This window comes from Lynx rufus, unplaced genomic scaffold, assembly GCF_022079265.1.
Source record: "Lynx rufus isolate CCGP_SWC_20201006 ecotype Redwood Valley unplaced genomic scaffold, mLynRuf1.p SCAF_3, whole genome shotgun sequence".
In the NCBI taxonomy this organism is placed as follows: Eukaryota; Metazoa; Chordata; class Mammalia; order Carnivora; family Felidae; genus Lynx; species Lynx rufus.
The window spans coordinates 176,196,203-176,268,291 of NW_025814845.1; the positions used below are offsets into that span (position 1 = coordinate 176,196,203).

A 72,089-nucleotide genomic window follows, 5' to 3' on the forward strand; every position below is an offset into this window, starting at 1 on the left:
CTCCCCTGCTCATGTTCTCTCTCTCCAAATAAATAAAGCTTAAAAAAATTTAAAAACAAACAAAACAAGAGAGTAATGTTTCTTTGCCATTCTCAGATTTCCCAATTGCAATTTCAGCTGTTGATGAGCAACAGAAGCTGGCAAAAGATAATTATGGTTTTGCTATGACATGAAATTTGAATTCTACAGTAAGGTGGCTATGTGGAAAAAATCACCTAAAATATGTGCCAGTGGACCTCCTGGCATTCACATCTCAATAGTGATTTTCTATTCTCTACTACTCTGCCCTGGCCCTGTAACTCAGCAAGGTACAAAGGAAATTCTTGGAAATTTTCAGTAACTCTTTATGGTATGTTATATGGCACTACTTGGGATTCACAAAAATCTCAGCATATATCCACTTCATCCCCAAAGTTTACAGCATAAATCTAAAACATCTACATTTCCTTCTTTTACTATAACCCATATCAGTGTGTCTAAGGACATCATATTCGCTTATGCCTTGTTATCCACTTGTTATTCTAACTACTACTCAAAGGCAGAATTCTCATTCCTTCTATAGTTTTCTGGAGACAATTCTCAGACTGAGAAAAATGCCTCCTTTTTTCCAATCACCAGTATTGGAAGCCTCTACAAAATTCATTTAATTAATATGTAAATCATTAAAATAAAGTGGCATCATAATTACTAATAGAAAGTAAAAGAAAAGAAGTAAATTGTTCCATGAAAGCTATAGGGGGAAATTCAATCCAGAAAATATTTTTAGCTTCAAGATAAAAGTTGCTTTTTCAACCCCATGAACACACTTACATTTTTAGAATTAGTTAAGAATTAACAGTGGTACTCACTATGTAAAATCAACTTTTAATAAAAACATAAGATGTTAAAAACCATTATTTGACTTTATTAACCTTACTCATAGTGTTGAATACAAATGCAAAATTAAGTGGTGACCCTTATTTTTAGTCTATTTCAAAGCATGGTCTTTTAGATTTAAGAATTAGGGCAGATATATGTCACAAGAGGGAGGGGAACCAAAAAACCAAGTTAAAAAAAACCCACTGATATGTTTATATGTTACAAAGTTTGAGGTACAGCCCTTAAACTCTTTTAAATGGTATTTTCCTCTGACTTTCCATTAATCTCACCAGTAACTGAACTTTTAACAAGGCCCTATAATCTAACACACAAGTCTTCCAATTATAAACTGAAGAGAAATGTGGGCAGGTATGTGTACCAAGTACCTTATGAAATTCACTATGCACAGGTGAACTTCACATATAGATTTCAAAAATCAAAAGGACTATGATATTCTTAAAACCCAAAGGCTAGATAAGGCCTTCCAATCTTTTCTGCACTGTAAGAAATGACTTGATCTAATGATGTTAATGTAGAAATACATTATATATTTTAACATCAGTAAGATAGGACATTCAAGGGAAGAGCCAATAAAGCGTTTGCATTTTAAAACCAAAAGGGACACATCTTGGACACCTTAAATTACAAAATTCACTTCTAAGCAGGAACTGTTACTGTGTAACAAATACTGCTCATATTAAAAGTGCTGGTGACAAAAAAATTCAATACGCCCTCTCCACAGAATCTGTTCACATACATTTATATATAACTGTAACTGTAGTAAGAGTTTAAATGTTTAAGGTGCTCAAATTTTGCACTGCATGACTAATTCAATAAGTATTCATCTGCTACCTCTTTGTAGCAACTCCAGTTAAGAGTGAATGATCCATGGGCAAAGGGCAAAAATGTTGTTATTTTCTAGAATGTGGCATTTGTGGAGCTGGAGTGCCCTCTATTGGCAACGAAGAAGACACACTCATTAGCTGTCCTGCATGCATTTTCTCATTAATTCGGAGTTCACATCCATCTTGAAGCATTCGAACTGCTATTCGGGCAATGTTCTTAGAGTCGTCAAGACCACTGTGAGGCCTCCCATCATAATCCATTCCTAGCTTTTCAAGCATTATTGTTAATTTGGTTTGGCTTCTAGGAACCTGAAAAATAAATAGCTTAGTAAATAATTCTTTAGTATTTATATATTTATAAATCACTGTGAAAAATAAGAAATTGAAAATCAACAGTAATAAAGTTAGGCAAAGGGCAAATACTCTTGGTTAAATGGAGCAAATAATTCAAACCTTCAGAGCTTAAAAAAATGAAGTTATAGATGAAAATACATATAAACAGACAGAATCCTCAAGACATCTAAAGAATCTAGTTTTGTAATTTGACAAATCATTTATGAAAGGAAATGTATTGTTTTATTTATTTATTTATTTTTTCCCTGGGGAGGGGGGCGGAGGTGGAGAAATGTATTGTTTTAGACATCTAAGTTAAAGCTCTACCATTTGAACTCAAATATTCTTTTGTATGGTATTTTACCGTAATGTGTTATTTTACTTGATAGACTCCTTCAGTGGATACACTGAAAAAAAATCTAGCCTTTCTATGACTAAAGACAATAAAGATCAGGGCGGCTGGGTAGCTCAGCCAGTTGAGTGTCTGACTTGGTTTTGGCTCAGGTCATGATTTTGTGGTTTTGTGAGTTCGAGCCCCACATGGGGCTCTGTGTTGGCCACACGGAGCCTGCTTGGGATTCTCTCTCTCACTCTCCCCTACTCACGTTGTCTCCGTCTCTCTCAAAAATAAACTTAAAAAAACAATGATAAAGATCAAGAATGAAAGACATTATCATGTGATACTTTTCAACCTACTTAAATATAAATATTTAAATTTATTTAAATATTTGATACATATAAAAATCTCACACCCCAAATTTCAATATGCCCCTCCACTATTGAGAAGCACCATTCTACCTTCTGTATATCACTACTGGGAAGATCTGTTAAGTTTTACATTCTGTAGTCTGTATAGCTATGTCACCTAAACATCTTGGGGCTTCAGCTTCTTTATCTGTAAAATAAGAGTAGGGGCACCTGGGTGGCTCAGTCAGGCACCTGACTCTTGATTTCAGCTCAGGTCAGTCAGGATCTCACAATCGTGAGATCAAACCCCAGGTTGGGCTAGGTGATGAGCGTGGAGTCTGCTTGTGATTCTTGCTCCCTCTCTCTGCCCCTCCCCCACTCACGTGTGTGCTCTCTCCCCCTCAAAAATAAACTTTAAAAAATAAAGTAAGACTAATAGTTATCCTGTTTATTCACTGGGTTATTGGGAGAATCACAAAGTAAATGATATAAAAGAACCATGATAAACATCATTAATTATCCTTAGCTGGAATTATCACCTTCTGGTCCTTTCACTAAATATCACCTAGAAAATGTGCTTCCAAAAATAATTTTTCCAACACACTGAACAACTTAGGTGAAATGGACTATCCCTAGACACACAACCCACCAAGACTGAATTGTTAAGGAACAGAAAATCTGAATAGACCTACAATAAGTAAGGAGGATGACAGAATTGGTAATCAAAAACTCCCAACCAAGAGAAGCCCAGGACCAGATGGCTTCACTGGTGGATTCTAAAAAACATTTAAAGAAGTATTAACACTGATCCTTCTCTAACTCTTGCAAAAAACCGAAGAGGGAACACTTCCTAAATCACATGATGAGGTTAGCATTATCCTGATATGGAGGCCAGACAAAGACACTACAAGAAAACTACAGATCAATATCCCTTATAAATACTGATGCAAAAATCCTCAACAATACCAGCAAACCAAATTCAGCAGCATATTAAATGGATTATACACCATGAACAAGTGGGATTTAGTCTTAGAAAGCAAGGATGGTCCAACATACAAAAATCAACCAATGTAACAAACCACACTAACAGAATGAAGGGAAAAAGAAACACATGATCATCTCAATTGATGCAGAAAAAGCATTTGCTAAAATTAAACACCCTTTCATGATGAAAACTCTCAACAAAGTAGGAAGAGAAGAAATCTACCTCAAAATAACAAAGTCCATATATAAAAAATTTACAGTGAACATTATATTCAATGGTGAAAAGACCGAGAGCTCTCCCTCTAAGATCAGGAACAAGATAAGGATGACCACTTTCCCCATTCAAAACAGTATCAGAAGTTCTAACCAGAATAAGTAGGCAAAAAAAAATAAAAGGCATCTCCACTGGAAAGGAAGAAGTTATCTATGTTTGCAAGTGTTGTGATCTTTTATTTAGAAAATTCTGAAGATTCCACCAAAAAACTGTCAGAACTAATAAGCAAAGACAGCAAAGTCACAGGATACAAAACCGGCACACAAAAAATCAGTTGCATGGAGCCCAGGGGGCCCAGACAGTTAAGTGTCTGACTCAGGATTTCAGTCATTATCTCACGGTTCGTGAGTTTGAGTCCTGCATAGGGCCCTGTACTGTCAGCTTGGGATTCTCTCTCTCCCTCTCCCCTGCTCATGCCTGCACATGCTCTCTCTCTCTCAAAATAAATAAACTTAAAAAATCAGTTGTATTTCTATCTAATAATAATGAACAATCCAAAAAGGATATTAAGAAAAAAATTCCATTTCAGTAGCAAAAAATAAATAAAAAAGTTTAACCAAAGAAGTGAAAGACTTGTATATTGAAAATTACAAAATGTTGCTGAAAGAAATTAAAGACAACATACATTAAATGGGGAGACATGTTCATAAATTGAAAGATTTAATACTGCTAAATAATCAGAAATACTTAACACGATCTACAAATTCAGTATAGTCACTAGCAAAATATTAACTCAAAATGGATCAAACACTAAACCTAAGAAAGAGTCAGAACCACAAAATTCTAAGAAAACCTAAGGGAAAAGTTACATGACATTGGATTTGGCAATGATTTCTTGGATATGACACCCAAAAGCAGAGGCAACAAAAGAAAAACTCGATAAACTGGACTTCATAACAATTTAAAACTTTCGTATATAAAAGGACACACTATCAATAGCAAAAGACAACCCACAGAATGGAAGAAAATATTTGGAAATCATAGATCTGAAAAAGGATTAACATCCAGAATATACAAATAATTCCTAAAACTCAACAATAAAAAAAAAATTACATGATTTCAAAATGGGCAAAAAGACTTATACGGACATTTCTCCAAAGACATACAACTGGCCAATAAGCACATGAAAAACTGCTCAACATCACTAATCATTCTGGAAATACAAATCAAAACCACAGTGAGATACCTCTTCATACCCATTACATAGCCATCATTTAAAAATATAAAAAGAGGGGTGCCTGGGTGGCTCATTTGGTTAAGTGTCAGACTTTGGCTCAGGTCATGATCTCAGGGTTTGTGAGTTCGAGCCCTCTGTCGGGCTCTGTGTTGTCAGCGCAGAGCGCACTTTGGATCCTCTGCCCCCACCCCCCACTCCACCCTCCACCCCCCACTCTCTAGCCCTCTCCCAATGGAGCGTGCACACTCTCTCTATATCCTCTGCCTCAGAACATAAAAAACATAAAAAAGGGAAAAAAAGAAAATGGAAAATAAGTGCTGGCAAGGATACAGAAAAACTGAAACCCCTGTGCATTGCTGGTGACAATGTAAAATGGGGCAGCCACTACAGAAAACCATTTGGGAGGTCCTCAAAAAATTAAACATAGAATTTCTGTATGATCTAATTCCACTTCTAGGTATATACCCAAAGAACTGAAAGCAGGGACTCCGTTATTTGCACCTGCATGTTCACTGGAGCATTATTCACAATGGCCGGAAGGTGGAGGCAACCCAACTGTCCATCAACAGATGAATGGATAAACAAAATGTGGTCTAAAAATATAATGAAATATTATTCAGCCTTCAAAAGGAAAGAACTTCTCAAACAATGGAATTATCACGTAGCTTTACAAAGGAAGGAAATTCTGACACCTACCACAGCACACACGAACGTTGAAGACATTACACTAAGTGCAATATGCCCGTCACAAAAAAAACAAATACCAGAAGATTCCCTTATATGAGGTACCTAGAGCGGTACAATTCACAGAGAAAGTGGCATGGTGGCTGCCAGGGGCTGGAGGAAGGGGCAACAGGGAGTCACTGTTTAAAAAGTATAGAGTTTCTGTTTTGGAAGATGAGAAAGTTCTGTAAATGGATGGTGGTGATGGCTGCATGACAATATGAATGTCCATCCTTCACTAAACTGTACAGTTAAAATGGTCAAAATGGTGCATATTGTTATGCTATGCCTATTTTACCACAAAATAAATCAGAGGTAACATGAAAAATCAGGGATTGTGCCAAAAAAATTATCAGCTCTATTAAACAAGGGCCAATTCACTCAATCCTGTCTAAAACTGAAGAGCTGTGTGAGAACCTGGGTAAAGAGCACATAAACCTCACGCATTCTCTGGCCTGGCAAGAAGTTCTCAGCACGGTGACTGACTTGGAAGGTGAATGGCAGGAAAGTGGTAGGCCAGAAATTGCTGACTGGTTTGCAGAAGAGCTGCAGAAACTAGCCTAGACATTTTCATCACATAAACTAATTCAACAAGTACCCGTAAGACCCTGGAGAAAACCCTTAACTTCAAGTGTAAGATTCTTGGATTTCAAGGAAAAGTGAATCTTTGGGAAAATCATATTGCAAAAAAACTGCCAATGTTCACACTTTTGCTTAGGCTTGACAGTGAGAAAAGCTATTAGCAAGTCTTAAGACTTAATGTAAGCCATCTGGACAAACTGTAGAAAATTAGACAGTATTTTTCCTCCCTTTCAACACCAGAGGGTGACTAGGTAAAAAACCCTTTTTCAGAATCTTCTGCTCAGCCACAGAACTTCACTTTGAAAAGAGCTTTGTAATGTACAGTCTGACTGTACACTAGAGAAGAGATTTACTGATCTGCCTTTAGAACAGTCGTGGATTTAGAGGCGCCTGGGTGGCTCAGTTGGTTAAGCGTCTGACTCTTGATTTTGGCTCAGGTCATGATCTTGCAGTTTGTGAGACTGAACCTCTGAGTCGGGCTCTGTGCTGACAGTGAGGAGCCTGCTTGGGATTCTCTCTCTCCCTCTCTCTCTTCCCCTCCCCTGTTTGTGCTCTCTCAAAATAAATATTTTAAAAATTTTTTAAATTTAAAAATATTTTAAAAATTTAAAAAGAAAAAAAGAATAGTTGTGGATTTCTGCCAAAGAAGAGGGTCCAGTCATTCACAGAAAAGCAACGAATATTTCACTGCAGCTTTCAACCTTTTATGTGTGTGAGTAATAAACCTCTTCTTATTTAACAATATGAAGAGCGAGCGCAGAAGCTGTCTCATTTCAGTGGAATACGAAATCCATGCAAGCTTGTCTCAAATCCTAACCAGAACTGAGTATTTGTACAGGAAAAAGAAAGACAAAAACAAAAGAATGAAAACAGACAGCTATCACCTTACCAATGTGCTTCATCCTTTTACTTCAAAAATGACATTTAATGTGTATAAAGAACTACAAAAGAAATTAAAAACATGTCTGCATAATTTTGTGAGTTAAACCTACACTTGAGTCTGATCATGCCACACAGAAATAAGCTTTTTTATTTTCCAAAATCTTGTATAAAATTGTGTCTGTAGGCTGTATTTGTATCCATATTGTTTCAGCCTACTCATAGAAAACTCAAACCCACTTTTAAGTTTCAGCCAGTTATTAAACAGAAAAGTATTATGTTTGCCTTATGAATTTTTTAATTTATGAAAAGGAAAGAGATTAATTTCAAATTTAGAGATCTATCTATCTCCACTCCTAAGAAAGGCTGGATAAAGAGTAATTTTTGGTTTTAAAAAAGAAAAAAAAGAATACTTGTTTTTTTTGTTTTTTGTTTTTTTTTTTTAAGTTTATTTACTTGGAGAGAGAGGGAGAAAGAGCACACATGCGGGGGAGGGACAGAGAGAGAGAGGGAGAATCCCAAGCAGGCTCTGCACTGTCCGCGAAGAGTCTGAGTCAGGGCTTGAAGTCATAAATCATGAGATCATGACCTGAGCCGAAACCAAGAGTCAGACACTTAACCAACTGAGCCACCCAGGTGCCCCTGGAAAAAAGAATACTTTGTACTTGCCAAAGACCATACATTGTTAGACTCCTATATAGTAAAAATTTGTGCTCAGACTTTTAGGCCTGCTTGGATAAGGGGGGGGGGGGCGGCAGAGAAAGAAACATTTTAAAAAGATAAATGTTAAGTTTCTTCAACTTACGCTAATTGGCATCACAGTCAATAAATTTATGAACAGAAGAAATCCACATAGAAAAGAGCAGCCTAATAAACTGGTCAACATATACAGATCCACAAATAAGTATTATTCTCTACTCAAAAGAGCACTGGTTGGGTGCCTAGATGGCTCAGTTGCTTAAGCATCTGATTCTTGATTTCAGCTGAGACCATGATCTCACAGTCATGAGTTCGAGCCCAGCGTTCGGCTCTGTGGTGACAGCACAGAGCCTGCTTGGGATTCTCTCTCCCTCTGTCTCTGCCCCTTCCCCTGCCTCAAAATTAATAAACAAACTTTAAAAAATGTATTAAAAAGAAAAGAGTGGGGAGCCTGGGTGGTTCACTCGATTGGTCCTCTGACTTAAGCTCAGGTCATAATCTCACAGCATATGAGTTCAAGCCCCACATCAGGCTCTGTGCTGACAGTGCAGAGCCTGGAACCTATTTCAGATTCTGTGTGTGTCTCTCTCTCTGCCCCTCTCCCACTCTGTCTCTATTTTTCAAAGATAAACTTAAAAAAAAAAAAAAAAAAGAGCACTGGCAATGTTATTGCCTTAATATATCTGCAACTTTCTGAACACTCTAATGTATTGTGAACAATAGATATTTTTATGCAGACTTAAAAATTATGTTATGGCTTAATTAATTATTAAATTATTAATAATTATCCTTGGAATAAATAAAGGTTTGAGAAAGATGTCCTAATATAAGAATGCATTGTCACCTGAGGTACAGCAAAAAAAAAAAAAAAAAAGGGGCCTAAAGATGACCAAGACCCTACAGATTTACATAAAACACAGAGCATAGAGACACATTTGAATTATCACATTAGCAAAATGCAGACAGTGGGAAAACCTACAGGACAAATGGTTGTTTCTTAAAAATAAAATAAGACAATTGTTAGAGAGAAAAACAGGTGGAAAAGGAATTTAATTAGAGATTAAAAAATTTAAGGGACATGTCACCCAACTATAAATGTGTGGACCTTATTCTGATTCAAAACACAAAAGGTAGAAGAAAAAAATAAGGTGAAGAAGACTAAGAGGTACCAACTCCCAAGCATAAAGGAAGTCACAGGGATGAAATGCACGGCACGGGGACCAGTCAATACCACTGTAATAAGCCTGTATGCTAGCAGATGGTAACACGGATCATGGTGAGCAGGGGGTGATGTACTGAACTATCCGATCACTATGTTGTACACCTGAAACTAATATAACATCGATATCGACTATGTTTCAATTTAAAAAACTAACTAAATTTAAAAAGAAAACTATGATATTTATGACTATTTGAGAACATTAAGGAATTCCTGTTGGTTTTTCTGTGTGATAATGGTATGGTGGTTATGCTTTTCAAAAGAAGTCCTTATTTTTTGGAATTACATAACAACATGTTTACAGATCAAATGAAAATAAAGTTTGAGATCTGCTTCAATAGAGTAAGGAAAGGGGTAAGCAGGTGAAGATACAGATGAAACAAGGCTGGCCATGAGATTATAACTATTAAAACTGGGTAATGAGGGTTCATTATGCCTGTCAACTTTTGTATACATTTGTAATTTTCCATAAAAAAAGTTTTTTTGAAAAATCATAAAATGAGTGAAAACCTAAATTCACAAAGAAGTAAAAAAACACCAAATATAACCAAAGGACTAGTATCCAAAATAAATATCTATACACAACCACAATTTATAATCTACAGTTACAGAAGAACTACGCAATTTTTAATGTTTATTTTTGAGAGGGCGTGCAGGTAAGTGGGGGAGGGGAAGAGAGAGAGGGAGACACCGAATCTGAAGCATGCTCCAGGCTCCAAGCTGTCAGCACAGAGCAGAATGTGGGGCTTGAACCCACAAATCACGAGATCATGACCTGAAGTCGGATGCTCAACTGACTGAGCCACTCAGGCACCCCAGATTACTCAATTTTTTTAAATGGGAAGATTTAAACAGGAACTTTACAAAATAAATTCAAATGGCTAATAATCATAGGAAAACAAGCTCAACCTGAGAAGCAATTAAACAAATGCATATTAGGACCTTAATGAGATGGCATCCCACATCCACCAGATTTATAAACACTTAAAATGTCTGGCAACACCAGATGCTGGCAAAGACGTGGAGCAATTATGAACTCATCTACTCTTCTGGGGAGAGTGCAAATTGGTACAACCCCCTCAGAAAACTATTTTTGCATTACCTAACATCAATGATGCACATATCCTACAACAAGCAATCCTACTCGTAGGTTTATACCCTAAAGAAATGAGCGCAAAGAAGCCCCAGAAGACATGCGTAAGAATGTTTATAGCACCACTGTTCGTAAAAACCCCAAATGACCAGCCAAATAGAGCAGATAAACAAACTCCTGATATTCATACAATGAAATTCTACATGGCAATAAAGTTAACAACAGCTACATGCATGACATCGATGAATCTCAAACATAATGCCGGGGAAAAAAGCAAAATGAACAATACAGCCAGCACGATGTTAAAACATGTTGAAGAAAACAGGCAAAAGTATAACGGATGTACATTTAAACAGTAAAACTGTAAGGAAAAACAAGAAAATGATTTCCATGAAAGTATGGACTGTGGGATAGGGGCTCTGGGAAGAAGAAAAGGGGTTGAGTGAGCGGAAGTTACAAGGGATTTCACTTTAAAAAAAACTCCACTCTTCTGTATGTACACTTCTCAGCTTTAAAAAATGTCAAAACCACAAAAAATGTTTTTAAGGGAAAGCGCCTTTTCTCATGAAACTAGGATGTGCTTCATCAAAATGAGGTTGTAAAGGAAGAAAGAAGACAGCACAAGGTCTTACATGTGATAGAGAAGCAAAGAAAAAGAAAAATCTCCTAGGATGATTTTAGAAAAAGCCTGAAAAACAAAAAGTTCAAATTAGAACAGGATTAAAAGTTCCAGGCAGGTAATCTCCAAGGAAAAAGGAGAGAGAGAGAGACAGAGAGAGAGAGAGAGACAGAGAGAGAACGAACACTGGAGGGCACCTGAGTGTTCTGAGTACTGGGGAGCAGTCTACAGTTTGAATGGAAAGTAACAGGATAACGACTGAAGGAGGCACTTGTTAAATCTGGGGAGAAGTTGTGAAGTCTCTAGTGTTACAAGACCAGAAGCACCTAGTAATAATTTGATTACAAAGATAATGTAACTAATTAGGAAGACACACAGAGGGGAAGGACATGCAGGTACTGTGGCTTTTTCACAGAGCTAAATCTTCATCTTCCATTGCAGGAACTCAAGAGATACCTCAAACCGAAAATTCAACAAATAGTATTAACCTATCATTTAGAAGTATGAAGGTAAATATTGGAAGAAAGAGCTACAAAAAGTTGAAATTGTCTGCCTTAGGAGAATAGGAACCAGTGACGGTAAGGGCCAGAGTGGATGAATGCCACTTGTCATAAGCCTTGTAATACTATTTTTAAAAATTTACACTACACCTATGCATTAACTCTGATAAAATTAAAATTCAGTGGGGAGCATTTGTTCCACAAACAATTCACACATTAAATACCCCTATAGTTTCAAACCTCTGTTACTGAAGAGCATGTATATACAGTTAACCTATTCAAATAATGGTAATAGATTTAAAGAAAAACAGCTCAACTTTCTAAATTCATAAGATCATGATCATATTCATGTTTAGATAGTAAGTAACATAGGTATATTGCCTTTTCCTGTGAAAAGCACCTAGTAAATCACAATGTGATGTACATGCAAAATGTAATAAGTTTATCAAGAGCAATATAATCAATAAAATGAAAATTTTTACCTTGTAAAAGTTCCCATATGACTTTCGAATATTGATCCACTTTTTAGCAAAAGGAGGATATTTGAGCCTGCTTAGCCGGCACTGAATGTTCAGGAACTTACTCATATCCCACGAACTTGTAAAATCAAAAACAGGGGTGAAAAACAATGAAATAAATACCATACTGTTCTTACAAGTAAAATCATTCTATTTGTTTTTGATTTACACATCCCCTTTCTTGCTGATATTCACATATATCAAACTTACAAAATTAACCTCTCTACCTCCAAAATACTACTTGAAAAATAAACTTTAAAAAAACAAAGAAAAGTACAAGTCAGGTATATTAAATTTTTCTCACAAACTGACTAATTCTTACTAGGCTCATCATGACCATTTTCATGGTTCTGATTACTTGGGCAGACTTCTATGTTGCTAATTATTTTTTCATAAGCCAAAAATAATTCTGCTAAGCTTACTTTTAATGGCAAGTTTATCATATTAGGAAGTTCTTTGAGGGTGTGCTTTGAAACAAAACAAATGAACAAAATATTTTAAAGAGAAGAAAGTAGCTATTCAGGGGTTAGAATACAATTTATTGTGTTACAGCATATGTTTCTACAACACTAATCAACTTATGTAGTTAAGTAGGAAAATACTGATTGTACAATATGGACGACGTTGTGTTGGTTTGTACATGGTTTTTCCTAGGAAAAAAGGAATCGGGACAATAGCTGTAGAAATTATAACCTTCAGCAGGAAAGAAAAAACTCTCAACTCAGCTGCTGTACTGCCAACAGTACTTTCAAGTATATTATTAAAAAATTAAAAACGAGTGCTTGTCCCCAGGATCCTATTGCTTCTGTGCATTTGTAATATCCTCTGTGGCAACTTCCACTTAATGTGAACTGCTTGCCTGAGTGGTCCAAATTATTTCTGGAGGTATGAGCTATGTCCCAGAATGTGAGGTTTTTACAGAATCACACATACTGTGTTACGACAGAAACACCTATATACTTTGGCAGGCACACTGCTCATTCACATTCAAAATCAACAGATTTCTAAAGAGGTCCATCAACATTTTCCCAAATTTCTACTTTTAAACGCAATTATAATGTGACTACACTCAGTGCTTTTTTCCTATGTAAGGGTCACTAAACCCTTTAAGTAAGTGACATCTCCATTTTAGTGTGCAATCTGTCCACAGTTTGAAACAGAAGTCGATTAGGACTTTCTTCTTCAATCTTAATAGCACTATCCTTTAGGAGCTGCCTTGGCACAATGCCTGTAATCCTTGTTTTAATCTTTCTGATCTTCCCTCTAAATTTTTCATCTAACAAATGCTTTTTGAGCACACAAAATTTTGAGTTCAGACTACAGTAAGCATTATGGAAGATTATATCAAGTAGCCCAAGTCCTTACCCTGAAAGGATTTTTAATCACCTTGCACACATAAGTCTTACATAAATAAAGTTTAAGTCTATCAGAATATTTAGATGCCAACACAAATGGTACATATATAAAGCCTATGAGACATCCAAAAAAACCAAAAATCACTATGAGTTGAAGTATGCATAGTAAAACAGAAGGGCTTAATCAAGTAGCAAAGGAAGAGAGCCTTCTAGTAGAAGAAAAGCATGAAAAAGTGCACAAAGGACACACCATATGGTTCATGGGCCAGCATGACCACAGTGGAAAAGAATGGCAGGTGGATTAGGATACACAGGCTTCAGGTCTGGCTTGGAAGCCAGACTGAAGATTTGGGACTTCTTTGAGCAAGGAAGTGTCATGATAAAAAGGTCATTTTAGTTTTACACATTAACACTTATCCTTCCCTAGTCTTCTAGTCCTGGATTAGACTGTTACCATTGCTTTCCCTCCTCTCTTTGGTCCCTAGGATTCAAAGTTTAAGTAGAAATAAGAATGTGAGAAGAAAAATATGGTCTCTTGTGGGAGACCCCAGAACTATCAGTAAATCATACTTTTTGTGGTTATTCTGAACGTTAAATGAACATGAACATCTTTTATCTTTAAAAAGAAAATTACAAAAGATAATTTTGCTAAATACTCACCCATCTGTCAATATGCAATATTTATACTTTGTTCCTAACTCCTTCGATTTCATCCAGTCAATTACTTTTTTTAGTACCTGAGGGAAGGTATCAGCTCTGTCTACCTGATCCTGAGGATATAAAAGTAAAATATATAAAAATCAGAGTAGCTACATGTAGTCCTACAAATACTCAGACACAAACGTTGAAGAGAAAGGAACAGTAAGAGAAAGTCTCATCTATGATATTTTAAACTCTACGTGATTTCCTTGGCTGAGATCCACCTAATATTGCATTTTTAAGATAATTAAAGATTGTTTACAATCCTCCCCAAATGAAGATTTAAGATCATCCCCAGTGGTTCTCCTTTTTTTAAGGCCTCAACCTAGTGGCTGACTAATTCTCTGGAGTGGAGAAAAGGGAAATCTCCCAGCTACAAGCCACAGCCCTCCAACACGGTCTCCCTATCTCAAAGCTCAGATCTTTCCACAACAGATAACACACCGCTGGCAGACTGAGCTTCCTCAGTTGATCGTCACATCACTTCCGTACTTAAAATCCTGCAAACGTTCCCCAAGGCTTTCAGGATAAAAAGACACACAAGACTCTTCATGACCTGGCCTCCCTCGCCTACCACTGTAGCTGTATTTTCTACCACTTTAGCTGTATTTTTGACCACTTTCTTACTAGCTCATGCACACCTGACCATCCCCAACTACTGACAGTCCTACCATGCACACATGAAATGCCCAGCCATTCTTTCCTGCCTATTGACCTATCATGATTCAGCCCAAGTTCACTAACTTGAGGAAGTCTGGCACAGGACAGCCCTCCCTTCCCTCTGTCATAAGATGCCCATACTACCCTGATAAAACAACGACTTGCTCATTAGTCTTAACAATATTGTCACCACTCACTGGTTTAGTCTGTCTGTCCTCCTGAATACAGACCGTCGAGTGACCTGAGGAGACTGACTTAACTATCTCTGTGTCCCAGGTACCTTGGCAAATACTACAGGAAGCACTCAAATACTTGTTGAGTGAATGAATAAATGAATAAGGGAACTAACTAAACAAAGGCCCTAACACATTACAACACAATAAAAAGATCAGAGACCTAATAAAACATTAACCTATATAGAAGGTCAGGTTATAAACAGATACATTTTAAAACTTCCAAGTCCAGCATGGTAACAATTATTCTACCAATGATCAAAAAAATTAAATCTTTAGATTCATCATTGCCAGTCCTTAAGAGGAAAGGCTAGAAAGATTTTACCAGGTATAAAATTTGCTTTCCTACTTTTTTCATAGTATAATATGGAAAATATTTATCAAGTAAGTACGTTGTTTATAATAATAATTTTTTAAACTATGAAATACAACCCTAATTTCAGAACCTCTTTCAAACTCTAGAAAAAAGGACACAGAATTAGAACCTGAGTAATCCCAGTTAGGTTGATGCAGAAATCAGAAAGTTGGGTGTTAATCTCTGGTCTCACATACTGCTGAAATGTATCTTCCTACAAGGAAAGGAGAGCAAGTTAAAGTATTTTCTATGACTTCAGATACATGACACAAGGTACATGAAATATTAAGCCACAGGAGACTATAATTTTATAGGTGCTTATGACATAACCCTTTCTAGAATTTTAACCACTTCAGGATAATTCTCTACTCCCAAAGCACTCTAATTTTAACTATGCTTCATAGTTTAAATTTTTTTAAGATAAAACAAGTATCTGAAAGCAAGCCTTCAAACCAGTTTACACATTATCTTGAGAAGCAAAATGTTGATAATTTTGTTTGTACTATTTGAAACTGTAAAGCTTAATAATGCAACCTCAACTTCAAGATGCTACCAGCTTTTTAAATAATAGTAAACTCTTTGAAAAAAATGCCAATCTTTAGTTATAATAAATTAGTTCTAGATTACTGCTCTCTCATTTACTCTTGAATAGTCTTTATTTTTATGTTGATTCCATTAAACTGAAATCTAATAATCAAAATTGAACTACATGAGATGTAGTAGTTTAAAGAGCAAGAATACTATATTTTTGTAGCCATTTTTATCCTCTTTGAGAAGCTCTCATGCTTGCCTTCTCATCTGCTCCCAACAAGTCTATGAGCTCATAAGGCCAGTACTGTTACCATTAAGCTCAGACCTCAGAGCGCTTTCTCCTCTAGCCCAACACTGCCTCCCTAAACAAGAACATGCTAAGTCACTTTTAAAACTTAAGGACAATTTTGAAGCCTAAAGGCAGCAATCGCTAATACTAGGTAGATACAGAGAAAAAGACCTTTTTTGTGTGACAGAAGACTCAAAAAATTAAGAAAAATGTTCCATTTCCTAATAAATTCTTTCTTCACATTAGTACATTAAGCCAATGAGTTGTAAAGGTTAACTCTTGTCAAAGAGCAACATTCAACAACAGCAAAGAATGTCTGAACTTTAAAAGTTAGATGCTCTTTACTTACCAAATGCATTGCAGAAAGAAAAAGTCCACTTAACTGAATTTCTCAGATAAATGAAGGCTCTATCCTTTTAAGTATCAATATTTTCATAATTTTCAATGAAAATCTTTCAAAAATATGCTGCAACTTCCCTTCTCAATACAAGTAGGTAGTATCAAATATACCATTAATAAAAAATTTCATTCACTTCTATCAGAATGATTACCACAGAGAATTATGCACTCGATGAGCAAATATTTAGCAACCACTTAAGCAGATTACATAGTAAGTTACCAAATGATGAGGGGAATTAAAAATTAAAGTAGAGCAGATAAGCAGGATCAGAAAAACTGGGTGTGGGGGATGGTTTCAGCTAGACTATTAAATAGATCATCACCTTTATGCAGAAGGTGAGAACCAAGGAAGGACTGGAAAGGAGAGAGGGAGTGTAGGAGGGAGGAATAAACAGCAAGACTTCTGGAAGAAAGGAATTAGAACTAAAGCCCTGGAGGTGAGGGGGTGGAACATGCCTGGTATCTCTGAGAAACAGCAAGCAGGTCAATATGGCATGATCAGAGGTGGTGAGAGGCCAGATCACGTTAAGAAATATGGCTTTTTTCTGAGTTAAAAGAAGAGCCACTGAAGGGAAGATGGAAAAGAGCCAAAGAAGGAAAATGGCTTCTATTTTATAAGGATCACTCCGCACACTATGTTGAGACTTGCTTTAGGAGACAAGGACAGAAACAGAGACCAGTTCGATGGTGAATGCAGTAAATCCAGACAAGAAATTATGGGGGCTCAGACTAGAGTCACAGGAATGCAGTTAAGTGGCTGGGTTCTGGATGAATTTTGAAGGCAGAGCAAACCAGAGTTGGTCTGGATGTGTGATGGGAAGAAACAGAGGAGTCCAGGATGATTCCAAGGTTTCTGAACTGAGTAAATAAGAATTGCCGGGGCGCCTGGGTGGCGCAGTCGGTTGAGCGTCCGACTACAGCCAGGTCACGATCTCGCGGTCCGTGAGTTCGAGCCCCGCGTCGGGCTCTGGGCTGATGGCTCGGAGCCTGGAGCCTGTTTCCGATTCTGTGTCTCCCTCTCTCTCTGCCCCTCCCCCATTCATGCTCTGTCTCTCTCTGTCCCAAAAAAAATAAATAAAAAAAAAAAAAAAAAAAAAAGAATTGCCATCACTCAAGCTAGGGAAAGCTGAACACACAACAGGTGGAGAGTAAATTCACTTTGGGACATGTTAAGAGGTCTGTTTAAATGTCCAAGCAGAGATATTAAATAAGCTGCCTGGATTTGGGATTGATGTCCAGGTTGAAAATAAACAGTTGGGAGTCATTAGCATACAGTTTCTAAAAGCTTTGAAAGTAGATGCGATTAGGGGAGAGGATCTGTAGGGAGAACAGGACCTAGGATTGAACCCTGGGGCATCCAATATTAGGAGCTATGAAGAAAAGAAGGAACCAGCAAGGGAAACTGGAAGGGAGCCCAATGAGGATAGAGACGAATTAAGAGAATGAGGTGTACTGGCAGTCACCTGCAGCAAATATTTCAAGGACAGAGTGGTCAAATTATACCAGCATTTAGATGAGAGTCAGAAATGACACTAACAAATGATGCTAGTGGAGGGATAGGATTGAAGACCTAACTTAAACCCACAGTGGTGGGAGTTTAAGAGAGAATGGGAGGAAACAGCAGTACGTAACTTTCTCAAAGATATTTACCAGAAAAGAACAAAGAAATGGGGTAGCTGGCAGGGAAGTGGAATCGAGTAAAAGCTTTTTATGGTGTGAAAAATAACATGTCTGTATGTGACGGGAACAATACAGTAAAAAGCAGTAAGTCATTAATGTCTCAATGAGGGAAGAGAAAGGCTAGAGCAGTAAATTTGAGTAAGAAAGAAAAAGTGGAATCTAGTGAGTTATGCAAGATTATTACAGTTGTAGCAGTCATCCCTCCTTTTAATTTATGGACTTCAATCTTCCTTGGGCAAGGAAATTATATAAACAGGCTGATTATAACTAAAAGAGATTCTGAATAACACTAAGAAAAAAATGTATGCATTTTTATACACAAGCCTTTTATACTTGCTCCCAACGTTTTGGTGGCTACTGGCGATGGAAGAGAAGTAACTTTTAGATAGATGAGATGTTATGATATGTTTGCTGAGATTTTACAAGGCAAATAGTGTTTTGGAGAACTCCGTCCGACTTCCAGAACCAATAGGACAGTGACAACCAATAGTACAGAGCCAATATATTATATGGCTCAAAGCCAAGGTTACAAGTGCCATATGTCCCTAAACTTTTCACCAGAAAGACGGCCAGTTCTAAGTTGAAAGGCAATTTCTGTAATTTGCCATTTTTAGAGATCAGAGCCTATAGGAGTCCACAGCTGTGGTTCTTAATCCTGACTGCATGTCAACTGAGAAGCTTTAAAAACATGCTGATGTCAGGGGCCCCACCACAGAACAACTAAATGAGAATCTCTGGGATGAGGGCCAGGCATTTTTTTTTTTTTTTTTAACTCCCTAAGAGATTCTGATGTCCAGCCAGATATGTGTTCTAACCAAACAGAAAAAACAATGTAATTTTAGCTCCTGGAAAAGGAGAGAAGTAGCCTCTGAAATTATTTCATTACAGCTTTTCTATTAATCAAGCTGATACATAGTACACAACAAGAGCCAACAGCCCACTTTTAAATTCTAAGTCTAGCTTTAAAATAGCAAATGAGGGGCGCCTGGGTGGCTCAGTCGGTTGAGCGAACGACTTCGGCTCAGGTCATGATGTCGCGGTCCATGAGTTCGAGCCCCACATCGGGCTCTGTGCTGACAGCTCAGAGCCTGGAGCCTGTTTCAGATTCTGTGTCTCCCTCTCTCTGACCCTCCCCCGTTCATGCTCTGTCTCCCTCTGTCTCAAAAATAAATAAACGTTAAAAAAAAAAAAAAATTAAAAAAAAAATAGCAAATGAGATTCCTGCTCTACTAGAGAACACCAGAATAGTTGCTGCTAAAAATGAAAAATCAAAATGTAACAGTTCACTTACTATTTCTAAGGTATGGGTATTCAGTAAAACCACAGGAAATTCAATTATTTCATGTATAAACTCAGGTGGGTTACCCTCTTCACAAGTGGCTTCAAAATCAATGATACAAATGTAGTCATAGTAACTGTCAGCACAATTGCCCTCTTTCAACATCAGCTTCTGCTTCTTGTAATAGTTTTTCAGCCTTTTCTTTAGCACATCCTTTACTCCTCTAAGGAAAGAAAAAGAAAATTAACTCTTAGATGAGTTTTACAATCAAAAATCTGAACTCTTACCTGCTGGCAAAGGACTGAACTGGCAGTCACAGCATAATTTAGCAAATATTAACTAGAATAAATGTAAAGAAAGCAAGACTTAAGGCTAAGTTAGCAAAGAATTAAAATCAAATGTAACACAGAATATTTTCCTTCAGAAGTAACTTTTCATTTTTGTAGTACATAAGAGCATTTCTCCTATACTGGTATTTCAAGCCATACACCTTGTTAGCATACACTGCCTATATAGCCATACTGCCTTATACCAAAATGATATACATAATACAACAACTGAAATTAATGTTGAACTATTCTACAGGCCAAACACAAATTTCAGAGTAAGAAAATTCAGGTAAATGGAATATTTATGCTATCTTTCTTTTTGGTTTTTATAGGTTAGACAACTAAAATACCCATATGAATAAGAAAGCATTATGAGCCTTGCATATAAAGTTGAATGTCTACTAGCTAGGAAAACTCATTTGGAAGATACCCTAGTGTAAACCATGTCCAGAAGAACAGCCATACTCAATAGGTTCTTAATTGGAAGCAGGTTTCTTAATCTACCATGGATAGAATTTTATTTAGAAGATTACAGATATTTTCAAAATACATGTCCTACAAATGGTGGGTGGAGAAAAGATTGTTCTAAGTAGATAACAATCATTGGTAATGGTGGTCATGTACTTCAAACAGTATGTACTTCACTTCTAAAAATTAAAAGTCATGACTAGTGCTCACACTTCCTTCAATGTTACTTGTTTGAGTCCTATTAATGGTTTACAAATACAAAATGGCAGTAAAAATAAAAGGACCTAAATTGTAGCCAGTGTGCAGTGACAACTAAGGTATTTTTGACACATCACTAATAACTATCAAAAAAAAAATTTTAGGGGCACCCGGGGGCCCTCAGTCAGTTGAGTCTCTGACTTCAGCTCAGGTCATCATCTCACAATTCATGGGTTCCAGCCCCATGTTGGGCTCTGTGCTGACAGCTCAGAGCCTAGAGCCAGCTTCGGATTCTGGGTCTCCCTCTCTCTCTGTCCCTTCCCCACTTACACTCTGTCTCTGTCTCTCAAAAATAAATACGTTAAAAAATTTTTTTAATTTAACCTTTTACTTTCCTTCCCAAACTACCACTGAAAAAGAATCCTATTCATGAGAATATTGATAATTAACCAGTTTGTTGTTTTAAGACAGAATGTTTTAATATGTTTATTTGCTTGAGATTTTCTAAATTACCAAAATGGGAGCACCTGAGTAATTCTTGATCTCTGCTCAGGTCATGATCTCACAGTTCGTGGATTCATTCCCTGCATCTGGCTCTGTACTGATGGTGCAGAGCCTGCTTGGGATCCTCTCTCTTCTTCTCTCTCTACCCCTCCACAAACTCATGCTCTATCTCACTCTCAAAAAAATAAATTAACTTTAAAACAGAGGATAAATATTGCTTATAAGAAAAAAAGGATAATGAGGACCCAGAAACAATAACCATTTTCACCTACCGCATGCAGTCCATTCTTTTCTTGATGCTGACAATTAACTACCAAAGTTCTGCATTCCAAAGGTCATTCATTCCTACTCCAAGCTCCAAGTCAACATAAAGTGATTTGTTTTGCAAAAATTTACTAAACACAGAGAGTGTATACACTTCACAGAAGATACACACACATACATACACACACACACACACACACACACACACAGAGTTGGCTAAGCTGCATTGTTTTCTCATTCAATATCCAGTTCAATATAATGCATGCTATCATTCTGCATATTTTTAAAAGCTAAAACAGAAAAAAACATATTTCCTGATAGGTGAATAATTTTTTTAAATTACTTGGTTTCAAAGAAACCCTCTTTATAAAAATAACACAAGTGGACAAAATAAAATATATATATATATATATATATATATATATATATATATCCAATCTCAGTAAGATGTAATTAACCACCAACCAAATGAGCAACTAAAAAAATTTTAAATATATTTAGTATAATAAAATAGCTACTTCTGTACATTGCTGGTAGGTAGACTGTCAAAATACTCACAGTTGTCGACTCAGCACTCTTAGCCTACTGGCCAAGAGACTGACATAAATAATCAAAGGTGCACATAAAGATTCACTTATAAGAATGAAAATTGTAGCTACTATGTGAATTGTTAATAATGGTTATCTCTTTATGGTAGGATTACAGATGATTGGCTAATTCTTCAGTGTATTCAAGATTTTCTAGGATAAGCATATACTACTTCTGTATTTTTAAAAAGTTATTGTTAATTACCTGGTTTCAAGCTTGAATTCTGAAAGCTTAGCTCTGAGTTCTTCCTTACTCATTCTATTAATGCATCCATTCGTAATAGCAATCTCTTTGTAAACTGGGTCACTGAAATCACTTGCACTGGAGGTAATGAACTTAGATCCTTTGGTTTCTTGGCCATCAAATCTACATTGTTGCTTTTTCTACCAAAAAAAATATATATACATATAGATAAGCTTATAATTAATACAAACATCTTAAAGATTCAAACTCCTGAGGCCTATTCATTACTACATGTTCAACGAAAAGTGCATAGAAAGAAGACGTGTTTCCAATACAATTTACCCTGCTCTCTTCTGAGTCATGAGATTTCTTAAAGGAAATGAAGCTAAATAAAAATAGCACCAGTGCTGGGAGCACTTCACTACAGAGCCCCAGCTGACCATTTACTAGCAGCATGACCTTGAATAGTTACTTACTAGCCTCTGATCTTCAGTTTCCTTATCTATAAAATAAAGAATAATAACTATTCCAAGTCGCATTTGGTATTTGGTAATGGTAAACAGTATTTAAACAAGGTTATTATAAGGATTAAATGAGATTATGTGTATTGGACTCCCAACACCATGCCACCTACCAAACCACCATGGCTATTAATGGGAACTTTATTACCATCATAGACTACAGAACAGACCTTTTCACAAACATTCTAAAATTTCTAAACAAACCAATTTTTAAAAGAACTTTTACAACATTGTGCATGTATAAGTCAGTGACATCCTCAGAATTTTTTAACCTCACTTCATTTCACTAAGTTAACAGAATTGACCAATATAAAAACAAAAGGGACTATACAGAAACCTAGTTCATAATCTCTTAGAACCCCAAGCAAAGAAGGAAATGTATTCAGCTTCAAAACACACAATTTCCCAAACCCACATGTATACCAATTATTCAGGAGAACTACAGTTAGTGTATCATAAATCTTTCCTCTCCTTAAGTCAAACTCTGTTAAGAAAAAACTGAACTCAATTGTAATCACTCCACAGGTAGTCCAAAGTTATTAATATGCCTAGTTTCAAAGTTCCATTTATAAGTTAACAATTTTCCACATGCAATGTTACAAATATTAGGTATGCTCCAGAATTTTCAAGCAGACTTTGGTACTGGGGTGCCTGAATGGCTCAGTCAGTTGAGCATCTGAGTTCAACTCAGGTCATGATCTCATGGTTCGTGGGTTCAAGCCCTGTGGTGGTTTCCCCCCACTCCTGTCCCACCCCGCACTCTCTCTCTCAAAAATGAATAAACATTAAAAAAAAAAAAACTCAGTAACAAGAAAATAAACTTAATTAAAAAAAAAAAAACTTTGGTACTTAGCATTAATCCATATTAGTCTGTTAATTTAGTCATAATTTACTACATTGTCCCCATAAGAACTAATTACAGATTAAGAGGGGATAACCATGGACAGGCCAAATTCCCTGACTTAGCACTAATCCTAAACGTTCAGGGACTATTTCTCGCTCAAAGCTCTCAAATGTGTGTTTAATACAACACACATTTACTAGAAATGTAATGCTAGGTACTGTGCTAGAGCACTCAAGAATTATTCCTATGTCTTCAGAGGAAGAGATCAGAAATCCCAATGTGTAAATTGTCCATATACTGAAGAATAACTATATTGAAATTCCTTGTTGACAAATGGTTAAAAAACTTTACTAAAGCTATGGAAGTAGTTTTCAATAATACATTAAATTTACAATACCTGGCTACTTTATTGCTAGAATTTAATCAGGATAATTTATCCTTTGTCTTTAAACTTACGGTGAATTTTAAACTTCATCTTCAGTCGGGTTAAAATTTAGGTCAACAATGAGTAACAGTTTGTCTACCAAAACAGATGGCTCAGTCAATTTAAGCAAATCTATTCTTTGGCTAAGTCCTCTCTCTGATTCACTTGCTTAATTCTTATCTAAAACTGCAGCTACAAAAATTACCCAAAATAACACTAAGGTCTCTTAAATCTGCTATAAATCATGATTTCTGTAAAGGAAGATCTGCTTCCTCTCCCAGGTCCAACTCTAGCTCTTTCAATGAAGCTCAGGGCACGTGAAGGTCTGGTTCTCAGTGATCAGTGTCTGCTCCCAAATTTAAGGTCTACACTAATGGTTTCTGAAGAAGGTTGCTCAAGTCAACCCACTAAGGAGTAAAAAGAAAATATTAAAAACCCGCATGTACTATAAATCTAGTAAAATGCACAATTATTTTACTAAACAATAGATTGACAATGACATCCTCCCCAATGTCTATGTCCACCTGTCACAGGTCACATAAAGTACCAGACATATAATGAGAAAAGTGTGGGCAGATTCCATATTATGGAGAGGAATATTCATTTTCACAGTATTGTGACCTTTTGCAATTTTTCCGTATTCAAATAAATGACTGTACAATTTATATGATCTCAAAAAAGAGAACATATACAGTATGGGAAGTGACTATGAAAAACTTTTATACCAAAAAGAGGCTTACTATCTTGCCACGCTTTTAAACTTAAAGTTGAGTTACATATTTTCTTTTGCAAGACAGGTATTCCAAAATTGCTGTCATTTTCTGTGATGAGAAAGGGATTAATAGCTTGAAACTTAAAAGGTTTTCCTTTCAACACAACTTGTTATTTGAACATAAAAGAAAAGGTTTTAACAGTGAGATAAAAAGATAACTGCTTAGCAAAAGAAACTTTTCTCTGTAGCAAGAATATTTTGAAAATAGTTATTTTGGAAATGTTTTCATATATGATCACCAAAAAAACTGCGTTACCTACGAAACAAACAGCCTCCGCAACTACACGCTAAAAAAAAAAAAAACAAAAAAACAAAAAAAAACCTTAGAAGTATAATTTAGCCTGATTAAAATTCTTCCAAAAGAAGAGTTCTGATTAAAGGTGTACTTACTTGGTTAAAAATGTGAAAATGTAATACCTATCAGTTTACAAAAACAACTGACATTAGGAATAATGAAAATGGATTTAGCAATGTTCCCACAAAATACTTTGCTTGCCTGAGATAGGAAAACAAAACTGTTAATAGTATCCAACAATACGGGGCACCTGGGTGGCTCAGTCGGTTTAAGTGGCCAACTTCCACTCAGACCATGATCTCGCAGTTCGTGAGTTCGAGCCCCGCATGGGGGGGGCTCTGTGCTGACAGTTCAGAGCCTGGAGCCTGCTTCGGATTCCGTGTCTCCCTCTCTCTCTTCTCCTCCCCCACTCACGCTCTGTCTCTCTCTCTCTCTCAAAAATAAACATTAAAAAAAATAGTATCCAACAATAAGTTTTTAACAACTATGAGTCACTAAAACCAATTTGGAACACAGACCTAAGTCTTATGTTGCTATATCTCAAAGTTTGAAGACTTTCAAAATATACTGAAGTACATCCAATTATTTTTAAGCCAACTTACATGACGATGTTATTGACAGCATCTCAGCCTGACGAGGGAGGTGGGTGGAAAAGAGGTTCGTTAGAGAGAGGCAGCATCCAAGGCCTTTCGGAATGTGTATCTTAAGGAGAATGGGACAGCTATGCAAAAAACCCAAAAGAAGGTCGTGCAGAACAAAGGGAGCATCAGAGATCCTTAAAAAGAAAGACTATCCACCATAAAAGAACCCATGAAGCTAAGGGCTGTGACAGCAAAAGGGAAGAAGTCAGCAACGGAGGCAGGAGCCACGTCCTGCCGGGCAGCCAACTGAAGACTAAGATGGGGAAAAACACATCAGATTCATGTCACTGAAAGATCATTCTAGCTGCTATTCGGAGAACTGGCTGTTGATGGAAGAGTTAAGAGCAAGGAAGCCTCGTGCAAGTACCCACTCTATGAAGTGCTCAACATACATTACTCAAATGAAATGGGCCAACTTCAGCATTAGGATTATTTACAATCTGCAGCGCTAGTCACCAATAATGTATACCTGCCGAATGAGATGAACAAGGAAGTTTTGAGGCCGTCTTTACAGTTCTGCTCCGTACGGGGTTCTACCAATGAGTTGTCAAAATCACTAAGAAAAGCGGTCGTGTAGAATATCTATATGAAATAGTAGCAAATGGGCAAAAAGCTCCGATAATAGGCGCAATCACCCTCCGTTAAGGCTGGGGGGCGGGGGACGGGTAATGGACTTCGGGTCCTAGAAATGACACGCCTAGAGCGTATGGTGCGAGTTTTAAAAACATAACCTACGTAAAAGGGCTAGACAGAATGACTACAGCAACAGCGTGCCCTGAGTATTTAGAGCAGAATTCCCCCCAGAACTTCTAAAACCACAGTTCACACACTTCTCGTCTTGACTATTTCCTCACATCACATTGCCAGAGGATAATTCGGGCGACAGGGGGCTTGGAGACAACCAACCCGAGGAAAGGCGCCGGGGATGGGAACAGGGGGCGCGGCCGGGGCTGGAAGTCGAAAGGCTGACGTTTCTGCGGAACAGCCTAGAAGGCAGGGGCGCGGGAGTCCGGAAGGGCCGGGCACCGACGAACGGGCGCGGCGGACTCACCTCAGGATTCGGGTTCCGCGGCTCCTCCCCACACTCGGACCGGGGCGACTCCAGCCGCGCGGGAGCCACGGCCTCGTTGCCAGGCTGTTTGCTCCGCTCATGCTCCATGCCGGCTGTCACGTAAGGAGAGAGCTGCCGGAGCCCGACACTCGCTCACTCTCACTCGGCCAAGCCCGAAAGCCTCGCCTTTCTCCGTTGAAAAATTACCGGGCTCGCGTTCCCGCGGCGGCGGCCACACAAACTCGAGCGGACACCTCCCACTTCCGGGAGCGTGTGGCGTCCACACGCCGCGCAGGCGCAGTGAGCGGGCGCGCGCGGAACGCTAGCGCATCTGCCGATGGGGGAGGGAGGAGGAAGGCGAGCGAGGCGCGCGCGGGAGGCTACGAGTTAGACGTCGCTGCGCGGCGAGGTGTCCCGCTGCGTTACCCCAGTCTACACCAGTCACTAAAGAATACCGCCGGGATACAAGATCCCGTCACCGTATTTCCTGAGAAGAAAAACGAGGGGTACCAGGGGGAGCGGTGAACTTCCACCGTGGCAAATAACATTTGTAAAACAATTTCCGTTTTCCGTGAGGAGTGTAAAACGTCTGCTTCTGGACCAGAGAAAATGGGTCTGGGCTTACTAAAAGACTGAAGGAAATATATAAACAACTGTTTTCAGACATTGGGCAATAGGAAATTCTGGACCGTTGTGCCTGAGAGAAGAGAAACAAGATCGACCCTATATCACCCTGGCTTTCTGCCTAAAGACAGTTTTCAAGTTGAGGCGCAGGGAAGGGGAACTCAAAAAAAGACCTAAGATCTCACTGAGAAGACAGGTCTTATTGAGTTGAAAAGACAGGGATCGGAGTTAAGGGGATTTGGGGAGGCCAAGCTGGTTGGAATTGATGAGGAGTTCCTGGAGAAAGAGCTTCGGAATCCACATGGCATACCCTTGAATCTTTAGCTGAATAAAAATCAGCGGGTATGTGGTGTGAACCTCCACAAGGCCCACAAAGAGTAATTATGGGGAACAGTTAAGACAGACAATTCTCAGAGTTCACACTGGAAGAAGACTCGTTTGAGTTCCCCACTGCCGTTGACTACATGGAATATGCTCCTGAGACCCAGAGGTGTCATGTCTTAGTTGTGAGGTCAACTCCTGAGACCCTGGGGTCTAGAGAAAAAGCTATTGTCGATTCTTCAAAAGCTTAAAACCCTGAAAGGATCAAACTTGCTCAGCAACTAACCTGACTGCCTGCCAGAACAAAGGCTAATTTCTCTCTAAAAGACTACAACGCAACTCAGGACTCAACAACATTAGGTTGAAAATATCAGGCATCTACCAGTTAAAAATTAATAGACCTGCCAAGTAATTAGGAGAATATATGAGACAGGTAATAGAAACATATCCAGAAAGGATACAAATGGTGGCATTGACAAAGACTTCAAACATCTATTATAAATGTACTCAATATGTTCAGTGATTTAAAGGAAAAAGATGATGGGAGAGAAATGAGGCTTTTTAAAAAGAAACAAATAGAATTTCTGGTGAGGCTTTTTTTTTTTTAATTTTTTTTTTCAACGTTTATTTATTTTTGGGACAGAGAGAGACAGAGCATGAATGGGGGAGGGGCAGAGAGAGAGGGAGACACAGAATCGGAAACAGGCTCCAGGCTCCGAGCCATCAGCCCAGAGCCTGATGCGGGGCTCGAACTCATGGACCGCGAGATCGTGACCTGGCTAAAGTCGGACGCTTAACCGACTGCGCCACCCAGGCACCCCTGGTGAGGCTTTTTAAAAAGAAGCAAATAGAATTTCTGGAGATGAAAAATATGTGAAATTAAAAAAAAAAATCTCTGGGCAAGGGCACCTGGGTCAGTCAAGTGTCCTTTGACTCTTGATTTCGGCTCAGGTCACGATCTCACATTTCGTGGGTTCAAGCTCTCTGTGCTGAGAGCGTGGAGCCTGCTTGGGATTTTCTCCCTCTCTCTCTGTCCCTCTCCCACTTGCACAAGCATGCGCCCTCTCTCTCCCTCAAAAATAAATAAATAAAAAATCTCTAGAGAGGGTGGATACCACATTTGGAACTGTAGAAAAAAGAAGTAACATACCAGTGGTAGCAATCCAAAATGACACGCTCAGAGAAAATAGGAAAAAAAAAAAAATTTCCAGAGCCTCCTGTGACCTATGGGACAATATAAAGAGGCTATATATGCATTTAGGAGAAGACTTCCACTGCCTCCATTTTGACCTTCAAACTTTCTAAGTTCTTTCCAGTTTACTTTTAACTTAGGCAGAAAACACTGAGGGCAGAGTATTCCCAGATGGGACCTGAAACTACCCCCTCAAGGAATAAGGACCGCCCTGAGCCAGCAAGACCCCACCACCCATGATTGACCTCCAGACAAAAATCAATTTGACCTTCACTGCCCACCTGGATATACTCACTGACCTGTGTCTCACATGTTCTATATATAAACCCTATAGGTATTTTCAGCACTTTGGAGACAGTCTTTGAGCTGCTAGTCCACAGTCTTCCTGGTGTCGGTCTCACTGAAACAAATTTCTCTCATGTTTCACCACCACTAGTTTCTCTGCCTTTGGATTTTGTCAGCTTAAAAGTAGCTAGAGAAAAAAAGGCACAGAGCACAGTAAGAATTTTTATGGCCTTCTCATTAGAAACTCCGCAAGCCAAAAGAAATGAAATGATAACTTTAAAGTACAAAAACAAAACCAACTGTCAGCTTGGAATTCTATACTCAGCAGGGCGAAACAAAGACTTTCCAGATAAACAAGCCCAGGAAAACCACATCCTGAAGTAGAGTCATCCTAGCTGACCTGCAGACCTGTGAGGAAGAAAAATAATTGCTTATTTAGTAAGCCACTGGGGTGGTTTTATGATAGGAAAAGATAGGCTTCAGTCGGCAGAGGCTAGGTTCTGAGGTCCCTGGGTGGGGAAAAACATTTATTTTTTGGAACAATGCTGGGAGTGTCTAACTGCAGCAAACCCCCTCAGGCATGAGGTTCCTCTTAAGAATGTAACAGACGCCACCTACTCTCCCCTCAGATTTCCCTCAGGAATTCGACAAAAGACATAACTAAAAATAAGTAGTAGGGGCGCCTGGGTGGCTCAGTCCATTGGGCTTCCAACTTCAGCTCAGGTCGCGATCTTATGGTTCCTGAGTTTGAGCCCCGCGTCGGGCTCTGTGCTGACAGCTCAGGGCCTGGAACGTGCTTTGGATTCTGTGTCTCCCTCTGCCCCTCACCCGCTAATGATCTCTCAAAAAAAAAAAAAAAGAATATTAAAAAAAATAATAAAAAAATAAAAAGAAGTAGTAGCCTATAAAATGTATGACCCATAAGAAATGATATGGCCATAGACCACCCCTCATACAATAGTAACGAGCCAATTTAGAATGGACAACCCAGCACCTAGAGTTATCAAGCCAGTAGGGTAGGATCTGAGAAGGAACTAAGGGTAAGGGAAGGCCGGGCGGGGGGCATCCAGAACCTTATAAAACAAGGACCCTTGCCTATAGTCCATGGACATTCACTTTCGAATGTCCCCTCTCTGTAAAGAGAGTTTTCATACTGTTCTTACTTTCTGAGCTTGTACTCTAATCAACTTTTGCCTGCTGCTCATTCTGTGTCTCTTCATTCTTCGAAGCAGTGAAGACATATAATTCCTTACTGGAGAAAGGGACATAACTGGAAATCTCCTACAGATCTGTTACTTCTGCTATCACCCGCTTCCTCCTTAGTGGACTGTATGTTTTCCCTCATAACTACAGATTTACCTTTGTGTTTATAAGGTTTATAGGCTCAGAAATTAAAAGGATTTCTAAGATACGACGGAACTGATAATCTCTGTTTGCCAGATTTATTCATTTTCTCCTTAGATTATGACTTTGAGTCCTGACACACAACTGCAGAGAAATTGATGAGAATCCTAATCTCATCTCCCTGTCACCTAGAAGATGCTGTTTCTCTCAAAGAAGAAAAAAAAGGACCCAGTGAACACTATCAGGATCCACATTACATGAACATTAGTAAGCACTAGTTACAAAACTGTTGCACTTGAACTTTTTGATCTAGGTGTGTCAACTGTTAAGAAAGATTCACTATCAAGGAGTGGTAATTTATCTACACTGCAAATGACGGGCTTACACTTAGTACTGTTGCCTGTATCTATGGGAATAAGATACCAAAACCATTCTTTCATTCAATAACTATTTATTGAGAAACTTTTATGTGTCAGGAATAAGCATTGAACAAAATAACAAAAACCCTTTGCCCTGGTGGAGTTTATATTGGAAAAGTGCAATTAGACAATAAACAAAAGATGGTGGGGTCGGGGTGGCTTAGTCGGTAAAATGTCCAACTTCTGCTCAGGTCATGATCTCACAGTTCATAGATTCAAGCCCCACATTGGGCTCTGTGCTGACAGATTGGAGCCTGGAGCCTGCTTCAGATTCTGGGTCTCCCTCTCTCTCTCTCTCTGCCCCTCCCCTGTTCATGCTCTGTCTCTCTCAAAAAATGAATAAACATTTTTAAAAAGACAATGAAAGAAATGAATAATATGTTCACACTGTGGAGAAAAACTAAGCGGGTAAGGGGAATGGGGCGTGCCTCTGGGTGAGGGTTTGAAATCGAGTGGTTATAGGAGGTCTCTCTGATTATGTGCTATTTGAGCAAAGACCTGAAGGAGGTAAGGGAGTGAACTGTGAGGATATTGGGTAAGAGAATTTCAGGCAGAGCAAGCAACAAATAAAAAGGCCCTGAGCTGAGAATGTGCCTGGACTATTCAGGAAATACCAGTGTCCTTTGATTATATGATATCTGCGTGTAGGAGACACAAATGTTTTTCAATGTTGACTTTGTTGTTACTTTTCACATACCAGTAAGGGAGAAATGTCAATGATCCTAGAGCCTTCTGCCTAAGAAAATATGTGCCCTGGTTGGACAGCTAAAGAAGAAAGCCTCCCTGAACATTTAAGATATGGCACAAGCCTAAAAGAGTTTTAGAATTGGTTATTCTCTTGTTAACCCCAATAAAAATATACCCGCCTTTCATTTTGGTACAGTGTCCCTGGATTAGCCCACTGTCAGCGATACATCTGTGTATAGGTATTATTAGATACTGGAATTTGTAGATTTTCCTAGGCTGAACTACATACATGAGGTTTGCGGAACTGAATTTGTTTCTAAGTCATTTGCCCATTGCCTCCTGGTGCCACAAGTTGTATGTTTTGTTCTGTATGTTTATCTTTGTATCCGAGCACGCTGCTCTGTTCCATTGGTCTGTGGTGGCTGTTCTCATACCTTTTCCGCGCTGTTTTTGTTGCTTGGCTCTGCAACATGTCTGCAACAATATTTTCTAAAAACACCTCCTCCTCTTTACAGTTCTTTTTCAAGACTGACTTAGCTATTTATGCATTTTTGGTCTTTCACATACATTTTGGGACAAATTTATTAGACCTCAAAAATCCAACAAAAATCTTTGATTAGAATTGAATTTACCAGATTAATTTGAAGAGAATGGACATATTAATATTAAGTCATCCTATTCAAAAATATAACTATTCAGATAATTTTATATGTCTTTAAAATTTTATGATTTTGTCCGTAAAAGTCTTGTACATTGTTGGTTAAATTGATTCCTAGCTATATTATGACTTTTGTTGCTGTTATAAATGGTATAATATTTTTAAGTTTAGATTGGTTATTTGGGGTGAAAAAAATACTATTGATTTTTATAATTCCTAAACTTGCTTATGAACTTTAATATTTTTTTATTCTGTTGGGTTTTTTTCTAAGTTGAATGACTATTTCTACAAATAATGTTTTAGTTTTACCCTTCCTACCCTTAGACCACTTTTACCTTTTTCTTTCTTATTGCATTGGCCAGGAACCTTGAAAATTTCTTAATTGTAATGGTACTGATGAGGGAGCATAAAGCAAGCTGACAGCCCACAACCACAACCCGCCCCCCCCCAACCCTGCCCCGGTGGGATATGTGTGAGCTTCTTTTTGCCCAAGGACAAAAGAAAGGGAAAGAAAACAAATGGTTAAACAAATTACAAGAAAATTAGTAAATTTACAAGAAAAGGACAATCTTATCAATAGCGTAATCTCCAGGAACTCCCTACTGTCTTAATGTCAATGCTTTGCTAGAGGGAAAAACAACCCTAGCTTGACAACAGCTAGGCCTCCAGGATCCTGGGAGTCTTCTTTAGCATGTGGAAATCCCTTTAAGAAACTTCCTCTTGACTTTACCTCCCCAACTGCATAGCATATAACCAGTCACTCTTCATAGCCCTCCCGCCCCCCTCCCGGCGTGCAGCTCATTCTGCCTATGGGTCCTGTCCCTGTGCTTTAATAAAAATCACCTTTTTGCACCAAAGACTTCTTCAAGGATTCTTTCTTGGCCAACATCTCTGAACCTCCATCACTCCAAAACCCCATCACTTACTTCTACATTTTCTATATCTTTATTTTTGCTGCCACCTTCTGGGAAAAGATCTGATTTTACAAATCTCTAACTTGTCCTCCAGCTGTATCCGCCCAGCCATTTTTATCTATTTATTGTCTTTTCCCTCCAACTATTTTATTTAGTCAAAGAATAACACAGGGACCTTCAGTAAATTTGCTTCAGGAATTTAGTCACCCGAGGAAGGCAGTCATTAAACTATTGTTAAGAAACAAAGACAAAAACTGAACTTAAAAGACAGAGCAGAGAGGAAAAAGCCCAGACATTCTGGAGTGACCGTTGTACACAATATTTGGGGTATGTGGTTAGCCAGCAGCTTGAATGAGACAATGGGGGGGGGGATCAAAGAAAACAACTTCAGTGGCTTGTGGACTTTTGGAAAACCTTGAGAACTTAAGTAGGGAGCCTGTACCATGCTGTCATGCCTGCCAGTGTCTTCATGGCACCTTGTCAAGGCCAGATCTGCACCATGTCCCTCATCAGAATTTCTCCTTTTTCAAAACTCACATTCCCACTTTGAAATTATTTCTTATTCTTGTTCATATTGCTAATATCTTCCTGTAACTCCTTACGTATATTCATCGTGCATATTTTACGTTTTGGGGTCATCTGTTCTAATAATTTTGATTCAGTTGGTATGTGTGATTCAAACTGTTGTGCATTTTATGATCTCTTTGTCCCACTTCAGGTGCCAGGTTATTTTGGCTTGTGAGCTCATGTGCCCGCGGGAGCGTCTGGTAATATGAATTGGGGAGGAGGCATGTGTGACCCTCCAGATGGATTTAAGAAGGAAGTTACTGAGCCCCAATCACTGCAAAATGAATGCTAATCACTCCCATTTATTGACACTCCACCAGGTAACTACTCTAAGAGTTCGGCCTTTAATCTGTTGGGAAGAAGTATCTTTGACAAACCAACTCCCTAGTTCATACTCCATCAGCTCTGGGATTTGGGGTGCAAGGAAAGGGTGAAGAAGCGAATGTCTGAAGCGAGCTGGACAGCCTGTTTTTCTTTTCATCAACTCCGCTCCCCTGCCACTCGCCCTAATGCTTCTACCCTGATGTAAGACATGGGAAGACTTAGGAGGTTGCTGCTGGTGTCCTCTAAGCCTTCTCATGGCCGCTCCCAGCTGCCCACGACCCCGGGTTGAGCCTGCCCCAACCCACCCCCAAATAAACACATGTACCTCCCACACCATTTCAAAAGTAACTTCAGACTCCCAAGGGGTTTCTCCTTTTGTTGTAGTGGTGGTTGTTCATTTCTCAAATGCATGCTCTTTTCCCAATTCTAGAATTTCTCTAGGGTTCATGGGAAAGAAAGGAAGCTAATGAGTTCTGAAGCTATTTCATTGTTTCTATAATAGTAAGATATATGGTGTATTCATTTCCTAGGGCTATCATAACAAAGTATCCCTGACTGGGCGGCTTAAATAGAAATTTATTTTTTTATAATTCTGAAGGCTAGAAGTCCAAGATCAAGGTGTGTGCAAGGTTGGTCTTCCGAGGCCTCTCTCCTTGGCTTATAGCTGCCATCTTCTCCCTATGTCTTCTCATGGTCTTTCCTCTGTCTGTGTCCACATTTCTTCTTCTTATAAGGACACCAAATATGTAGGACAAGGGCCCAGCCTAATAAGTTTCTTTTAACATAATTACCTTTGTAAAGACCTCTGTCTTCTAATACAGTTACATTTTGAAATACAGCAGTTAGGACCTCAACACATGAATTTGGAGGGTACACAACTCAGCCCCTAATATATGGCATTTACATTCTATTTTGGAGCTATCATTTCCCATTTGATTTAGCTTGTTTCTCATGTTTTGACTTTCTCTCTCACCACCTCAGGTTCTCTGGTCCATTATATTAAGTCTCTTGCCAATATCTTAAATTGGTTTCCCTAACAAAACCCCCCATGATGGTAACTCTGGCTACCTTCTCCATGCTTGCTCTGAGTTCTGGGAGATGCCTTAGAGGTCATACAACACGTAGATCAGTACTATGGTAAATTAATGACCACCAAGTCTTGTGGGCACTAATCCTCCCTGGCACCCCTACCACGTTTCTCTCCCTATCTTGCCTTTCCTGTCCACGACTCCTACTGCGAACCTCTGCTCTCACCTCCAACCTCCAATCTACTTTCTGCTTATGTTCACCTCCTGCTTCACAAAGGAAATAGTAACCTTCTAAAGAAAACCATTTTAGCTTTCCACCCCCAAATCTTCACCTATGCATACCTGATCTTGTTTTTGTTTAAAATGTTGGTATTTTAGGGTCACCTGAGTGCCTCAGTAGATTAAGCGTCTGACTTTGGCTCAGGTCGTGATCTCACGGTTCGTGAGCTCGAGCCCCACGTCAGGCTCTGTGCTGACAGCTGGGAACCTGGAGTCTCCTTCCCTCTCTGCCCCTCCCCTGCTCACAATCTGTCTCTCTCTCCCTCTCTCTCTCTCAAAAATAAATAAAACATTTTTAAAAAACTTAAAAAAATAAAATTTTGATATTTTGTTCATCATAGATCTTTTGCATTATTTTTTATTTATTATACAAAATAATGTTTATCTTAATTACTGAGTTTTTGGTGCTTCCTTAAATTTTGTGAGTGAGTGCCTCATTTACTTCACCCTAGTCCCGCCCCGGATCCATCCATCCATTCTTCCTTCCCTCCTTCAATTTTTGAGTGAATACCACCACAGGTTTTCTGAATTCCCCTCCTCTCCTACCTTCTCAGGAAGCTTGAATTTTGTACTATCCATTCTCTCTCCTGTATTTTCCATGTTTTCCTTGCAGGTGGACCTTTCCCTTCTGTACTTAAATGGGCTCAACTCAAAATTTTCCAACTTAAAAAAACCAAACAAAACATTTTCCTCAACCTCAGAACCCCTACAGCTGCTGTCTTCTCTCTCTGTTTTCCCCTTTGGAGCTAAACTTCTTGGAAGAAATGTCTCTCTTTCCACACCGTCCACTCACTATACAATCTGCATTAGTTTGGATTCCACCCTTACAGTCCAGGGCCTTTACTTCTCCATTGAGCTCACCAGTTAACTCCATGTGGTTAACTTAAACCCAGTAAGCTCCTTTCAGAGCTCATCCTACATGACCTTTTAACAGCATCTGGCGTTGTTGGCCATTTTTTATTTACTGAAACACTTTCTTACTTTGTCTGTATGACAACACGTTTGCCTGGCTTCCTTCCTTTCTCTCTGTCCATTCCTTCTTAATCTCGGTGGTCAGTCCCCCCTCTTGTACTCAGTTGTTTAAAGCAGGAGTTCTGTCATGGCTGGATCCTAGACCCTCTTCTTTTCTCTTATTCCTCTCTCAGTGTAGACTCTCACCCTAGGTGTTCTTATCCATTCCTCTAGCTTTATTTACCATCCATTTGCCAATGATTCCCAAACTTACATTTCTACCCAAGGTCTTAATTCTGAGCACCAAATCCACATAACTAATTGCTTATTCACAAACACCTCAAACATCTCCAAAAGTGAACTCATCATCTTCCCACCAAAACCTACCACTTGTCTGTGGTTTCTTTTCTCAGTAAATGGTTCTACCATCCACACAGTTGATGAGACCAGGAACATGGGATTCACTTTTGATTTTTCCTCTTCTTCACCTTCCTTAATCAATATGGCTGCAAAGCTCAGAATGACCTGGGTTGTTCTTATCTCTCCAGGTTTAGCATGAAATACCTTCTGTGTCTTTCCATACTTCTTTCAGTACCTCAGCATTCTATGCTGGTTCTCATCTCAGGCATTTTCCAGCTAATTTCTCTCATTCTTCAGATTAGAATTTAAATTTCACTTCTCCATAATGTTTCCCTCAGGTTCCCAGATTTTGTTCGTTTCTGCCCTCTATGAGATCTGTTTCCTTCCTTGGCATGTTTATTAGAATAAAGATTTGACCGTGTAAGGAAAAGACCTTACGTAGCAGTAGCTTAAATGGTATGGGATTTTATTTCTCTCAGAAGTCTTCGTTGGGATCTGTGGTGCAATATGTCAAGGCCCAGAGTCATTTTACCGAGTTGCTCCACAGTTCAGAGTATGTTGACCTCATCCCCCTGTTACAGGCAACTTGGCATTCCGTGTGCATCCCAGCTGGAGGAAAAGGGGGGCATTGAAAGGGAGAATGTGCGTTTCTGTTAAAGTCACACCTGTAAGTCCTGCATACGACTTATGCTTAGATCCCATCTGTTGACACTTAGTCACATCACCGCACGCTAGTCACAGAATAGACCGGTGAAAATATTGTCTTGGGTTCTGTGAAGAGTTAGCCACGGAGAGTCGGAAGTACATTGTTGAAAGAGGGCAGATCAAATATTCGGTCGACTGGCAGTCTCTGCCACAATCCCGGTGAACGCACATATCCACACCCACCTTTCTTCCTGCACACGAAGCGCACTCATCTTTTCTCCAGTGGAGACCACGCCCCCCGCCCCCAGATCCCATTCAGAGCCAGGGCCTCCAGCTCAACCCTTAGTGTCTCTGGCTGATGTGCAGTCCCTTCCATCAGGCTCGGACGGGGCTCTTGCTCTTGCTCCCACCACTTAAAACCCAAAAGATAAGTTATGTGCTCTGACCATACCCGACATAAATAGTGGGGGTAAGACCGGGATAACTGGAATAAGAATGCTTCTTTGGGGAAAAAAGGAGAAGAACGGAAAACATAGACAGTCACTGGGCCATGCAAATGACCAATACTGGCTGAACAAGGAACTCAAGAGACTCTGGGCCCAGATTGGTTAAACTCGTGACAAACACTGCTTCCACTCTTAGGGGGATTGGGAAGATTTATCTCTCTCATCTTTACCTTCTGTGGCTCCCATCTGATAATATCCGTTTTCCTTATATTTGTTTGACAGAACGCCTTGGCCGTGTAAAACACTTGAAAGTTTCAATTATCTGATTCAGGGGCATCTGGGTGGCTCAGTTGGTTAAGCATCCCACTCTTGATTTTGGCTAATGTCATACTCTCACCGTTGGTGAGATCGAGCCCTGTGTTGGGTTCTATGCTGACAGCACGGAGCCTGCTTGGGATTCTCTCTCTCGTCTCTCTGTGCTCGTCCCCTGCTGCATACACACATTCTCTCTCTAACTCTCTCTCAAAATAAATAAACATTAAAAACTTTTTTAATTTAAATAATTTTATTCAGTTTAGATATATATGCATGCATATATATGGTACATCATATATAAAGTAAATTACACTTTACCTATAAATTACTTATATATAATATATATTCTTACATATAGTTATAAAACTTATTGGGTGACTTATAATTACTTTATATTTTTTATTAACTACATATAATTTTATATACATATATTTTACATTTATAGATATGCATGTACAAACGTATATACATATATAATTTGTACCTTAATTCCCTGTTCCCTCCTCTTCTAGCATAGTATCATGTAATTGCTTAGAAACATTTGTGTGGGGATGCCTGGGTGGCCGAGGGGGTTCAGTGTCCAACTCTCAATTTTGGTTTTGGTCATGATCTCACAGTTCCTGAGATAGAGCCCTGTGTTGGTATCCGTGTGCTAACAGTGCGGAGGTGCCTTGGTATTCCCTCTCTCCTTCTCTCTCTGCCCATCCCCCGCTCATGCTGTGCACATATGCGCACGTGCTCTCTCTCTCTCTCTCTCTCTCAAAATGAATAAATAAACTTAAAAAAGAGACGGAGAAACATTTATGTGACCTGGAATAAGTCATGTCATGTCTCATTTTGAGCAAAGCAAATAGGTCTTCTGCTCAACCTGCAGCGTAGACATGATGACCCAGTGACGGGAGGTATGTACAAATTTTGACCATTTTGTTAAATAGATCACCCATGAAAGTTAATTTTGCACATTTTTATATGTCTTTGTTTACATAGGCATGCCTAAACCTGCATGTTAAACATGTCAGACTTATTTTGAAATTGAGCAGAAGGAAATCAATTTGGGTTTTTGGTATATAAAATAAAATAGATTTACTATGACAAAGAACTTCAGATATTTACTTACCATTTGAACTATAAATGATTCCTTTGAGGGTTATTGTAATTCAACTGAGTCAGATTAAGAAATAAGAAAAATATAGTAAACATTAGAAATAAATTGTATTCTAAAAACACATTATAATGTATATTTTGTACTTTTGTTAAGCTTCCTAATATCCTTAGATTGTAAGATTGATCCTCAGGAATTCATCAAACTATTTAGAAAATTATAGATTTTCGCTGATTACAAAAACCATGTGTGTTCAGTTGGGAAAATTAAGAAAATAGAGACATGCATCCCATTGAGATGGTAATAATAGCACCAAATATACTTCCCTTGATCCTGACCCCCAGGCTGTACAAGAAGTTAGTTTCTTAAAATGCCACCAGAGGGCGATCAATCCAAAAATTACTCTATCCTATTATAAATAGGCTTTCATGCTGTGGAGATGCCAACAGGTTTTCAACTTCAGTTTGGGAAGACAGCAAAAAAGAAAGAAAGAAAGAAAAGGAATTGAAATGTCTTAGCTTGGTATAAAATGTATCTGAAAAGGTGTTTAATTTTTTTTTTAATTTTCATCACTACCTTTTCTGGAATTGAATTATACATTTCTGAATATAGCAAACATTTATTGAGTGCTCATGTTATGATAGGTGCAGTTGATAAAACTTGGTCTTCACGTTTTACTATTAATATTTTCTCTGGGGAAAGAGGGATACATAAACAAATGGATTAGTATCCAATTTGTTGTGTACCACACAAAATATTGAATGCAGCGAAGGACAGGATTAATTCTGCTAAAGGCAAATATGGGAGAAGAATGTTTCACAGAACTGAACCTTTGAAAATGAATAGACACACTGAATTTCCAGGTTAGAGGGGTGGATTGAACATGTGCATTTAATTTTCTTCCCTCTTGAACAAACATTAAAAATAGGAAGTGTTTTGTTTTCAGACCTAAACCCACAAGCATTATGCAAGCAGGAGATGAAACAATAGCAAAAAATTTTGGAAGCTGAAGAACCTGTGTAACATTGGTAAGGGATTTGACAGACCTGAGAAAACAAAATCCCAAGGTGTCAATGGGAAAGTTGAGAAACTAACTATATTTACACGGCAAAATCTGCAAAGGGCACAGTTCCTAGGCTCTTAAAGTTAGGAATGACAAGTAGAGGACTGGAGGTCAAAGGGAGAGAAGACCTGGTATCAGGAGGACCAAGGTGAAAGCTATTTGAGAAGAAATTAGAGCACTAGACCCTCCTTCACCCTGGCACAAATCAATGATGGGGATTAAGAGATCACCCCTGTCCCAATCCCTTCCCCAGAATGGTCCCCAGAAGGCAGCAGCAGTTAGACCCCTACCCAGTAGGTGGAAACTTAGAAGATTCTTCCTTGGAGGAATCTGGCTATCCAAAAAGAAAGTATTTAAAGATACTGACATCAAGGTTTTCCCAAATGCCTCCCCACCACCTCCCTATAGTGAAACTCACAAGCTCACTCTTACTTCAAAAAAAGTTTTTTTAATGTTTATTTTTGAGAGAGACAGAGACAGAGCGTAAGTGGGAGAGGGGAAGAGAGAGATGGAGACACAGAATCTGAAACAGGCTCCAGGCTCTGAGCTGTCAGCACAGAGCCCGATGCGGGGCTTGAACTCACGGACTGTGAGATCATGACCTGAGCTGAAGTTGGACTCCCAACCAACTGAGCCACCCAAGTGCCCTGTAGCTCATTCTTATTTTTAAGTAGACCACCAAGGATTACATCAGATCAGACATCTGATGAAAGTCTGTTATATAAAAGATAGAGACCAAAATAATAATAATAATAATAATAATAATAAACACAAGCAGAAGCAGTATCTTGGAGGAAACAAATGATTCAAGACTTAAAAGCAACAGTTATAATCAAATCCTCAAAGAGATAAGAAGGGATATTGCATCCATTAAACAAGAACCAAGGCTATGGAAATAGACAATTTAGGAAAACAAAAAACTAAAAAGAACTCTTGGAAATTAAAAATACAGTAGCAGAAAACAAATACGTGTGCTGTTCAATGTGGTAACCACTAGCCACTAGATTTAAACTCATAGTACTTTAATAAAATTAAAAATTTAACTCCTTATTTGCAATAGTTGCATTTCTGATCATCAAAGCCACGTACAGCTAGTTGCTAAATATTGGACATCTCCAAGATAGAACATTTCCCATCACTGCAGAAAGTTCTGTCGATAGCACTTGAGAAGGTAAATTTGAGGAGTTCTCTGTAAATATGGAAGAGAATGGGGTGCCCGGGTGACTCAGTCAGTTAAGCATCTGACTCTTGATTTCAGCTCAGGTCATGATCCCAGGGTCATGGGATTGAGCCCTGCATAGGGCTCCTTGCTGAGCATGGAACCTACTTAAGATCCAATCTCTCTCTCTCTTTCTCTCTCCCTTTGCCCCTCTCCCCTGCTCATGTTCTCTCTCTCAAATAAAAAAAGTGAAAGAAAGAAAGAAAGAAAGAAAGAAAGAAGAAAGAAAGAAAGGAAAAGGATGACAAAGGGAAAAGATGAAAAAATCAGAACCATCCAAGTGATAAAAAAAAAAAAATGAATAATAGAAGTACCAGAAAGAAAGAAGAAAGTGGAGGAAAGAAAATAATGAAAGAAAAAATTTAAGAAAAGTTCTTGGGACTGAATGATATTAATTACCAGGTCAAAAGAGCCCAAAATGTGTTTAGCTCAATAGAGTCACTCTGAGGCATATTCCTGTGAAATATTAGAATATTAGGGGTAAAAAGAAGATATTACACATTTCCAGACAGGAAAAAATTGTAGCACACCTAGTATTAGGAAACAGAAGGGCTGCTGACTTCTCACTACCAACAGTGGAAGCAAGAAAGCCCTGGAGTAATATCTTTCAAAATCTGCAAGAAAATTATGTGCAATGTGGAATTCCATACCTCATCAACTATTTACAGAGCATGAGAGTAGGACAAAGCTGTATTCAGACACACAAGATTTCTTATCTTCTGTGTCTCCTTTCCCTACTGAGGATGTGCTCCACAAAATGTGAGAATAAGCCAAGAAAGAGGAAGATCTAGGATTCAGAAGACACGAGATCTAACACAGGACTGAGGCAAGGGGAGTCCCCAGGATGATGGAGCAGGAAGATTCCAGCATGGCAGTATGAGTACAGGTAAAGAGGATTGAAGGTAACTGGCGAGGTACTCACCAGACTAATAGCCAGAGATGCAGTGGAAGGAAATTATCTTATGTTGAAAAAATCTTGGTATTATAGTATATTGGCATTATACATTCTTAATAGTACCACAGGCAAGATCAATGGTACATCTGGGTAAATTTTAAAAACTAAACTAATAGGGGTACCCAGGTGGCTCAGTCTGTGAAGCGTCGGATTCTCAATCTCAGTTCATCTCACAGTCATGAGTTCAAGGCCCGTGTTGGGCTCCGTGCTGGACGTGAAGCCTACTTTAAAAAAAATAATAATAATAAAAAGAAAATGTTTTAATAAAATAAAATAAAATAAAATAAAATAAAATAAAATAAAATAATAAAAGATTATAGAAACATCCAGGCAGAAAAACACTAGAGCTATAAAAAAAGAATAGAAATGGGGTGCCTCGGTGGCTCAGTTGGTTAAGTGTCCAACTTCAGGTCAGGCCATGACCTCAACTGCTAGTGAGCTCAAGCCCTGAGTCAGGTTCTGTGCTGACAGCCCAGAGCCAGGAGCCTGCTTCAGATTCTGTGTCTCCCTCTCCCTCTGCCCCTCCCCTGCTCTCTCTCTCTCTCTCTCTCTCTCTCTCTCAAAAATAAACATTAAAAAACAAACAACAACAACAAAAACAGAACAAAAATTAAGCTGTATTCAGATTTCTCTGAAATAATATATTCTACAAGTCAGTTCACAATATCTGCATCATTTTGAGAGGAAAAGTTTATGCCCCAAGAATTTTTCGCTCAACAAGTTTTCCTGTCATGTGTGATGTGAAGAGAAATTCTCAGATATAGAAGGGCCCATAAAATAAGAAAAATAAAAAAAAAAAAACTTGAATAAGTACTCCATGCAATTGGAAAATAATTAGATTTAAAATGAACATTTCATGATATAATTTTATTTATCATGAAGGCATTCCTTTGGTCATCATCAAAAGTATTAAACTCAACACCATAGAAACCATGTGACAAGATCTCTTTTTTTTTTTTTTTTTCAACGTTTATTTATTTTTGGGACAGAGAGAGACAGAGCATGAACGGGGGAGGGGCAGAGAGAGAGGGAGACACAGAATCAGAAACAGGCTCCAGGCTCCGAGCCATCAGCCCAGAGCCTGATGCGGGGCTCGAACTCACGGACCACGAGATCGTGACCTGGCTGAAGTCGGACGCTTAACCGACTGCGCCACCCAGGCACCCCGACAAGATCTCTTAAGTCTCAGTGTGCGTAAAATCACCCGAGAGCTTGGTAATAATGTAGATTTCTGGTCCTCATTTCATTTTTTTTTTACTTCAACATTATCTGGGCATCCTCAGAATCTTCATTTTCACTTAACACTTTAGAGATTCCAAGTACATATTAACACTGACCGTATGTTGTTGTGGAAATAAGATAGATGCTAAAACAGTTTTATTAATACTTTAATTGATTTATTATGAAATAATTCCAAGTGTGTAGAAAAGTTGCAAAATAGTTTAAAGCATTCCCATATCCACTTCACCCAGATTCCCCAGTTTTACCTTCTTTGCTCCCGCGTTCTCCACCCCTCCTCCCCCCACTTTAATCTTTAGTCTGTGTTTGAACTAGTAAGTGCAAGTTTCTACGTGCATAAATGTGTACCCAAACAAGGACACTCTCAGATATCTCCTTAAGTTAGTGATTTCACTTCCATTGGATATATATACCCAGGAGTGAGATTGCTGGATTATATGGTAATTCTATTTTTAATTTGTTGAGGAGCCTCCATACTTTGTTACTGTTTTCCGTAATGACTGTACCAATTTACATGCATTTTTGTTTACATCAGTATGGACTCGTGGCTTCCTATTTTATTCAAGGGGTGTACTCCATGACTATCATTGTTTAATGTTCAAATTGACCCAGATTTGCCCAAGGGAGACCTTTCATGCCAGTTCCTGTGTCCTTTTGGCATGTTTCCATTGTTTTTAAAGCATTTCCCAACTTCCTGTGCAACAAAATGTTTCAAACACTCCATATATTTACCCACCTTGGCCCTGGCTTTGGAATCATTTCTCTAAGGAGTCCTGGTTCATCTTACTGAAGAATAATATTTGGAAACCATGTGCCCATTTCTACTGGGACACCATTGCAGATGAGCCCTGTCATGAACAGAGCTAGAAGATATATACATACTCTACATAACTATTTCTATATTTACCAGTCTTTATATAAACTATGAGTTCACATCAATGCCATCAGTTTCAGCCGAGCACCTCAGAGTTTATCTCCCCCTCTCATATTTGTAAACTCTTCTTCCACAGTAAAAGCCCAGTTCCCATTATTCTCAGTGTAGTCATTGGGTTATTCCTGTATCCCTCCCATGCTGTCTCGATTTCCATGAGCCCTATGGTCTCCTCACTCAGGTATCTTACTTAAGTTTAAATCTATGCAGAATCTATTACTTGTGCTTATTGATAAGAAACAAGCTTCTCAAAATAATCCATGGGAGACTTAACTGCTAAAAACTTAGCTGTCATTCAATCTCCTGAAAATGTGACTTGCAGTCACAAAATACGTGAGGAGCGCACTGTTATGAAACATGGAATTGATTTTTCTGTTCCATAGATTATACTGATTGAAGAAACTGGAATTTGCTTACGAAAGTAAATGAGCTCACCAGGCATATGTTAACTGACTGATTATATTCTTGTGTAGTAGTTTCTTCTATTAGTCAGAAAACTTCAGGATCTCTGGGGCTTCGTTTTCTGTTTCAGCCTGTTCAGTATAAAGTGTACCTTTAGCAGATCCCATTCCAAACACAACAGGAAAACTGGTCCCTTTGATGTACTTATTAAGTACTTTCGTTAATGATGAAATAGTACTCTTGATATTTTTATACACATTGCCAATCAAATTCTTTAAAACAACTACCCTGAGTTAGGCCACGTCTGTGGTCCCACTTGATGGAGTGGGAAGGTAGGTGCCAAGAGATTCAGAGAACATTCATCTCAGGCTCTCATAGCTGGGAGTTGACTGGTCCAATTAGAACTACATCCCCTAGGGCCACCTTGGGGGGCTCAGTCAGCAAAGAGCCCACTTCAGACCCTCTGTCCCTCCCCCACTCACTCTTTCTCTCCCCCTCAAAAATAAATAAACATTTAAAAAAAGAAACAGAGAGAGAGAGAAAAAAAAAAAAACTACATTCCCTACTTCAAATCCAGTAAGCTTTTCATTATTCTTTGGAAAAGAAAATAGAAAAAAGAAACTATAGTTATGTAACAACAGCAAAAGAAAACAAACAAACAAACAAAAAAACAAAAACAAAAAAACAAATCATGTCTTCCCGATCTATGAAAATCTTTCAGTTTTAAAAAGCAATAAGCCCTTTCCCCTAGAAAAGTCAACTATGAGGGAGTCATTCCAAAAGTGTGGACAGCACCATCAAATTTCCCTCCTACATAGGCTGACGCGCTAATCACCGTTATGCCAAAGGGGTTGGATGCCAGTCTTTCAACCATCTTCATGGTGTGAGAGCCATCGCCCTGTATGCTTTCTGGCCCCATATTGGCCACCTTTTCAGCCACGCACACGCCTTTGCATCCTGTGTCATGGTCTCAAAGTACAGTTTCTGACCGGAAATAAGAGGTCACAGGACGCACCATTGCCCTGCTTAAGTTGAGCTATAGTTAATTCATTCTAAGGAGGGGGACATTTCTTCTACTCCAAAAATAAACTGGAAAAGATATTCCGCAACATCAAATCGATGATCCCAGGCTATTTGTTAGAGAAGGACAACATGAGTAATTCTTTCGTTTTCGTTCTACTTATTTTACCGGTGTTATCTTGCTTCCTATCCAGGATAGTAGTAACAGCTGATATTTACTAAGCACAGTTAAAAATGCTCCTCAAATACACATGTAAAGGTTATAAAAATGGGTCTTTTCCTTTCCCAGTATTGGCCTAAGGCATAAAAACCCTAGATATTAAATATCAAAGTGAGTTGTAAGACCACCCCCTAGGGCTTTCAAAGCAGGATTCCATTGAAAACTGGTTATACAACTCATAACTACTTCAGCCAACTCAAATATATAAAAGAGCTGAAATTGTGAGAAAATGTTTGAAGACAGTGTATTTGGAGACAGGCACTTTCTGGATCCTTTCCCTATGGCTTACTTCTTCATCCCAAGTTAAGAAGGGCTTCCCCTGGGACATCCGGAGCTTCCTATGTGTTCTGCGCGATGAGGAAGCACAGTGGATGGTTGTCTGGCTTGTATCTGGAGCATCTAGAGGGGAGGAGAGAAGGATCGGTTCGAAGCATCATTAACAGAGCAGAGTTGCTGCTGTATTAAAATCAACTTGCACTCCCAGAACGTCAGGACAAACAGTCCATGTGTGGACCAGGAGGGAGGGAAGGCTGGCTTAGAGACTTCTTAAATGCCGGCTGAGGGAGTGCCTGGAGCAATAATGGGTCTCTAACAGAGATTATGAGTGGAGTGAGCGACTAAAAACGCATACACACGCGCGCGTGTGCGCATGCACACACACACACACACACACACACACATACACACACACACACACACACACACGTGCACAGCCCACGGGCGGCAACAGGGAGAAAAATACGTTTCCCTCCGCGTGAGAAGTGCAATTGGATCGTCACGGTGGGGCACTCTGAAACCCCTGGAAAGGAAGTTCCCTTTCACATTTTCCAAGCCCAGACGGTGGAGAATCATCTTCCAACGATACCAGTTAAGTAAGAACTTTTCTGCCCACGCCCTTGCCCTTCCTCCCACTTCAGCGGATGAGAGCCCCTGGTTATCAAATTGGAAGATCAAGATCGGAGAGGCGAGGTGAGCAAACAGAGGAGAATTGTGCCCCCTATAGGTTTCCGAGGAGAGGACCCCAGCTCAGGGGAACTTGGATGAAACTGGAACCCTTGGGCGGCGGCTGTGAGCCTAGCGAGTCGGTGGGCTCGCATCCTAACGTTCTCTGGGCCAAGCGGCATCTGCCAGGCGCAAGGATCCATCATGTTCTCCTCCAACGTGTTTGACCAGCCGATTCCCCGGGTCTTCCAGAATCGCTTCGCCACGCAGTACCGCTGCTTCTGGGGGTCCATGATCGCGGGGCCTAATGACAGGGCAGATGTGGAGAAAGGAGGGAAGATAATTATGCTGCCCTCAGCCTCCATCTACCCAGCCGACTCAACATCACCTACCCCATGCTGTTGAAACTGACCAACCAGAACTCAGAGCGCATGGCCCACTGTGAGTTTGTGGCCAACGAGGGCGTCTGCTGCCTCCCACACTGGATGATGCAGAATTTGCTGTTGGAAGAAGGGGGCTTGGTCCAGGTGGAGGGTGGCAACCTTCAAGTAGCCACGGACTCCAAATTCCAGCCTCAGAGCCCCGACTTCCCAGACATCGCCGACCCCAAGAAGAAACTGCCTGCCTGACCACAGGGGACATGGTTGCCGTCAACTACAACGAGATTTATGAACTGCGGGTGATGGAGAGCAAGCCTGACAAAGCCGTGCCCATTATTGGGTGCGACGTGAACCTAGAGCTCAATGCCCCACGGGGCTACAAGGAGCCCGAAAGACTAGTTCGGCAGGATGAGCCCATCGAAAAGCGAAGCTGACCGGGGCGCCTGGGTGGCGCAGTCGGTTAAGCGTCCGACTTCAGCCAGGTCACGATCTCGCGGTCCAGGAGTTCGAGCCCCGCGTCGGGCTCTGGGCTGATGGCTCAGAGCCTGGAGCCTGTTTCCGATTCTGTGTCTCCCTCTCTCTGCCCCTCCCCCGTTCATGCTCTGTCTCTCTCTGTCCCAAAAATAAATAAACGTTGAAAAAAAAAAAAAAAAGAAAAGCGAAGCTGACCACAGCGACTGTGCTGGAGAGCTGGGCTTCGGTGCCTTCTCCGGCTCTCGAAAGAGACCGGACAGGAAGAAGAAAGGTGTAGGGCCCAGTCCCTCCCCAGTCAAGCCTGGAAACACTAGAAGGGGAATCCCCAATTATGAATTTAAACTTGGTAAGATCACTTTCATCAGAAATTCACATCCACTGTCAGAAAGGTCGAAGCGGATGAAGCTGGAGGCAGATTCGTCGCCTTCTCTGGAGAAGGACAGTCGTTGTGTAAAAAGGGAAGAAAGCGTAAGTTGGGGCTGTTGGCTGATTGGAAAATAAAATAATCAGTTGCAAAAAAAAGAAAGAAAGAAAAAAGAAACTGGAAGCCTTTATTACGCAGGACATGACTTCCTAAGCATCAAAGAGTGATGGTCTTTTGCAACGTAGTGGGGTTCTAGAACTTTTTATTATCATACGAGGAGAGTCAGAAACATTAGGGAACTGCCTGGTTTTTCATTCAAAAAAAACTTCCCACTGAATAAATTATAAGTAGCCAATGAGAAGCAAATGTTCTTTCTGATTACATCACATAAATCTTGATTATTCAATGCCTTGGTCACGTATGAATTATTGCATTGAGTTCCCATAGCAACCCAGTGAGGTAAATCTATTGCTGTTCCCATTTTACAGATGTGGAAATAAGGCACAGAGAGGTGAAGTAACTTGTTTAAGGCCATACAGCAATAAAGGGTGGAGCTGGGATTTGACTATGAAGTTTAAACTCTTTTTTTTTTTAATGTTTATTTATTTTTGAGAGAGAGAGAGAGAGAGAGACAGCATGAGCAGGGGAAGGGAGGGGCAGAGAGAGAGAGAGAGAGGGACACACAGATTTTGAAGCCGGCTCCAGGCTCTGAGCTGTCAGCCTGACGCGGGGCTTGAACTTGAGAACTGCGAGATCATGACCTGAGCTGAAGTCGGATGCTTAGCCGACTGGGCCACCCAGGCACCCCAAGTTTAAGCTCTTAATAGCCGTCTTATACAGCTTCATGATGATGACGGAGTATAAATATCTATAAAGATAGGACAGCCTGGTCTGATAGAATACATCATGATATAGTAAGCACACTTTTCAAAACAAATCCTCTTTGTTCTATGATCTCCTCATTACTCAATATTTGTGTCTTTATGAGAATATGCATGATCATAATAGTTTGAAATTAGATAGTTCTTTATTAACCTTAAACTCTGGCCTCCCCTCAGTCCTCCCCTCATATCACCTTCTGGGAACTGGAATGCCGATGTGTCTGGGTCGGAGGCAAGGATAAATTTATATCCACGGTCACAGGGGTGAGGCCTCTGTCTTGACATTCAGTCATTTGGGGAATTGCTTTCTGTTCCACCAGGCAAACCCAGTGTGGTAGCCTAAAACTGCTTGTGTCTGGGGGTGCTTCAAGAAGTAGGGTGGTGGAGAGGTTCTGCCAGCCGCCCGTCTCCCTTGACGCTTGTCTCTAAACCAGTTCTTCCAGCTTCCTCATGTGATGGGAGCTCTCCGAGTAGCCTTCCAGGATGTTCTTCCTTCCTAAGTCAGCCAAGTTCTATTCTCCTGCTTGCCAATCAGATCCTTGCCAACACAAGTTAGGGGGATTGGAGGCACTCTGATCTAGCTCTCGCGAGGGAGCATCTCCCTCCGTATTACCCCTTAGATATGCCTCGTCATATCAGGCTGCTCAGGAGGCTTAGGGGAAAGGGGGCCCAAGGGGCAGGTCATCGCGCTGTTGGGGGAGCCCCTGGAACTTGTCTCTAGCCGAGGCCAAATGAATCCTTCACGTCATTTAGGCCAGCTGAGAACTTGAGAGGCTTAAAGCAAAAGCCTTTCTCCTCTCCTTCCCTTTCCCTCCTCCTTCTCTCTTTCTCCCTTGCCCAACCCCTCTACTCTCTCTCTCTCTCTCTCTCTTCCTGATGGTAGGAAAGGACTGAAGTGATTAGGAGCCTGACTCTCCCACCCTGTTCTTTTCGATCTCAATACAATAGATCATCCTATCCCCTACACCACCCAGTAAGCCATGCATTACACATGAAGGTGCTTGTCTGCTTTGGGGAGCCCTCAGCGCCAGAAAAGTGCTGGCTGTGCACATCTGGGATTGGCATTCACACAGCATAAATGGACAGAAATGACAGGTTCAAGGCTGGGAATGCCCAAGTAGACTGGGAACAGATTCATTTAGGAACACTGAAAATCTATTAAATACCTCTTCAGAGGTGCCTGGGGGGCTCAATCAGTTAAGCGTCTGACTTCAGATCAGGTTGTGATCTCACAATTTGTGAGTTCAAGCCCCACATCGGGCTCACTCCTGTCAGTGCAGAGCCCGCTTTGGAGCCTCTGTTCCCCTGTCTCTCTGCCCCTCCCCTGTTCGTGCACATGCTCACTCGCTTGCTTGCTCGCTCTCTCTCTCAAAAATACATAAACATTGGGGCACCTGGGTGGCTCAGTTGGCTGAGTACCTGACTTCAGCTCAGGTCATGATCTCACAGTCATGGGTTCGAGCCCCGCGTCAGACTCTGTGCTGACAGCTCAGAGCCTGGAGCCTGCTTTGGATTCTGTGTCTCCCTCTCTTTCTCTGTCCCTCCCCTGCTCTCGCTCTGTCTCTGTCTCTCTCAAAAGTAAATAAACATTAAAAAAATAAAAATAAATAAACTTAAAAAATAAACATTTAAAAAATAATAATAATAAAATAAATGCCTCTTCATCCATGTTCAAAGGAAATGATTTTAAGATTTTTGTTTGTTTGTGTACATTTTGGAATGCCCACTTCTTCATGGAGGCTAATGTGTTGTATATGAATCTTCAGTCTAACATTTTATTTCATTAAATGATAAGATGATAATGATGAAATAGCAGTTATTTATTGATCACTTTCTATCAAGCACAGCACTGCATGATTTATACATATTCTCTCATTTAAGCCTCACACCTGGTGCTATAACCTTCTTTCCTTTGTAAAAACTCCGGACTGACAAAAGGGACAAATGTTCGCTCTTATTTCCAGTTGCCAGATTTATGTTCTCCACTCTGACTACACGTTAGAATCACCTGATGAGCTTGTAAAATTGATGCTGAAGTCCTACTCCCAGCCAATGAAGTCAGAAGGCCGTGGGTAGATATCACTATAGAACAAATGAAGCTAATTGCACGGATTCCGATGGAAAAGAAGGAGACTACCATTGCATTAAAAATGTGATGGTACATTCATGGTTAGAAGAGTGTGAACTAGAGAGAGAAAAAGATAGAACTACACAGTAAGCTTTTAGCTTCAATGAATGGGAGGTTAAGTGAATGGGGTGACAGATAATGAAACAAACGTAGAGTCGCTGGTTTTCGATTTTATAACAAAATGTGTTACAAGTATCCTGAGCCCTGATTCAGAAGGATCAAACTATCGAAATAGTCAACAGTGCTAAGAAATAGAACTGGGGCTAGATAGTATGCAAGATAAGGACATGAAACTAATAAAATGTGCCAACATTTACTGAAAGAAAAGGCCCAAGGTGATGAATGTCAAAATCTCTTCCCAGGAGATCCCAATGTACGGCAGGGATTGAAAATTGGTGCTTTGCCTTCTTCTTCTCCATCCAGTCTTCCTACCCTGCACATCTCCACTTTGCTATTTGGCATCAGGACTGTGACTTATGCTATTTCCAGACAAGCAAATGGCACTTAGCCCTGTGGAAGGGATCCTGTGCTCAAGCCAGCTTGACATGGTTTCTACAGAAGGCATCTGTTTGGAGATGGAGAAACCGAGAATAGTGTGTCTCATCCCCCCCCCCCCATTTCATTTGGCTCATCACTGGTCATGTATTTGCTACAGCGTTATTCCCCATGACTGAGCTTCTAAGACATCACCTGATCTTGGGACCAGCTGCACTTATAAAATGCTTAGAAAAGCTTTTGGAGGGACCTCACTCTTTTTGTTTGTTTGTTTGTTTGTTTTTGTTCATGAGTAAGCTAGTCATTTCAGTCCCCTCCAGAAGCGGCAAGCACCAGGAAGAGACTCCTTTCTTTGGGATCAATTTCCCACCCTTTGATTTTAAGATGGTCTGTTTTTTGGCAACTTTGCCTTGCATTCTTTGACTCACTTTTCAAGTCAATAAATAAAGCACATTAGCGTTATGTCTCTGTTGGAGTCAGAGTTCTGTCCTTTAGAACAGTGGTTTAAAAGGTAGAGTGTTTTGAAATTACCCCTGGGAATGTTTTGGAAATCTGTGTGGGAGGGAGGATTAGTTGTCACAATATTTGGGTAGCACTGTTGGTCTGGGACAGTTCTGTCAACTTTTGAACATCCCACCAGATATTTGTGTAAGAAAATCCAACAGCCCAACACCCTATTTATGATTATCTGAGCCCAGAACCCAACTCCATTTTACATGTAAACACAAAATATCTTTTGTGGGGTTTTAATATGCGCTGAGTTCCATGAAGGCAACTACAATGTAAAAAGAGGGAAGATCATACTTTATTTTGCTTGCTCTACTAAGAATTGCCTGCCATTGCAGAAAATCCTATCACTGGCTTGGGGTATTTTACTTGCCAATATGAAACACCTGCATTAGGCTTCATTTATAGCCGTCACTTGCATGTGGGACTCAATGTCTACTTCATTATGCCTTCTCCTTTCATGCCTTTGTATCATATTATTACTTTCCTTTTATCTCCCCTTTATATGTTAGAATATTGTGTTGGTTTTTTAAAAACTATGTTATAGGTGAATGATACGAAGTATGAATGCACTTTAGAATAGTTAAGGGGCTGTTACAAAGTATTGGTTGTAAAAAGTGGGTCTTGGGTCTAATAAGGTTGAGAACGCTTCCTTTAGAAGGCAATGAAGCCCTGCTTTTTAGTCTGGATCTAGAGGAATCTTGAACCTCAACTCTGTACTTAACATAAGAAGTTAAGAGAAATTTCAAGGTATATAGTGTGCAAGTGTTTTCCGAACAACATCTACTTGGAAGTACGAAGTTTCAAAAAGTTTCAAAAAAATGGAATATAATTACATCGTATACTACACTCTAAATACAACTATATATGCAATATATAGTAGACATTGGATGTATATATATAAAATATCAATAATAACACATGCAATTGTATGAACATGTACTAAGGGGTAACACTCTCCCTTCATGTAACTGTTTGAAATAAGCATTAACTCTGAATTCCAAGTTCTAACCCCAAAGGAAGGACATACTTTAAAAAATGTTAAGCTGAATGAGTACAATGCAGGACTTCATCATGAAAACATCTTTGTCACCCTGGTTTTTCTTCCATGCCTGCTCATCAGGCCCTGAAAGAGACATCCACACCCATGACTGCATTGCCCGACTTTCTTGGGAGTTTCCTCTCCTGACCCTGGTGGAGGCCTGATCTTGTTTTGTTGCTGTTGCTATAGGAGCAGCCCGTGTCGCAGGGGTGACTCCATCACTACAACAAATGCATGCAAAAAGCTGAGAAGCAGATTTCAGCCTTCAAGACTTCAAACACGGAGGAATGAAAACAATCTGTGCAATTTAAATAGAATAAATCCCAATGCCCCCAAGGGAAGTGGGTGTTTATTTGGGGGCTGTAAGCACCACCAGCTCGAGGCTTTACTCATGACAAACTGAACGTCCAGGGCGGTGTGTGAGTGCGTCTGTTGTACTGGGGGTTTATGGCCCCCCGAGCTGGGCCAGGGGAGGAGAAAAACAAATCAGCACAGCTTAGGACTTCCTTCCCAGGCGTCCAGCCCGCCACGCTCCGGTGCATCCACGCTGCTGCTGTCACCCTATTAGTCACAACAGCCTCTCCTAGAGAGGGACTGATTGCAGACCCGCTGACTCAGCGTCCTGGCGTAGTTGGAGCCCAAGCGTGGCGCGTCGCGCGTGAGCGACCCTCAGGATGGGGCGGGCAGGTGCATCCAGTGCTGCGCCGTTTGACCGCATGGCCGCAGAGGTCACCAGTTGGGTAGAAGCTACTCAAGGTGCCCGGCACCCTGGTGAGAACCAGAGGGATTCTGGCGGTTAGGGCGCACAAGGCGAGCACTTGCGAAGGCCACGCAGGCGGGCGAGGGCTCTCAATGTCCTGCCAGCAGCGTGCCAGGGAGGACGGGTTCCAAGACTGCTGGGCAAAGCAGATCGCAGACCGGGAAGAAAAGCTTTCCAGAGCTTTACCTTGTAAAATGTGGCTGGGCGCTTCCTGACTTGGTTAGGAACTGCTAGTTTTTAATCCTGTTATGTTACTACTGGCCTTTTATTATTACATATGGGAAGACAGCATTAAGTTATTAAAATTAAGTTATTAAAAATTGTAGCCATAGTTTTATAGAAAAAAATTGAGCAGAAAGTACAAAGAATTCCCACGTGTGGTGTTCCCTCTTCCTTCCCAAGGGGGTTTCCTTATTATTAACGTCTTGCATTAGGGGATTACATTTGTTACAATTGACCAATCAATATAGACACATTACTATTAACTGTAGTTCATGATTTCATTAGGGTTCACTCTTGGTGTTGTACTGTTCTATGGGTTTTGGCAAACGCATGTCATGTATTGATCGTTAGGGTATCATACAGAATAGTTCCACAGCCCTAAAAACCCCCTGTGCTCTGCCTATCCATTCCTCCCTCCTTCACCTCTTCCCTAGCCCCTGGGAACCACCTATCTTTTTATGTGGTCCTAGTTTTGCCTTTTCTGGAATGTCATAGAGTTGGAATGGCATAGTATGCAGCCTTTTCAGATTGGCTTCTTTCATTTAGCAATATGCACTTAAGTCTCTTCCATGTCTGTTTTTTTTTTTTTCTTTTTAAAGAAGGCTACACTCCCAACATTGAGCCCAACTCACAGCTTCAACTAACTCCCAACCCTGAGATCAAGATCTCAGCGGAGATCAAGAGTCCCACACTTGGGTCCCCTGAGTGGATCAGTCAGTTAAGCCTCCGACTCTTGCTTTCAGCTCAGGTCATGATCTCATGGTTTGTGAGATTTACCCCTGCATTAGGTTCTACACGGACGGTGTGGAGCCTGCTTGGGATTCTCTCTCTCCCTCTCTCTCTGCACCTTCCCCACATGCTCTGAAGTGTGTGCCCACGTACTCTCTCTTTCTTTCAAAATAAATAGAATAAACATTTAAAAAAAAAAAGAGTCCCACACTTAACCACCTGAGTCACCCAAATGCCCCTCCTCCATGTCTTTTCATGGTTTGATAGATTTTTTTTTGTTTGAACATAATACTGAATTTTATTTTTTTTAATTTACATCCATAGATTTTTTTTTAAATCACTGAATAATATTCCAACATACGGATGTTCTACGGTCTGTTTATCCATTCATCTATTGAAGGACATCTCAATTGCTTCCAAGTTTTGACAGTTAGTTACTGGCTCTTTTTATGTATCTGTAATTAAGAGATTACAAATCAAAAGTAATCTTCATATTAGTGTTTTTTAACCAAACATAATTATTAATGACTTTCTGCATCCAAACACATTTGGGCACTCTGATATCGCTCGCACATTGGTCTAACACCTCTTCTGCACATATATATTGAATATATTATTCAATTATTATAAAATGATATTGAATTATAAAATTCAATTATTATAAAATGATATTATTCAATTATTGTAAAAATGATATTGTAAAAATGATACCCAGGGGTGCCTGGGTGGCTCAGTTGGTTAAGCATCTGATTCTTGATTTTGTCATAAGTAATAATCTCACCATTTGTGAGATCAAACTCCATGTCGGGCTCTGTGTTGACAGCACAGAACCTGCTTGGGATTCTCTCTCTTCCTCTCTCTCTGCCCTTCCCCCACTTGCATGCACGAGGCTGAACAATCTCCCTCTTTCTCTCAATAAACTGATAAAAAATGATACCCACTTCAGATGAACATTTTTCCAAATATGAAATATATAAAGTGAGAAGTAAAATCCTACTTTCACACCAGCCCCAAGCCCATTCCCACTGCTCAGGGGTAACCACTCTTAACATTTTTATGTGTATCCTACTAGCTATTGACTCTTCATATACAAGCATATGTGTATCTTATCTTTTGGGGGTAATAAAATATGCCTCCTGGAAAACATGTGTGGAAATAATTTCTAAGGAAGGTGTCCTGCTTTTGCTTTAACAAAGTGCATTTGAAAATAAAGTCAAATGGAACACTTATTTTACGTCCACTTTTTGACACCTTCAACAAGAGAGAGACTTTTGATTCCTTTTCTCCAAAATGTTACCCAGTTCCGGGTCCCTAGAGCTACACCAAATGTACGAGACATTGTATCATTCCTGAGCAGTAGAAGAGTTTGGAAGGTGACCTCATCTGTCTAACCTCCAGCTGCAAATTCTTAGATCAGCCATTATTTGTATTCTCTTATTCTTACTAGATTCTTGGTGGTGACACTCTTACCCCAGGAATTGACTTGTCTCTTCTTTGGTGACCAAAGTGCCACTCAGAGTTTCCCGTATAGTTAGCAGAATAAACTCTTGAGGGGGTGAGGGGAGGCTCCCATTAATTCCCCCGAGTATTCATAGCATAAAGGGATTTTTTAAAAAAACACAGGCTCGGGGCACCTGGGTGGCTCAGTTGGTTGAACGTGCGACTTTGGCTCAGGTCATGAGGTCATGATCTCGTGGTTCGTGAGTTTGAGCCCCACATCAGGCTCTGTGCTGACAGCTAGGAGCCTGGAGCCTGCTTCGGATTCTGTGTCTCCTTCTCTCTCTGCCCCTTCTCTGCTTGCACACTGTCTCTCTCTCTCTCAAAAATAAATAAACATTAAAAAAAATGTTTTAACTAAAAAAGCCCAGGCCCGTCTGTCAGATATCTGTCCTGCCAAAAACATTATCTGCAGTTCTTTGGAAAATGAGAATAGGAAATACTACAAGCTCCTAACCTCCATTAGAGGAAATAATAACCACAGTGCAGGTTCAAAAGGTAACCAAATACTCATGGTTTCCATGTAAAAGACATAGTCACAGAAACCACTCCCTCTTGCCCTTGCTTTTGCAGCGATAATTTATAATTAAAAACTCTTTTCATAGAATAAAATATTAGTGGTTTTACATTGGACCTTGAACCTCTAGGAAGTTTTATTTCTTTTGTAAATGTCCTCATTATTGAAGTTTGAACAACACTGTATTATTAGACTGCTGGGAAAGGAACCTCCCCCACATGTGATGTCAGTGAAGGAATGAGGACACTCATTGGCACTTGGATTGGTTCCATTGGCAGACCCCTTGCACAGAGGGTTTTGCTCTTTTTAAGTTTGGTATATGAGCAAACCAAAGGTTAGTGAGAGACTGCTTTATGTAAGAACTTCCTGCCTGGCAAATTTCATTCAGTTCTTGTTAGTCTTTTTCAGCAGCCTCTTGAGTATCAACCAAATAGAAAAGTAGAAACAAGGGGCACCCAGATGGCTCAGTTGGTTAAGCGTCCAATTTTGGCTCAGGTTGTGATCTCAGGGTCATGGGTTCGAGCCCCACGTTGGGCTCTGTGCTGATGGTTCAGAGCCTGGAGCCTGCTTCAGATTCTCTGTCTTCCTTTCTCTCTGCTCTTCCCCCACTTGCACTCTGTCCCTCTCTCTCAAAAATAATAAATGAACATTTAAAAATTAAAGAAAAAGTAGAAACAAGAGCGGAAAGAACCAAAAAATGGGCATCAAGAAATACAAACTATCCAGGGATTTAACAGTAAGAGACAAATAATGGGTTTCACCTGATGCATATGGAATATTAATATTTAATTTATCTAAATTGTACAGATAAATGTATGTAGATGGGAGATATTAGGGGTCATCTTTTTGTTTTTGTTTTTTTCAGTTATGTGGCACTGTTACCAGCAAATCGTCACATTTGTTCTATTTCTGACCAGTAGTGTATATAAGGAAACTACAGGGGGAGAAAGTACTGAAATGGTGTATCTTCTTGTAAAATATGGAAGTGGTAGGATGACAGAGGAGAAAAGCCAACCCAGTACATGGTCTTCTGATGGTCCTAAATTCCTAAACTCAGCTAGGTCAGAGGGAACCATTTCCTGGGAGCAAGTCTTCCATAAACACCACGAATCACTTGGCCTAATGTTTTATCACTATTTAGATTACGCTCTGAAATAATAACTAAGCAACTAGGTCACTGAACAGTTCATTTATAAGTACATGCCGGCTATTTGTTGGTACAGAAGATGTTTTCCAGACTTGAAAATCTGTGATACTCTTGAGTTTTCCCAAGATGTCCACCTACTGAGTACAGGCTGTCCAAAGAGGGCGACTAGTCAACCGCCCTGACAGTGAACTCAGAGCATCACAGCAGTTCAGTCTCACAAGCAGGAATGATCTGAAGGCTTGCTGCTCCCTCTCACTTTAAAGTATCTTCAGGTTCAAGAACTCTAGCACTCCTGTATTCCCACAAATACACAACATCAGACTCCTCCCTGCAGTTAAATAGGTCAACATGCTGCTACAACCAAATGCACGTTAAATTGTTTGAGTGTGTCCATGGGAAGGACACAAAGTTTGTTTTTTATTAAAAAAAATTTTTTTTAACATTTATTTATTTTTCGAGAGACAGAGACAGAGCGTGAGCAGGGAGAGGGGCAGAGAAAGAGGGAGACACAGAATCTGAAGCAGGTTCCAGGCTCGGAGCTGTCAGCACAGAGCCGGAGGCAGGGCTCGAACTCGTGATCTGGGAGTTCGTGACCTGAGCCGAAGTCGGATATTTAACTGACTGAACCACCCAGGCACTCCAGGACACAAAGTTTTAAATTTTATTTTTCCTAGGCTTTTTGGTTTTTTTGTCAGGAGAGAAAATTGGTTAAGGAGGTTTGCTTTGGGGTTTCTCTTTTGCTGTGATATCTGTTAATGCATACCTTGATGTGACAATAAACTGTCATTCATGAAAAGTTATTCGTATTTTCATGTGGCTCTTTATTTATTTTGATATTTAACATTCCACTGAGCATCAGAGATGTAACACATACCATCCTAATTGAATTCAGATGTCATTTCTGATGATCATATTTTAACCGCTTGTTTCATTGAGTAATTTTAAAGGCCCATTGGTTCACTTGAATATTCTGTACACTAATCTGATGATTTCCTTTCAATTTGGCTAATAATGCAGGAAGAGGTTAGATATTTACAGGAAATATTTCAAGTAATTGGAAACAATTGGCACTTTCACATGTGCACACTTTCCATTTGCAGACAGGGTAATAGAACCCTAAGTAATTATAGTCAAATAGCCCTCCAGCTGTGTCATTCTGAGCACATAAATCACATCCTGTCAATATTCCATCAGTCAGATGGGCCAATGAGCAGTAATATATTTATGAATTCTGTATAACTATTAATAGAATATGAACAAGTAGATCTGAAAGGGTTCTATTTAGAATAGGACCTATTTTCATAAAAGGAGGGAGAATTCCTATTTGAGATAAAACGTGTTTATTTCTCTCCATTCACCCTGTAGATAGTAGAGAGAAGAGCTTCATTTCTGTTTCCTTCTGACTGGGTAGGAAGACACTCCACCCCCTAGTCCCATCCCCACATGCCACTGGGACCGTATTTCCTTCTGTGGCTTAGAGGAAAAGGATCCATGGTTCATCCTTGGCAGAATCAGAGCCTGTATCCACTCGTCATGGGACAGGCAAACAAGAGGACAGACCACCCACGAGCAGGCTGGAGGGCTTCAGTCAGGCTGGCTTTCATTTCCTTAGCTATCAATTACGGCATATGCCAGAAGAAAAAACTTACACATTTCAGTAACCCGAACATCCACGGGTATGTTGGGTCTATGGGTACAAGCACATTCCCGTTGGTATTGGTAGCTGAACTCTGTTGACTTATTAGTTCCAACCTACACAGCCCAGTCTCCACATTTAAAACTCTCGTTGTCAACAGATGAATGGATAAACGAAATGTGGTATATACATATGATGGAATATTATTCAGCTTTTAAAAGGAAGGAAATTCAGATGCGTGTACAACAAGGATGAACCATCAAGATATTATGCTAAGTGAAATAAGCCAAACATAGAAGGACAGAAACTGTATGATTCCACTTATACGAGGCCTAAAGTAGTCAAATCCATAGAGACAGAAAGCAGGGTAGAGGTTAACCAGGGCTGGGGGAAGGGAGGAATGCGCAGGTAGCATTTAATGGGTTTACTGGGTACAGAGTTTCAATTTAGGACGATGAGAAGTTCTGGAGATAGATGATGGTGATGCTTGCTCCACAGTGTAAACGTATTTCATGCCACTGACTGTACACGTAAAAATGATTAAAAAAAAATGTTAAATTTCATATTACATATGTTTTACTATAGTAAAAAACAGCCGGCACCAGAACATTTTAAAAAATAGATAGTACTTTTACTTGTTCCTGAGACACCCCAGAATTGCCTCACATTTACTCAGAAGCAAACTGGGTCTTGTTCACCATTTTGGTTTCCTTATATAAATCCTCTGCCCAGATGCTTTTAAGGAAGAGATGGCTTATTCACTGCCCCTGCTACCAAGTGTCTTCCCTCCCCCCACACAAAGGTATTTCCCTTCCTGCTGAATTCCCAGTGCTACACACCCTCTTATACCCTGAGGGGCACAGATTCCTTTCAGTCCTGTGCCCCATCACCACCACCACAACTGAGCTGTGTGCCACACAGAGATGGAGAAAGCACTCCTCTCCCTAGTGCTCTGTGCCACAACTTGGGACCCAAAGCGAAAGGTGTGTGCCTTGAGGCTCCCCAGTTCATTCTAGAACAGCTTCTGTTTCTAACCCATTTAACCACAGGGGCTCAAAACTGGCCCAAGAACTAGAAAAAGAACCAACCATACCATTGTCCTAAGTTCTTCCCCAGGCTTCTGCACAAAAACTCTGTCCAAGTACTTACTTTAGCTAAAACTGGGAAGGAAACAGGGCAATTTATTCAAGCAGTAACCCAAAGTGAGGAAGGAGATGGCTAGGTCCTCACCGCAAAATCTTGCTCAGACTCAGCCAGAATGATCTGGTCCCAATTTTAAAACCTAGTGTTCTTCCAGGGAGCTGTGGCTCCCAATAAGTGTTCAAGGTATTTTTTCTATGTCTTGTATAAGGAAGTGGTTGATGCAGTGACTGTTATTGATAATTACACCTCTAGGGGTGCCTGGGTGGCTCAGTCCCTTAGGCTCCGACTTAGGCTTAGGTCATGGTCTCACAGTTTGTAGGTTTGAGCCCCGCATCGGGCTCTGTGCTGACAGCTCACAGCCTGGATCCTGCTTTGGATTCCGTGTCTCCCTCTCTCTCTGCCCCTCCTCCACTTGTGCTCTTTCTCTTTCCAAATAATAAATAAACATTAAAAAAAACACTTTTTTTTTTTTAAGAGAAAGGAGAGGGAAATTTGGATACAGAGACACAGACACACAGAGAAGGCCATGTGATGACAGGCAGAATTTGGAGTGAATACAGCTACAAGCCAAGGAGCTCCAAGGATTTCTGGCAGCCACCGGCAGCTAGGAGAGAGGCATGGAGCGAATTCTCCTGAGTCCCCAGAAAGAACCATCTCTGCCAAGACCTTGATTTCATACTTCCATCCTCTTGAATTGTGAAAGCCCCCTCCCCCGCTTCAGTTTGTAGTACTCTTGTTATGGAGCCAGTAACACCCACGGAAGAAGGTTTTCTCAGAGTTACTTTGTAGGGAAAGCTTTACTTCAGTTTGCTATTGTCTTAGGAATCATATGACTTTCGTAACTAATCCAGTTTTCTTTTCTGCTTGGGCCACCAGAAAGTTCTGCATAGACCTCGTGACCCAACTATAGGATGTTATGGAATAAATTTGTGTATATTCATCTCTTTTCTCTTCCCCTGATTCTAAAACCTCAGTGTATTTTTCTATGTTATTTTATTGATTTATTTGCTACAGACTCTTCTTTTTTTTCATTTTTTGGACTAAGAGGAGAAAAAAAGTAGTAACTGTCTTTCTCCCCCTTCCCCAGGGGAAAGAGCTAACTATTATTAGCCCAGATTATTAGCTCTGAAAGAAGCTAGATTACTTTTTGAACTGAAATGACCTTCTCATTTCAGAGTTCAGAGTTCAATCTTCTCATTTCAGACCTGAGAAAACAGAAGCCTAAGGTTATATGATTAGATACGAGTAGATGTTACCATTCATGTCTTTGATTATTCCAAACACTTTTGCCATTGGGTATCAGGTGTCTGATAGGGAGGCAGCAGTAAGTAATTGGAATTTCATATAGTGGTACAGACTAACGATGCCAATTGAAATTATGTGTGTTGTTGAATATTAATAGTAAACATTTTATCCTTTAGTAAAATCAAGTGGCTACTCACCTACATTTTGCTGTCAGATCCCCAAAGCAAACAAATCTCTGAGTTATTGGACATTTTGTTAATTACAAAGCTAAAAACTTCTAGCAGAAGACCTGTTTCTAGAAATGGAGGGCCAGATTATTGGGATCACCTTAAAACAATTGGGAAGTTGAAAAGAATTGAGAAGTGGTGACTGGCTAGCTTATTAAAAGGCTGTTTTCAGAATAATACATAAAATGGGAGGGGGAAGGGGCAAAGCAGGGCCTTCAAAGCTGCATACACCCTAGGGCACTGAAGGCAACATCATTTGGCTAAATGTGTTTGCCCTGCAGGGTAAGGGGGACAGAAGTCCAAGCCCAGCATAGGCAGCAGTTCTAGAAGATTGTCCCTTTAGCACTTAAGCTTAACCCTCCGTGTAACACCCTCAGTGTAAGAGTTAAACAGAATTAAACATGCTTTTCTGCCTCACAACCATGAGAGACGAGAAAATGCTACCTTGGAGCTGAGCAGACCAGAAGAAAAACAAAGAAAAGGAACAATAGGTCCCATGGAAAATTGGCCACGGGCTAGTCCCCACATGCATTTTCACTCTGGGTGCATATAGTCTGGGGGAGCTGCACTACATGCAGCTCAAATGTGGTTTGAGAAATGTAGAAACGAAGTATAGAAATTAAGAAATGTAGGTAAAATTCAATGGGCAGCTTGAATGTGGTTTGAGGCTGTTCCCAAGTAGTAGTTGATGAGAACCAAGGCAAAAGAAATATAGGCAAAATTAAATCTTACAACCTGCAGCTCGTTGACAAATCCTTGAGACAGGCGGAGGGACCTTCCTCCAGGAACTCAACTGCCTTCATGTTAATGCTTTACTAGAGGCAAAAAGCAACCTTAGTTTGACATTAGCCAGAAATCCAGGATCCTGTAAGTCTTCTTCAACGTATGAAAATTTCTTTGGAAACTTCCTTTATCTCTAACCCGCCAAGATATATGTTAGCAAGCATCCTTCAAACATACGGCCTGCTTATATACTTCTGAAGGGTCTCATGACTAATGTTTCACTAGACGGTAGTAAATAACCTTATCTTAACAGCAGCTAGCCCCTCAAGTCCTGGAAGCCTTGCTCCCAAATTCCTTAGAGATTTACCCTATCCCCAACCCCCACTAACTAAAAAGCAGCCATTCCTCACAATCTCAGTACAGCGCTTTCTACCCACAGGTCCTGTCTCAGTGCTTTAATAAAACCACCTTTTTTGCACTGAAGATGTCTCAAGAATTCTTTCTTGACCATTTGCTCCCAGACCCCACATCACCCCAACATCACATTAGTAGTGAGACTCTGATGGCAGCAAATGCAACACCTCCCAGGAGGAGAGTCTAGGCCTCAGGAAAACCTCATATGCAGTTGTCAAGGGCAATGGCAAATACCCAGTTACAGGTAACCAGGCACACAAGAGGGTAAGACAACACGAGGAAGAACCAGCAGAAACAGCAGAAGAAAATGGCTATGCAGACTTCAAGCATCAGAATTCTCAGGTTCATTATAAAATGACTTAACTTACCCAGTTTAAATAAATAAATGACAAAATTGAAAATATTTGCAGAAACTGTAAAAATAACATAGATTGGGGGTGCCTGGGTGGCCCTGGTGAAGCATCCAACTCTTGATTTTGGCTCAGGTTCATGATTCATTATATTGAGCCCCATGTTGAGCTCTGTGCAAATGGTACAGAACCTGCTTGGGATTCTGTCTCTCCCTCTCTCTGCCCCTCTCCACCCCTTTTAAAATAAATAAATAAACTTTTTTTTTTTAAAAGGACCAAACAGAATGTATATATATTATCAAATCTCTATATATTTATTATAAATTATACACATACATATCTGGATGAACATCTTTGGTGGTAGATTGGATACAATAGAAGATTAGTGGACTGAAAATAGCTCAGAATATACTATCAAGAATTTAGAACAGGGAGTCAAAAATATGGACAACACAAAGCACAGAGAAGAGAACTGGAAGAGACAGAGAGATCCAACACACATTTACAAATTATACATCTTCCCTTTCTTAAAGATGATGCCAAAACCAAAGAAGAAAGCCCTTGCCCTTCCCAAAGCCAAAGCCAAAGCAAAGGCTTTAAAGGCCAAGAAAGCAGTGCTGGAAGACATCAACGGTCACCAATAAAGAAAATCCAAATGTTGCCCATCTTCCGAAGGCCCAAGACACTGCATCTCCCGAGGCAGCCCAAGAATGCCATCAGGGGAAAGAAGCTTCACCACTATGCCATCAGTTCATCCTGACGCCCTGACTGTCTTCAGCTGTGAAGAAAACAGAAGACAACAGCATACTTGTGTTTATTGTAGACATCAAGGCCAACGAGCACCAGATCAAATAGGCAGTGAAGAAGCTCTTTGACATGGACATGGCCTAGTCAACACCCTGACCAGGCTCAATGGAGAGGAGAAGGTATATGTTTGCCTCCGACTATCATGTTTTGGATGTCGCCAACAAAATTGGGATCATCTAAACTGAGCCCAGCTGGCTATGTCTAAATATAAGTTTTTTCACCAAAAAAAAAAAAAATTATCTTTTAACAATAAGGACTCTTTAAAAAAAATTTTTCTTAAGGTTATTTATTTTGAGAGAGAGAGAGAGAAAGAGAGAGAATGAACAGGGGAGGGGCAGAGAGAGAGGGAAAGAGAGAAACTCAAGAAGGCTCCATGCTATCAGCCCAGAACCTGATGTGGAGCTCCAGCTCATAAACTGTGAGACCATGACCTGAGCTGAAACCAAGTGTTGGAGGCTTAACCCACTGAATCACCCAGGCGCCCCAACACTAAGGACTCTTAAAACAAAAGAATGACAATATCATTATTACACCTAAAAATGTATGATAATCTCTTAGAATTATCAAATATATAGCTAACATACATTTGATCAAAATCCCAGAAGGTGAGGAAAGAGAGAATAGGGAACACGCAATGTTTAAAGAAATAAGGATTATTATTAGTTCGGGCCCCACGTCTGGCTCTGTGCTGACAGCTCAGAGCCTGGAACCTGCTTCGGATTCTGTATCTCTCCCTCTCTCTGCCCCTCCCATGCTCGTGGTCTGTTTCTCTCTGTCTCTTAATAATAAATAAATATTAGAAAAAAAACTAGAAGTTGTAATTCAGTCATACAATGGAATATTTTGCAGCTATTAAAAATCGATGTCTAGAATAGTAGTAACAGAAGAAAATACCTATGATCTAATATTAAGAAGAAAAAGCAAGATATAAGTTTTTTCTATACTATAATTTTCTGCATAAAAACATTTGGTGGAAGTTGGGGTGCCTGGGTGGCTCGGCTGGTTAAGTGTCTGACTTTGGCTCAGGTCAGGATCTCGCAGTTTGTGAGTTCAAGCCCCACGTTAGGCTCTGTGCTGACAGCTCAGAGCGTGGAGCCTGCTTTGGATTCTGTGTCTCCCTCTCTCTCTGCCCCTTTCTCACTCACGCTCTGTCTCTCTCTCTCTCAAAAATAAACATTAAGAAAAATTTTGTTTTAATATTTGATGGAAGCATATAAAAATGCTATATTGATTGCCTTCGGGTAATAATAGCATAGATGCGTTTTCTTCCTATTCCTTATTCTTTCCTACACTTTCTGAAATATCTGCAACAAATATGTATTATTTTCTATTCAGAAAATTACTTTTATTTATTTTTTAATATAATTTATTGTCAAATTGGCTTACACACAACAGCCAGTGCTCATCCCAACAAGTGCCCTCCACAGTGTATTTTTAAATCTAATTGGTATTTATTTTTAAGCTGGATGGAGAGATTCAGAGATTCATTTTAACATTTAATTTTTTATTCCTACATTTGTCTATTATATTTATGTGATATCACAATTAACAAAACAAAATACAAACAGGTGACTAGTAGAGTTAGGTTTTAACCATATATAATGTTACTTGAAAGTCATGAATCAAAAAATGCTGTGTCCCTTATTTTGATCATTCGCGGAGGCTATAACTCACTAATACTAAAAACCAAAGAAAGTAAAATGGAGGAGAAAGAAGTGTGTCATTTGTGAACTAAATATTAACTTAATAAATAAAAACTCCTTTACATGTCAGATTAAGAACACATCCAAATTTCATATTTAATTTTTTTTATTTTAAATTTAAATCCAAGTTAGTTAACACATAGTGTAATAATGATTTCAGGAAGAGAATTTAGTGATTCATCCCTTACATACAACACCCAGTGCTCGTCCCAACAAGTGCCTTCCTTAGTACCCATCCCCCATTTAGTCCATTCCCTAACCCAACACCCCTCCAGTAACCCTCAGTTTGTTCTCTGTATTTAAGAGTCTCTTATGGAAAAGTAAAAAAAAAATTTTTTTTTTTTACTTTTAGTGAGAGAGACAGCATGGCAGGGGCGGGGGGTGCAGGGGAGAGGGGCAGAGAGAGAGAGAGAGAGGGAGAGAGAGAGAATCTCAAGCAGGCTTGATGCTCTGTACAGGAGTCCAACACAGGGCTCTATCTCACATCCTGGGATTATGACCTTAACCAAAATCCAGAATTGGCCACTTAACCAACTGAGCCACCCAGGTGCCTTCAAATTGTTTATTTAAATAAAAATAATCTTATGCTACATTCTAATGATAAATAATAGACTTAATAAAGGAAAAAGTTTATCTCCTTTAGTGGTTAGGGAAATAGTGTCTTCTCTGAAATAAAACCACTTTCATAAATTATAATTTCAATGACTTTGAATGTTATGTATGTTAGACCTTCTCACTATATCTTCCAGGTCTTTTCCCTCTGTTTTATATTTTTCATATTTTTGACTCCCTGAAATTCTTGGTAAGTATATATATATATATATGTTATGTGTGCTTGTGTGTGTGTGTGTATAATTTCAATGTTATTGAAATTACAATTTATGAAAGTGGTTTTATTTCAGAGAAGACAGAATTTCCCTAACCACTAAAGGAGATAAACTTTTTTCCTTTATTAAGTCCATTATTTATCATTAGAACGTAGCATGAGATTATTTTTATTTAAATAAACAATTTGGGGGCACCTGGGTGGCTCTCTCAGATAATGAGAATAAACTGAAGGTCGATGGGGGGGGTGGGGGAGAGGGGAAAGTGGGTGATGGGCATGGAGGAGGGCACCTGTTGGGATGAGCACTGGCTGTTGCATGGAAACCAATTTGACAATAAATTACATACAAAAAATAAAATAAAATAAAATATATACATATATTCTAACTTGGAATTTCATAAATTATACAATTTCGAAATTATGTAAACGTGGCTCAAATGAATATGACAGCATGGACGTGACTTGAGCGTTACCTTTCTAGGCCGTCTCTAAGAGGGTCAAGGATGATAATCGGTGGCGGTGGGAGAAAGATTTTATTAAAAGCAAACTCCAGGCAGTGGCTTTCTTCTATTTTATCCTCTCCGCCCAACCTGCTTCTGCTCTGTATTCTTCATCCCTGACAGTCACCCTCGTCTCTCTTTTGTCTCCCTCCATCCAGTTACCAAGTTCTGCTGAGTTTTCTTTATAACCATTTCTCACATACATCCCCTCTACCTTATCCTGCTCTCACTTGCCATATGGAGCTCTCATCCCCTACCTGGAATATTGCGTGAGCCTCATGACTCATTTCCCTCCCAGGTTCCACACATGGCAGCTTCCACTGCCAAAGTGATTTATATGGTGTACATCGCCGGTGGCATTATCTCCAAGCATTCCTTCAGTTCCACGAATATTTATTTAGCACCACTTACGTATCAGACACTGTAGTAGGTACTGAAGATACATCAGTCAATAAGACAGATTAGGTTTCTACACTCAAGGAACTTATATTCTAACAGGAATAAATAATTCAAAGATTGTTCATTGGATGCCCCTTCCGAGCCCTGACCGCCTATACCTTCTACCACCCTGTGTACAGCCGACCCTTAAACGACACGGGTTTCAACTATGCACATCTGCTTACATGCAGGTTTTTGCCCGATATGGTACTCTAAATGTATTTTCTCCTCCTTACGATTCTCTTAGCAACATTTCCTTTTCTGTAGCTTACTTTATTGAAAAAATGCAGGATATCATACATCTAACGTACAAAATACGTGTTAATTGACTATGCGATCAGTAAGGGTTCAGTCAACAGGTTATTTGTAGTTAAGTTTCGGGAGGGGGAGTCAAAAGTTACATGGGGATTTTGACTGCAGGGAGGGGGTCAGCACCTCTAACCCCCACATCGTTCAAGAGTCAACTGCACATCCCTCCATCCACCAGATTCTGGCAACATGTTTTATGTCCAAATAGTATTCAGCTTTTTGTGGTCCAGCTTAGACATCATTTCTCCCCAGAAAGCCTCCATGGGTTTCATCATGGGCTAAGTGGCTCGTCTCTGTGCCTCGTAGCACCATGTGATAACTCTATTACAGCACTTTCAACATTTCACTACAATTATAGGTGTACGTGTCTCCTTCACGAGGCTGCAAGGACTTTGAGGAAGGAGATTTTATCTTAATCGTTTCCGTACTTCTAATGCTCAAAGCAAATAGAGGCAGAAAGGATGGAAAGCGGGGTTAAAAAGAGTTGGCTGCGGTCTTGGTTTAAGACAGATGGAGTAAGTAGCACAGGAAGGTTTTCTTAGGTGGGATAGTAGAAATGTGAGGAAGAAAGGCTGGTGCAAAAAGCAAAGAACTTGCTGGCGGTTAAATGTGGTACTTGAGCAACATGGGTTTGTTTACGAATGTGGGTATGACACGGGGGTGGCCTTTCCTGTTATCAAAGGACGCTGTTCTAGACAATGCTCTGCAAAGGACAAAACCTAAACACGATTATTCCATTGACCTTTGTTGTTTGCCCCCCAGGTCTCCTGGTCCCTGTGAAAACTGTGGGAACAAGGAATGTGGATGCTTTGATCTCGTCATCGAGAAATATACGCCCCCATGCAAGCGAGGATAAGTTGCTCCCGTCCAAATCTACATTTTTTCTTACCTTGTGCTATTCTTGAAACTATCTGGCTGCTAGGTTCTTTAGTAAGTGATTAGGAAGCATTAAGTAATTAACCATTAGCTGCAGAGAGCCCGTGGTGATTATCCCCAGTCTCCTGATTGGAGAAAAAAATGCTGTGGAAAAAAAAAAAAAAAAAAGACTTACTTTAGTCATGCATGAAGAAAGTAGGCTGAGCACCTAACCAAAATTGCTAGCTAAGCTATTAACCAAACAAGTTCCACTCTCCTTAGGCTGGGTGATATTGAATGCCAGAAACTAACTGAATCAAATAAACAACAATAACATAACCAAAAAGTCACCGTGCACTCATAAGATGGGATGCAAGGCAGGAACTGTGTCAGCTACCATGTTCTAAGTAGTAATAGAAAAGCCCAACCTAAGGGTGTCTGGGTGGCTCAGTCGTTTGAGCATCTGACTCTTTATTTTGGCTCGGGTCATGATCTCACATGGTTGTGGGATCAAGCCCCACCTCTGGCATTGCACCAGGCATGGAACCTGCTTGGGATTCTCTCCACCTCTCCCTTTTCTTCTCCCTCGCTTGTGTGTGTGTGTGTGTGTGTGTGTGTGCACTTGCCCACACACACGCTCTCTCTCTCTCCCTCTCTCAAAATGAAATAAAATAAAATAAAATAATATCTTAAAAAAAGAAGACCCAACCCAAACATGTTTAATCAACAAAAAGGATTTATAGGGTAATAAAAAGGAAGATTTAGAGGTAAGGAAGTGAACTAATCAGGAAAGGTTAACACTGTCATTGATAACTTCAAAATTGTGGTGACTTCACACAGTACAAATTTGTTTCCCCATGCAAGTGTTCAGTCCAGTGCTCCTCATCAAGCAGTAGTCCTGGGAAGTTATCCAGCAAGAGCTTTGGGAATATGCTGCAAGTGCTTACTCAGGCTCCTTCCACTGTGGTCCTCCATTCAGCGAGAAGACAGGGAAAGAAAATGGAAGATCAGGGACACCTGGGTGGTTCAGTCGGTTGCGCGCTGGACTTTGGCTCAGGTCGTGATCTCGTGGTTTGTGAGTTCAAGCCCCTCGTCGGGCTCTGTGCTGTCAGCTCAGAGCCTGGAGCCTGCTTCAGATCCTGTGTCTCCCTCTCCCTCTGCCCCTACCCTGCTTGTGCTTTCTCTCTCTCTCTCTCTCTTTCTCTCTCTCAAAGAGAGACCAAAATAAACATTAAAACAATTGAAAAGAAAATGGAAGATCACTCATGAGGGGTCAGGGAAGACGTCGTGGTAAGACGTCAATTTGGCCACATTTCATTGGCTAAAACTCAGTCACACGGCCACACCTAATTGTAAGGGAGCCAGGAAATGTGGTGGAGCTGTATATCCAGAAAAAAATGGTGAATATTTAACTAGTTTTGCCAGCTACAATCGGAACTAAATGTTCTCTAGCTTGCATCCAGTGCAATAGAACACCTTAGCCCCTGCCTTATAAGCAAGCAGGAGACTGAGATGCTCCTTGATATTGCTGAGTCACAGGCACATCCCTGAACAGATGAACTGACCAAGGGATTGCGATGGGCAGATGGCCTTCAGCCCACCTGAGTCCACCTCTTGAGCTGCGGGTGGGGTCAGCTTTCCTGAAATGTCAGGACTTCATAGGAAAGCCGTAAAAATAGCAGAAAAACAACGTAAGTACTAATTAGGAAATGAGGACAAGTGACGATTAGTGAACAACCAATGTCTACCAGGGGTCCTAGCTCCAGAAAAACTGGGATACCAAAAAGAGATGCCCAGAGAGCTCAAGGACCCGGAGGCAACTATGGGATAGATGTGTGATCTGGTTACTGAAGTCTGCTTGACAGGCACATGAGCACTGTTACTGAAGCAAGAGCTTTCTCCTGGCAAAATTGTAGAACTGAGAAAATAGAAAGGAGCTACTGTCCTTCATGCTGAGTACTCGTCCTTGGGTCCCTTAGATTCTCCTGAGCCTGGGGAGATGCCTAAGTCCATAGAGAAGAGTGTCCCAGTTTATATTAGAAGACCACATGGCTGGAAAAAGGAGAAACTGATAGACTTAATATTCTGCTATCTTTCATGAATCACATAGGGATTTATTCAAGGAAGTGGGCATACAAATCTTCTCATTAAAAATACCAAAACTCTATGCCTTGTTTGGGATGATAGATTTTAAACCTACTGCTTCTTTTGCTGGTGGTACTTTGAGTCTGCTTATTATTTCTAGAGAATGTCTCTGAGAACAAATGAACTGATTATGTTTTTTGACCCAGCTTAAGTAGATATACTCATTATCCATCCTATCTCACAAGAACATAAAGAAGACCAGGTTCCCTGGGTGGCCCAGTTGGTTAAGCATCCGATTCTTGATCACAGTTCAGATCATGATCTCATGGTTCATGAGTTCAAGCCCCATGTCAGGCTCTACACTGATGATATGGAGCCTGCTTGGGATCTTCTCTCTCTCTCTCTCTCTCTCTCTCTCTCTCTCTGCCCCTCCTCTACTTTTGCTTGCTCTCTCTCTCAACATAAATAAATAAACATAAATTTAAAAAAAAAAGAACATAAAGAGGACCTTATTTCTAGAGTCCCACATTCCTTGATCTTGTGAAATTTTCATTCACTTTTAATATTCTCTGCTTTTCCAATTCACAACAGCTTAATGAACTCAAGATCCTCAGATTGCCACTGTCTTTCAAGTCTTAGGTTTGGGACTTTCCTGTCATTGATCTGGGGAAAGAATGTTCA

The 72,089-nt window shown here is 40.0% G+C and overlaps 1 protein-coding gene and 1 pseudogene across 6 annotated transcripts; one reads left to right on the forward strand and one right to left on the reverse strand.

Moving 5' to 3' along the window:
- Positions 1-844: 844 nt before the first annotated feature.
- Positions 845-26,788, reverse strand: ERI1 (exoribonuclease 1). 6 transcript variants are annotated; one of them, XM_047092052.1, is made up of 8 exons: positions 25,971-26,175; positions 25,463-25,490; positions 22,026-22,204; positions 19,483-19,693; positions 15,423-15,506; positions 14,006-14,115; positions 11,955-12,069; positions 845-2,012 (listed from the first exon to the last, which is right to left on the reverse strand). In XM_047092052.1, exons 3-8 carry the CDS (start codon positions 22,076-22,078, stop codon positions 1,770-1,772), a joined length of 816 nt encoding a protein of 271 aa, XP_046948008.1. In that variant the 5' UTR covers positions 22,079-22,204; positions 25,463-25,490; positions 25,971-26,175; the 3' UTR covers positions 845-1,769. The 6 variants fall into 6 exon arrangements, with proteins under 6 accessions (XP_046948008.1, XP_046948004.1, XP_046948009.1 ...); XM_047092048.1 differs by lacking the exons at positions 25,463-25,490; positions 25,971-26,175 and adding an exon at positions 26,553-26,787; XM_047092053.1 differs by lacking the exon at positions 25,463-25,490.
- A 20,420-nt stretch (positions 26,789-47,208) lies between these two features.
- Positions 47,209-53,439, forward strand: LOC124521228 (ubiquitin recognition factor in ER-associated degradation protein 1-like; annotated as a pseudogene).
- The last annotated feature ends 18,650 nt before the right edge of the window (positions 53,440-72,089 follow it).

Bases quoted from the DNA above. Each gene is read 5' to 3' on its own strand.
- ERI1 (XM_047092048.1), bottom strand. From the start codon at position 26,660: ATGGAGCATGAGCGGAGCAAACAGCCTGGCAACGAGGCCGTGGCTCCC. The intron at 15,507-19,482 runs GTAAGTGAACTG...CTTTCCTTGTAG, and splicing joins ATACCCATACCTTAGAAATA to GAAGATACATTTCAGCAGTA. The intron at 12,070-14,005 runs GTGAGTATTTAG...TGATTTTACAAG, and splicing joins TATTGCATATTGACAGATGG to TTCGTGGGATATGAGTAAGT.